This window comes from Dasypus novemcinctus, chromosome 29 (genome assembly GCF_030445035.2).
Source record: "Dasypus novemcinctus isolate mDasNov1 chromosome 29, mDasNov1.1.hap2, whole genome shotgun sequence".
NCBI classification, from domain to species: domain Eukaryota; kingdom Metazoa; phylum Chordata; class Mammalia; order Cingulata; family Dasypodidae; genus Dasypus; species Dasypus novemcinctus.
Window position 1 is genome coordinate 34,988,216 of NC_080701.1, and position 72,089 is coordinate 35,060,304.

The following is a 72,089-nucleotide window of genomic DNA, read 5'->3' on the forward strand; positions in this document are numbered from 1 at the left end:
TTGGGTAGAGACCCATATAGTGAGAGTGAAGGTAGACCCACAACTTGCGGAGGACTAATGCCATCAAATAGAGGAACTGTATCTCTCAAGAGAAATGGTGGCTCCTAGGGCATTAGGGAAGTTGAGCGGGTCAGGCCCTCAGCACTGTTGCAAGTATCTCTGAACGTGGCTCCTCAGGAAATGAAGATTGACTATCACTGTGGGCCCCAAGGGGAGGGAAGAATAGATATTGAATAGATGGAACCAGAGTAAATGTGAGGGCAAGGGAAGTGTTTCACAAGAGTACACAAGGATGGATATAAAACATGTAATATTACACCAAAAACATATAGGGGATGACAGACTAATAATGTAAACCATAATGTAAAACATAGGATAACCAAAAAATTTAGAAAACTGTATGGCCTAGAGTATAAACCACAATGTAAACACAAATGTTACCTTGTTTGAAAGCTATTTTCTCAATGTCTGTACATCAGTTTCAGTAAATATGATATGAATAAGTTAAAAGATTATCTCTGTGGAAGGGAAAATGTTTTATAATGGATATGTGGGACTACTGTATATTGTATATATGAATTACTGTGATCTAAGGCTCTTGTGAAAAGAAGCTCAATAATTAGGGAAAAAAGAAAAGAAAAGATAGGATGCAGAATTTTTCCAAATCAATATATATTCTATATCTAACCTTTAAACTCATTGCTATATTCCATTTTACTAGTAAGGGAACCTGACATTATATTGGGCTTCACTGTTCAGGAAGTGTTGGATCACAGAGTGGTTCAACAATGGCAGCAGAGGAATACTGGTATGAGATGTTATTGACAGGGGACATATGGTTAACAGGGAGTTAGACAGGGCATGTGTCCAGGGTGCATGGAAAGGTTTGGATATACTCATAGTGGAAACAATTAAAAACAACAGCTGGGGGGTACTGGGTTCCTGGCTGGAGGGGTGGGGGCTCTGTTGTGATCCCTAGGGGAACAGTGGCAGTCCCCCAAATGTAACGGCAAGGACGAGGAAGGAATGAGGATCCAACAGTTAGCCCCTGATACTAATGACTATGCTTGTGAGCCTATACCCCTGAAATAAGAACAAGGCCTAGAGCAGCACTGTGCCTGGGGTTCCCTCCTGACAGCCTCCATGTTACTCAAATGTGACTCATCTCAAAGCCAAACTCAGCATGTAAATGCACTGCCTTCCCCCCAGCATGAGACATGACACCTGGGGATGAGCCTCCCTGGCACTGAGGGATCACTACCAAGTACCAGCTGATGACATAACTAGAAAACGACATTGAATTAAAGGTTCAACATGAACCAGCAGAATATCCCTGTCTACATATAATAACAGGAGTTAAAAATGCTGTTTGACCTAAAGTAAGGGGGAAATGGAAAGGACAAATGAGTTCATATGGCTATGAGTCTCTAAAAAGGAGTCTGGAGGTTGTCAGGATTTCCCTTATGCACACCTGAACAGAGTCCCAGAGACAGATAAAGTAGATACAACCCCAGGTATTGGTTCTTTTGAGGGCTAAAGAGGCCCACAGGTTCTATGGTCATGGCAGATGGAGTTCTCTGCCATGTCAGTTGGCCCTTCTTTGGAGCTGGTGTTTCTGCGTGATGGAGCTGGACTCAGATGGGATCTCTTTTCCCAAACCTTTCATGCTACTTTACTGGAATTGTAGTTGGTGCTGGGGTTTAAGATTTACCTAGGGGTTTTGAATCTCTGGACTGACAATATGATAGCCAGGCCCTGATCCTCAACAGACTTGAGCTCCTAGACTCTGATTTAATGGACTTACCCCACTCAGCTAACATGGAATTGAAGAATGTCAACCACCACACCATGGAGCCTAGACTGCTTACAACTGAAAGCAGGAGAATTGCATCAAGTATCCATGTGGAATCTAAACCCCCTCTTGACATAGCTGTGGAATGGACACAACCAAGCCAAGGTCCACAGGAGGAGGAATACAGTTAGGATTAGAGTGGACTTAATGATATTCTATTCATGAACTATTGTGGTTAATAATCGAGAAAATGTGGCATTGGTGTGGAAAAAGTGGCCATGGTGGTTGCTGGGGGCAGGGAATGGGAGGAAGAGATATGTGGAGGCATTTTTGGGACTTGGAGTTGTCCTGAGTGGTGCTGCAGGGACAATTGCCAGACATTCTATGTCCTCCCATGGCCCACTGGATGGAATGTGGGAGAGTGTGGGCTATGGTTTGGACCATAGGCCATGGGGTGCAGCGATGCCCAGAGATGTACTCGCCAGATGCAATGGATGTGTCATGATGATGGGGGAGAGTGTTACTGTGGGGGGAGTGGTGGGGTGGGGTGGTGGGGGTGAATGGGGACCTCATATTTTTTGAATGTAATATTTTTTAAATAAATGAATAAATAAAATTTTTTAAAAATCACCTGATATTATATGTAGGCTGAGATATTCTGCTGGTCTGTGTTGACCCTTTAATTCAAGGTCTTTTTCTAGCTACGTCATCAGCTAGTGCTTGGTAATAATCACTAGGTGCCAGGGAGGCTCATTCCCAAGAATCATGTCCCACACTGCGGGGAAGGTAATGCGTTTACATGCTGAGTTTTGCTTAGAGAGTGACCACATTTGAGCAATATGGAGGCTCTTAGGAGGTAACTCTTAGGTACCCTGCAGCTGTAGGCCTAGTTCATATTTCAGGCACACAGGCTCATAATCGTAGCCATCAGTATCAATGGCTCATTGTTGGCTCTACTGTCTTTATTGGTCTTTGCCATTGTACTTGGGGAATTGTTGCTGTTCCACTGGGGAATGTGATAGATCTCCCCTGGCTAGGAAATCAGCACTCCCTAAGTTGTCATTTTTAACTGAAACCACTATGAAAATATCTAAACATTTTTATGTACCCTGTATACATGCCCTGGAGAACTCCCTCCCAACCATATGCCCCTTATGAATAACACCCCACACCAGTGTTCCTCTCCTGCCATTTTTAAACCACTCTGTAGTCCAAAACTTCTTTAAAAAGGAAGCCTAATATATTGCCAGGTTCCATTAATAGTAAAATAGAATATAGTGGTGGGTTTAAAGGTTAGATATAGAATACATACAAATTAATAAAAATTAAACAAAGGAAAATAAATTGGGGTATTAAAAATGAAAAAAAGAAAAGCTTTGTTTTATATATTTTGTCATTCATCACTTCTATTGATGTTGCCCAGTATGTACAGTGGCAAGGCAATTTCTTCCATTTCTTCCTCAGTGTCTACATCCCTTCTTTTTTTTCTAATTATTAAGTTTGTCTTCACAAAGTTTTAGATCACAGTAATTCACATATACAACATATGGTACTGCCACATATCCAACATCAAACCCTTTGTCCCTTCCCAAACAATGATCTTTTTAGATGTTCATATTATATTTGCTGCAGCTGATGTACAGATATTGAAGCAATAACTTTCAAACATGGTTCCATTTGGGTTTACATTATGGTTTATATTTTAGACTATACAATTTTCTAAATTTTTGGTTATCTTATGTTTTACATTATGGTATACATTTTAGCCTATAGGCATTTATACACTTTTGGTGTAAATTAACATGTCCTATAACCATCATTGCATGATCTTGTGGAACACTTCCATTGCCCCACAGTTATAATGATTCCATCTATTCAACACCTCTTTCCCCCTCCCCTCAGGGCCCACCATGACAATCAATTTTCCTTACTTGAAGGACCATATTCAGAGATACTTGCAACAATGTTGAGGATTTGATGTACTAGACTGCCCTAACCCATAGGGAGCCACCAATTCTCTCAAGAGATACAATTCCCTCTGTTGAGAACGTCAGTCCATCCCAGGTTGTGGGTATACTTTCACTTTCATTTTATGGGTCTCCACCCAATGATATAAACCACTATGACAAAATGAGCACTCACACACTTCCTATAAACTTACCCTGTGTCAGATGCCCCCCCTCTTAAGCATCTTAAAGGGTAACTGTCCTTATAATATTTTCTAAAGTTTAAATACATATTAATTTCAACCACTTTCCTGACAATCTTCTATGTTCAGATGTTACCCCAAACATACCCCCAATTTCTTGGGCCATCTGAACCATCCTTCCATCCCTAGCCCCCTTCAAGCCCACAAAGCCCTACCCAAAGGAATCCCTATGCCCCCATTTTATCCCTTCCCTATACAAATACTTACCTCCAGCTTATCATAGATTTCACCCAGGTAGGTGTCATCCCACAACCTTCCTCTATCCCACAACTTCCTTTAAGCTTATCATCCAGTCTCTAGCTCTCTGAGACAGCTTGGTTTGCTTATTTCCTATCAGAGAGGTCATGTAGTATTTGTCCTTCAATGTCTGGGTTGCTTTGATCAACATAACCTTCTCAAGATTCATCCATGTTATCACATGTGTTTGTACTGTATTTGTTCTTATAGCTGAGTAGTATTCCATTGTATGTATATACCACATTTTATTTATCCATTTATCTGTTGATGGGCATTTGAGTTGATTCCAACTTTTGGCAATATTGAATAGTCCTGCTATGAACATTGGTGTGCATATATGAGTTTGGGTCCTTGTTTTCATTTCTACTGGACAAATGCCAAGCAATGGAACATCTGGGTTATATGGCAAATCTATAGCTATTTTTTTTTTGAGAAACCACCAAACTGTCCTCCAGAATGGCTGGATTCTTCCTCATTCCCACCAGCAGTGGATGAGTGTTCCCATTCTTCCACATTCTCAACAGCACTTGTACTCTTCTGATTTTTTGATAACTGCCAGTCTTATGGGAGTAAGATGGTATCTCATTGTTGTTTTGATTAGCATTTCCCTAATAGCTAGTGATTTGAGTGTTTTCTCGTATGTTTTCTAGGCATTTGTATATCTTCTTTGAAGAAGTGTCTGTTCAAACCTTTTACCCATTTTTTAAATGGGCTATTTGCTTTTTTATTTTTGAGATATAGGTGTTCTTTATATATGCAAAATATAAATCTCCTATCAGATATATGGTTACCAAATATTTTCTTCCATGGTTATGCTCTCTTTTCACTTCCTTGACAAAATCCTTTGAGGTGCAGAAGGCTTTAATTTTGAGAAAGTCCCATTTACCTATTTGTTCTTTTGCTGCTCGTGCTTTTGGTGTGAAGTTCATGAAGCCATTTCCTATTACAATTTCCTGTAGATGTTTCCCTACATTGCTTTCCAAGGTCTTTATCATCTTGGCTCTTATATGTAGGTCTTTGATCCAACTTGACTTGATCTTTCTATAAGGTGTGAGTTGCTAATCCTCTTTCATTCTTTTACATATGGATATCCAGTTCTCCAGGCACCATTTGTTGAAAAGGCCATTCTCTCCTAGTTAAAAGGGTTTGGTGACATTCTCAAATACCATATGGCTGAATATATGAGGATGTATATCAGAATTCTCAATTTGATTCCATTGGTGAGTGTGTCTATCCTTGTGGCAATACCTTGCTGTTTTCACTACTGTAGGTTTGTAGTGTGTTTTGAAGTCAGGTAGTGTGATTCCTCTGATTTCACTTTTCTTTTTCAATACGTCTTTGGCTAATCGGGCCCTCTTTCCTTTTCAAATAAATTTCATAGTTAGTTTCTATTGTTTATTAAAGAATGCTGTGCTAATTTTTATTGGGATTGCATTAAATCTGTAGATCAGTTTTGGTAGGAGAGACATCTTAATAATATTTAGTCTTTCTATTCATGAACAGGGAATATTCTTCCATTTATTTAGGTCCTCTTTGATTTCCTTGAACAGTGTTTTGTAGTTTTCAGTGTATAAGTCTTTTACATCTGTACTTAAAATTTATTGCAATGTATTTGATTTTTTTTACTATTATAAATTATATTTGATTCCTGATTTCCTCCTTAGATTGTTCATTATTGTTGTAAGAAATTCTACTGAGTTTTGCTCATTGATATTGTAACCTGTGACTTTACTGAACTCATTTATAAGTTCTAGAAGCTTTGTTGTATACTTCTCAGGGTTTTCTTTGTATAGGATCATGTCATCTGCAAATAGTGAAATTTTGACTTCTTCCTTTCCAATTTGGATGTCTTTTATGTCTGGTTCTTGCCTCAGTGCTCAACTAAATACTTCTAAGACTATGTTAATTAGGAGGGTTCATAGTGTACCTCCTTGTCTTGTTCCTGATCTCAGAGGGAAAGATTTTAGGATTTCACCATTGTAAATGATGTTAGATGTGAGTTTTTCATATATGCTCTTTTTCATATTCAGAAAGTTTCCTTCTATTCTGATTTTTTTCAGTGTTTTAATAAAAAATGGTGCTGTATTTTTTCAAATGCTTTTTCTGCATCTATACATATGATCATGTGATTTTTTTTTCTTTCAATCTGTTTATATGGTGTATTACATTAATTGAATTTCTTATGTTAAATCATCATTGCATGAATCACACTTGGTCATGGTGTATAATTTGTTTAATGTGTTGTTGAATATGATTAGCAAGTATTTTACTGAGGGTTTTTGCATATAGGTTCATTACAGAGATTGGTGTGTAATTTCCTCTCTTGTGGTGTCTTTGGCTTTGGTACTAGCGTAATGTTGGCAATATAGAATGTGTTAGGAAATTTTCCTTCTGTTTCAATTTTTTGGAAGAGTTCAAGCAAGATTGGTGTTAGTTCTTTCTGGAATGTTTTGTAGAATTCACATATGAAGCCATCTGGCCTAGGGCTCTTCTTCTTTGGTAGGTTTGTTTGTTTGTTTTTAATTTATTTTTTTTATTATTGATTCTGTAAAAATATTACATTAAAAAATATATGAGGACCCATTCAAACCCACCACCCCCACCCCACCCCTCCCCCCCAGCAACACTCATTCCCATCATCATGACACATCCATTGCATTTGGTAAGTATGTCTCTGGGCACCTCTGTACCTCATGGTCAATGGTCCACATCATGGCCCATACTCTTCCCCATTCCATCCAGTGGGCCCTGGGAGGATTTACAATGTCCAGTGATTGCCCATGAAGCACCATCCAGGGCAGCTCCAAGTCCCAAAGATGCCTCCACATCTCGTCTCTTCCTGCCATTCCCCATACCCATCAGCCACCATGTCCACTTTTCCCAATCCAATGCCACCTTTTCTCTGTGGACATTGGATTGGTTGTGTCCATTGTACCTCTATGTCAAGAGGAGGCTCAGATTCCACATGGATACTGGATGCAATCCTCCCGCTTTCAGTTGTAGGCACTCTAGGCTCCATGGTGTGGTGGTTGTCCTTCTTCAACTCCATCTTAGCTGAGTGAGATGAGTCCAATAAATCAGATTGTAGGTGCTGGAGTCTGTTGAGCCTCAGGGCCTGGCTATCACATTGTCAGTCCAGAGATTCAGATCCCCTAAATTTACCTTAAGCCCCAACACGAACTACAACTCCAGCACAGTAGCATGAAAGTCTTATGAAGAGAAATCCCATCTGAGTCCAGATTCATCACGCATAACCACCAGCTCCAAAGAAGGGCCATCTGACATGGCAGTTAAACCCATCTGCCATGACCATAACACCCATGGATCTCTTTAGCCCTCAAAGGAACCAATACCTGGGGGTTGTATCTACTTTATCTGTCTCTTAGACTCTGCTCAGTTGTGCATAAGGGCAATCCTTCTGACAGCCTCCAGACTCTTTTTTTTTTTAGAGACTCATAGCCATATAAACTCATTTCTCCTTTCCATTTCCCCCTTGCATTAGGTCAAACAGCATTTTAAAGTCATGTTATTTTATGTAGACAGGGATATTCTGCTGATCCACATTGAACCTTCCTTTCCAGGTCATTTTCCAGTTGCATCATCAGTTGGTAGTTGTATAGTGATCCTTTGGTGCCAGGGAGGCTCATCCCCGGGTGTCATGTCCCATGCTGGGGGGAAGGCATTGCATTTACATGCTGAGTTTGGCTTCGAGACTGGTCACATTTGAGTAACATGAAGGCTGTCAGGAGGAAATTCCCAGGCACAATGCTGCTCTAGGCCTTGTTCTTATTCCAGGCATATCAGCTCACAAGCATAGTCATTAGCGTCAGGGGCTCACTGTTGGACCCTCATTCCTTCCCGGTCCTTGCTGCTGCATCTGGGAGACTGTCGCTGCTCCCCTAGGGACCACGACAGAGCACCACCAGCCAGGATCCCAGTACCCCCCCAGCTGTAGTTTTTAATTGTTGCCACTATGAGTATATCCAAACATTACCATGCACCCTGGACATATGTCCTGTATAGCTCCCTGTCAGCAATCTATCACCTGTCAATAGTATCCTATACCAGTATTCCTCCATTGCCATTGTTGAACCACTCTGTGATCCAAAACTTCCTGAAAATTGAAGCCCAATATAATGTCAGGATCCCTTACTAGCTAAATGGCATATAGTGATGGGTTTAAAGGTTAGATATAGAATACGTGTTGACTTGGAAAAAATTCTACATCCTATCTTTTTCTTTTTTTTTCTCCCCTAATTATTGAACTTCTCTTAACAAGAGCCCTAGACCACAGCAATTCATATATATAATATACAGCACTCCCACACATCCATCACAAAACCTTTTCCCTTCCCCAGCGATACTCTTACACCCTATTCACATCATATTTACTTAAATTGATGTACAGAGTCTGAGACAATAGTTTTCAAACAAGGTGACATCTGTGCTTACATTGTGGTGCATAATTTAGGATACACAGTTTTCTAATTAATGACTGATTCTACCTCTTTACTTGTGATTGGTTTGTTGAGATCATCAATTTCTTCTTTCATCAATGTAGGCTGCTTAAGTGTTTCTCAGAATTTGTCCATTTCCTCTAAAATGTCCTTCTTGTTGGAATATAGTTTTTCAAAGTATCCTCTTATGATAGTGTTTATTTCCCTGGGGTCAGTGGTAATATTTCTTCTCTCATTTCTTATTTTTTGTATTTACATCTTCTCTCTTTTGTTTGTTAGTCTAGCTAAGGGCTTGTCAAATTTATTGATCTTCTCAAAGAACCAGCTCTTGGTTTTGTTTTTTTCAGGTGCTTTCTTATTTTCTATCTCTTTTAGTTCTGCTCTGATCTTTCTTTCTTTCTTTCTTCTTCCTTTGTGGGTTTTTTTTTTTTTTTTTTTTTTACTGTTTCCTCCAAGTGTGCAGTTAGTTCTTAAATTTTAGCTCTCTCTTCTTTTTTGATATATGAATTTATGGCTATAAATTTCCCTGTCAGTACTGCTTTTCCTGCCTCCCATTAGTTTCGATAGTTTGTGTTAACATTTCCATTGGGTTTAAGGTAGCTATTAATTTCTTTTGAGATTTCCTCCTTGACAAACTGTTTTTCTAAGAGTGTGTTTTTTAACTTCCAAATCTTGGTGCCAAATCTGGGTCTCTGGCCTTTGCAGATTTCCAGCTTCATTCCACTCTGGTCAGAGAATTTATTTTGTATGAGTTTAATCTTTCAGAATTAATTGAGACTTTTTCTGTGGCTTAGCATTTGGTCTATCTTGGAGGATGATCCATGTGCACTTGAGAAGAATGTATACCCTGCTGTATTTGGCTGTAATGTTCTTTATGTGTCTATTGGGTCCAGCTCCTCTAATATATTGTTCAAAGTCTTTGTTTCTTTATTGATTCTCTTTTGAGATGTTCTGTCCAAAATTGATAGTGGAGTATTAAATTTCCCCACTATAATTGTAGAGACATCTATTCCTTCACTTATTTTTTCCAGTGTTTGCCTCACACATTTGGAGGGACCCTTGTTAGGAACATAAATATTTATAATTATTCTTTTTTCTTCACACATTATCCCAAGATGTAGTGTCCATCTTTGTTTCTCACAGTTGTTTTGCATTTAAAGTCTCTTTTGTCTGTCTATTGATATAGGTACTTCTGCCCTTTATGGTCATTGTTTGCTAGTAAGATTGTTTTCCAGCCATTCACTTTCAACCTCTTTGAACCCTTGGGTCTAAAATGTGTTTCTTGTAGACAGCATATAGAAGGGTCATATTTCCTTACCCAATCTTCTAGTCTGAGTCTCTTGACAGGTGAGTTTAATCCGTACGCATTCAATGTTATTACTTTCGAGGAATTATTTATAATAGACATATTGCCTTTGGATTTGTGTTTGGCATATTTTGTTTGATTCTCTTTTCCTGTTTTTGTGTTTTTAGTTGCTCTTACACTCTCCTCCAACTCTGTCTCTCTTGTTTTTTTCTTTCTTTATGCAGAATTCCCTTTAGTATTTTTTGAAGGGCAGGATTCATGTTGGCATACTTAGTTTCTGTTTATCTGTGAATATTTAGATCTCTCCCTCATTTCTGAATGCTAACTTTGCTGGATAGAGTATTCTTGGTTGGAATTTTTTTCTACTAGCTCCGTGACTATGTCATATCATTGCCTTCTTGTCTCCAGGTTTCAGATGAGAGATTAGCACTTAATCTTATGAAGCCTCCCTTGTATGGGATGGTTCTCTTTTCTCTTGCTGGTTTTAGAATTTTCTCTTTGTCTTGAGCATTGGATAATTTGACAAGTATATGTCTTTGGGTAGGCCTATCTGGATTTATGCTGTTTAGGGTGCATTGTGCCTCCTGGACATGTACAACCATCTCCTTCAGTAGATTTGGGAAGTTTTCAGCCATTATTTCCTCCAACTCCCCTTCTGTCCCCTTTCACTTCTCTTCTCCTTCTGGGATGCTTATAATATGTATGTTTGCATGTTTTGCATTGTCATTCAGGTCTCTAAGCCCCTGCTGGGTTTTTTTTTTTCTTTTTATCAACCAGTTCTACTATCTGTTTGATTTCAGATGTACTGTCTTCCACATCACTTAATCTCTCCTCTGCCTCTTCAAATCTGCTATTATTTGTTGAGTGTATTTTTTATTTCTTCAATTGTGCTGTTCATCATCATCCTATCTGTTATCTTTTTTAGTATGATTGCAATTTCTTCTGTATTCCCTCCAATTTTATTCTTCATATTCTTAATCTCTTCATTTCATTGAATTGGTCCTTAATATATGTTTTGAGAACTTTAATATCTTGTTTGATGTTCTTCTCCTCCTTCTGGTTTTTCTTTTGTTCATTGGATTGTGGCATATTTTCCTGATTATTGGTTTGGCTTGTAGTTTTATTGCTGCTGTCTGATCATCATTTTATCCTGACAGGTTTAGTCAGTTGCTTAGTTTCTTAGTCTAGTTTAGGGTTTAATTAGTTATTTTTTCATGCATGGTAAGTCTTCCCTTTGTCACTTTGTTCTTCTTATTATATTTTCTTGCTGTTGGTTAAGTTCACTTGAAGGAAATACTAAGGCCACAGAAAGTGAAAGGAGTAGGAAAAGAAAATGAATAATATTAGTATTGATAGTAAATATTAACAGAGAAATCATGTGAGGTCTAGGAGAATTGATATTAGATTCATGTAGGTTATGTAGATTTATAACATTAAGAAAAGTAAAGTATGTATAGTGAGACAATAAACTGAATATGGGGAGGAATATAGTGTGAATTAAAAGGCCAGTGTGTTAAGGAGAGAGGGAAAGAGAAAAGAAAGTACAATAATATAAAGAGTGAATATAAGACAGAAAACAGAACAAAGGTATTAGAAATAAAATGTCAGAAAAATGATGGAGGAGAGAAAGATGTATAGGAAAGGAGTAGTGTTGATAGCCAAAATCAATACACACAGAAAAGTGGAAATGGAAGATGGGGAAATACAGCAAATGTGAAGTGCTCCCTTTAACACCTAATATAAAAGGTATAAAAAAAGAAGAGAAAGAAAGAAAAGAAAAAATGGAGGGGGGCAAAATGGAGGGGGAAGCAAGCAAGAAAAAAAAAAAGAAAGAAAGAAAATAGAAAGAAAAAAGGGCCTTGGGTGTTAAAGAAGAAGGAAAATCAAGAAGACAAACAAAATACCAGACAAAGTTTCAAGCAAGGAATTCTCTTTGTAGTTAAATAAAATACTTAAATATCTGAAGTTCCCCTTTTCTCCCTTCCTCAGGTCCCTCTCTCCCAGGCAGCAGGAAAGCTGCATGAGTGGTCCAGTAGGAGATTCAAGTGGGTACTTGTTGAACCAGCTCCACACAGAAAACAATGACTCTTAATTTCCAGAGAGAGAGAGCACCCACACCTCACCAGGAACCCCAATTATGCTATTGGAAGCTTGGAAATCACCTCCTACAGTCCCTCTCCTTTAGGTGTGCTACAAGAGGGCTAGTTGATTTTCTGACTCCACCTTCTCCCAGACTAAGTTTCCTATCCCAGGGTATTTAGTTGAAATGGGCCTTCTCAGCAGATTCGCCACTCCTTTCTTCCCAGGCTCTCCCCAAGCCAGCTGGTATGCTCCTACAAGCACACAAAAAAATGGAGGGACACCAGAAAATTGAACCTATACTAGCCCAGCCCCCCTGCTTCACCCCCACCAAATCCCTCCCACCCACAGAGTCAGTCCAAAACCAGAGGGCTAGGGCAATCCCAGACCTCCAGGAGCACTGGACTCAGGAAAGGGAAGTCCAGGACACTGTAGATCCAGGGTACAAAGGTCTGTGGAACACAGGCTATGGGGGTTCAGAGGACACAGTCCTGTGGACCATGCATCTGGGTACCATAGTGCCCAGGAACAGCACTGCACAACTGACAGTTTTCAGGGAACACCATGGCTGCCAGCCCCAGGGGGAAAGTTCCCTCCAGCCCACAATTTCTGACCTCTGTAATTATACCCCCAATTCTACCTTTAACAAGCACCACCTCCATCACTGTCTCTCCAAATCGACATCCATACACCTTCCACCCTGCAAGCCCCCATGACAGCCCGCTCTGGCAAGACTCCAACCACACTCCCAGTTTTCTTTTCCTGTCTCTATACTGTCTTTTGTTAAGCATTCATATATTCTAGAGTTTATAGTGATTATATTTTGAGAATTGTTCCTATATTAATATACTCAGCCCCAGAAATGGAATACTTGCTTTTGTTATATTTTGGTACCTGCTTCGTATCAGATTAAAGATATCCCTTTCCCTTTAAATTTGATGAGTGTTTTTAACTTGCATAAGATTTGATTTTATATTTTTCCTAGAGGCAATGTGAATTAGAGTTTCCTTTTTATTTTGTTGTAATCCCACTCCAAGGGTCTTAAATTAAATCTAACAGCCACCTACAAAATCTCACTTTGATTAAGAAAGGAAAGGGAAAAAAACATAGAATGAAAAAAGCATAAAATTAAATGACACAGCAGTAATGGAAGAATTTGGCTAAACTTTTAATTGAGATGTTGGGAACAAGGCTAAAATGGGGTGATAAAATTAAGTAAAATAAAATTGCCAGCAGCTTTGATGTTGAGAGGCATCCTACCTTGATTTGCCAAAGATTGCTTATGCAATGTTCAGGACTTGGGTTGACTTTTACAATAAGAATTTAATTCAAGGTAAATCATATAATTCTGAGGCCACGAAATGTCCAAATCAAGACATCAGTGATGCTTTCTCACCAAAGTCAGCTACTTGTGTTCCACCATGTGGATATAAAGTATATTGCAGGGCTCATCTCAGCCTTGAATTGGCCCTTGGACCCAGCTTCTTGGATGTTTTATGCTTTAACAATTCTCAAGTCCTTTCTCACAGGTCTGTATCAAAAATGGTGGGACTTCTTCTCACTGTGTCTCCATTTATACCACACCCAGCGAGAGGGTAACACTCAAACTGTGTCATACTTCCCTGCTGTTATCCAATCAACAGAACATCACACCCCCATAAATGAATTAATTAAATAACATAATCTTTCTCTTTTTAGAACCTATAATAAATATTCAAACTATTGCACTCCATCCTTTAAATCCCAAAAATAAATATTGTTCCATATGCATAAAACTTTCATTACATTGGAATATTTCAAAAGCCTTAAATAAATTCAATACCTATGATATATACAAAATCTCACAAAAATCAGTTATAGGTATGCCATTTGCTGTGTGGCAACATTTCCCCTCTGGCTGTAGACCTGTTAACTTAGAAAACAAGTTATATGTTTCCAATATAAAAAGGAGGGTCAGACATAAGATACATATTCATATTGCCATAGGGAAAAATTGAAAGGGAAACAGGCATCATGGGTCCCAAACAGTTCAGAAATGCTGACGGATATATTCTCTTAGATCTCAGCATCTGAATGTCATCCATGGAATGATGCCTTCTTTTCCTCAAGGCCTCATATGGGCTGAAACCCTCGAAGGGCTTGCCCAATGGCCATTCTTTCAGTTCCATCATCATTGAATATCTGGGTGAGCACTGAGATCTAGACATCATTACCTAAAAACATTGGAATAATTTTCACCATTTTCAAATCCTCTTGGGGACATTCTCAACCCTTTTAGTGTAGTTAACTGATAGCAACATTCTCCATAATAGGTGGTGCACAACCCCAATCAGGTGGTAAGCAAACTGTCTAATCGACAGGGAATAGTCCCAACCTCATCAGATCAGTGGGGTGGCAATCGTACTCTCCCAAAAAAGGGAATGTTCTCCACCCTCTCTGTTACCTGAGGTGGTGAAACTTTCACTAAAATTGGGCTGGAAATTGAACTCTTCAAATTGCTAGGCAAACTCACTCTTTTGGTAGACATGGGTGTGGCTCCTCTCTTGGACTGAGGTGGTGTCTTAAGTCCATATCTAGGGTTCCATGGTTTTGTTTTGGAGCTGTCTTCCATTCAATCTATGCACTTCCTTTCCCTTTTAATCCAGAATAACTATGGTTTCATTCATACAGATCTTATAAAAAGCTTGTTGGTTTACCATGCAGGAAACAGAGTTTCAGACCATCAGATAGTAAGATTTTCTAGAAATTCTTCCTGGATAACAGCATTCCCTACCATGCCTTAAAAGTTCCAATTTTAGTTAAGAGCTCGCATGGGGCACTTTCTTCTGTTGGATTGTTTTCCAGAAGTTCAAAGTTTCCTAAATCAATTCATCTCTGATTTCTTTGTGCCCAACAGTTTAGTTCTCAGCTTGTCTTTCTGTAGGAATTTTGCTCTAGGTGGAAAGGTGAAGTCAGGCCACATTGCCTACATTTCCTTTTGAAATCTCAGCCAAATATCTAAGCTCGTCATTTTCAAATTCTATTTTACAACTAACATTAGGGGTCAATTTTGCCAGTAATTCCATAACTTTAAAACAAGGGTTAAACTTCCATCAAGTTTCCAATAACAGTTTCACCATTTCTTCTATGACCTCATCAGAAATAACTTTTGGGTCCATATTCTTATCAACAGTCTCTTCAAAGCAATCTAGGTGTTTAATATCAAGCACTTTAAAATTACTTCAAAAATACCTATTACCTCTTTACAAAGTCATACCAACATTTTTCTATTTGCAAACAGCATAATTCCCTCTCTTCTGGTACCAATTTCTGTCTTAATCTGCAAATTCTGCCAATGAAAAGTATGTAAAACGGGTTAGCTTTTATAAAGGAAATTTTATTGGGGGTGAAAGTTTGCAGTGCTGAGGCCATGAAATGTTCAAATCAAGGGACCATCTTGATTGATTTAAAGCAAGTGATACTCTTGCACCAAATTCTCCTATTGGTGATCTTGGCATCTCATCATGTGGTGATCTGGCATAGGGCAGGGTTCAACTCCTCATCCTTGAACTGTTCTTTGTGTTCAAGTTCTTGTGGGTTTCCAGCTGAAGTGATCCTCTAGTCCTCTCTCAAATATCTGCTTCAAAAAGTGGAGTTCCCCTTTTCTATATCTCTCTTTTTCTATGCCTCTGTTTATATTAGACAAAAAAAGAAGGCAGAGACTCAACCTAAGTCATGTCTCACTGAGGTATTCCAATCAAGAGTCCCAGAGACAGATAAAGTAGATACAACCCAAGGTATTGGTTCTTCTGAGGGCTACAGAGACCCACAGGTTCTATGGTCATGGCAGATGGAATTCAGTGCCATCTCAGTTGGCCCTATCTTGGAGTTTGTGTTTCTTTGTGATGGAGCTGGACTTAGATGTGATCTTTTTCCACAAGTCTCTTCTGTTCCCTTTACCGGAACTGTAGTTGGTGCTGGGGTTTAATGTATGCCCAGGGGACCTGAATCTCTGGACTGACCATGTGATAGCCAGGCCCTGAGCCTCAACAGACTTGCAACTCTTACACTCTGGTTTATTGGACTTACCCCACTCAGCTAACATGGAGGTGAAGAAGGTCAACCATCACATCAGGGAGCCAAGAGTGCCTACAACTGAAAGCAGGAGAATTGCATCCAGCATCCATGTGGAATCTAAGCCCCCTCTTGATGTAAATGTGGAGTAGAAGCAACCATTCTAAGGTCCACAGGATGGAGGAATAGAGTATGGATTAGAGTGGACTTACTGATATTCCATTCATGAGCTATTGTGATTAGTAATCGAAGAAAATGTGGCATTGTTGTGGAGAAAGTGGACAATGGTGGCTGCTGGGGGTAGGGAATGGGAGGAAGAGATATGATGTGGGGGCTTTTTTTTGGGAATTGGAGCTGTCCTGGGTGGTGCTGCAGGGGCAGTTACTAGACATTGTATGTCCTCCCATGGCCCACTGGGTGGACAGTGGGAGAGTGTGGGCTATGATTTGGACTATTGACCATGAGGTGCAGTGGTGCTGAGAGATGTATTCACCAAATGCAATGAATGTCCCATGATGATTGAGGAGGTTGTTATGGGGGAAGGAGTGTGGCGAGGGGGGTGGGGGTATATTGGGACCTCATATTTTTTTAATGTAACATTAAAAACATAAATATAGACAAAAAAGAGGGTCTCGTACCCACATGAAAGGATTCCTACTAAAACATTTATTTTTCTCTTTTTGGGATTGATAAAGTAATTTCATACTGTCACAGACCCCTTCTGAGAAGCACTTCCCCGGAAGACAAAACCGTTGAATTGAAGGATATTTCAAAGAAAAAGAATAAAAATGGAATGCATTCTACAGAACTGCACATAAGTAAATTCTACTGAAACCAGGCGAGGCAAATTAGAATGTCTCTCTATGAGCTTTTTACTCCCTTAATAGCACACCCTTTTTCATTCTGAACAGATGCTGCCCGATATATGAATTGAACAATAAAACTGTTAGATTCTAAATGTAATGTTATTGAAATGTTTTAACAATATTGTATTTTCTCAATATAATATGCAATGAGTGTTCTGCTGAATACTATGTCAAAATAGATTAAAAATGGCAGTGGACTTGGCCCAGTGGTTAGGGTGTCCCTCTACCACATGGGAGGTCTATGGTTCAAACCCTGGGCCTCTCTGCCCAGTGTGCAGCTGGCCCATGTACAGTGCTGATGCACGCAGGGAGTTCCATGCCACACAGGGGTGTCCCCCGTGTAGGGGAACCCCACACGCAAGGAATGCTCCCCGTAAGGAGAGCCGCCCAGCGTGAAAGAAAGTTCAGCCTGCCCAGGAATGGCACCGTACACATGGAGAGCTGACACAACAATATGATGCAACAAAAAGAAACACAGATTCCTGTGCCACTGACAACAACAGAAGCAGACAAAGAAACAAAATGCAGCAAATAGACCCAGAGAACAGACAACCAGGGTGGAGGGGGGAAGAGGAGAGAAATAAGTAAATCTTTTAAAAAAAATAGACTAATAAATAACTTTTTTATGGAGCCTAACATATTTTTTCTTCAGAGTATTAAATTAATTCCACAAATCCACATGTGTTATGCTAAAAAATAAAGATTCTATAAAAAATAAAGTTGAATTCTAGCAAGCAAGAACAAATCCTATTATTTACCACTTTTTTATCCTCCTAAATTCTATAATTGTATATATTACTTCCAGAATAAATTCTCTGAGGAGCACACTTCCAGCATGAGACCAGTGAAATTGTTAAAATCTTGAATTTCTCCCCAAATATTATTGTGGGTTTACTGGTGTCTAATAAATTGTTATATATTTTGTTGCCAGGTCATAGATTCATTCTGGATTTCCAGTCTAAAGATTACAATACCCTGGTTATTCAGAGACTATAACCAATCTTTCAAGAATAATGTTACAGATTCTGGACAGATCTCTGCCCAATCTGCACATCCTTTCTTGGGCTTTCCTTTACATTTTCAAGGGTAAACTTGTGTTAATGGAAACTCAATCCAGACATCAAAATAACTAAAAATTTTCAGAAAGACTGAAGTTTCATTGCAAATTTTAATAAAAGCATATCTGCAGTTTGTCAAAAAAGACTAAACCTAAGAAATGTGTTTATGCTATTGATTAAAAATATTTTCATACTTAAATGACAGCTTTTAAATAATACAGAATCCATACAGATCACACCAACCTACTCATCCACCAAATATCTAGATCCAAAATCTTTTAATATTTTATAACATTTGCTATACTATTCTCTCTCTCTCACCTTACCTATCATATACCTATCTGTTATCTATCTGTCATCTATCTATCTCTCCACCAATTTATCAATTTATCAGTTTTCTATACATTTGAGCATTGGCTGTATACATCATGCTCCTTGAGAACATAATACTGCCATATACATTTCCTTAGAATGAGGAAATTCACTTATGTACCACCTTAAGTAGAGTTATCAAGTTTAGGAAAAACAATATTTATGTTAAATATATATGCTATATTACAATTTTTTTGGGTGTCTCAATAGTATCTTTTTGTATATTTTATCCTCCATTATTAGTTCCAGTTAGGATCTGCTTTCCCATTTAATTGTATGTTTATATATTTTTAGATCTTTCCTTTATAAATTGTGGAAACATATACACATAAAATTTCTGAACTCAACCTCTCCCACATACACAATTATGGAAATTAAATCACATGCACAATATTGTGCTATCATGTTTCCAGAACGTTTCTATATTCTGATCAGATACCTTTCACCCATTATGAATTAAATCTCCATTCCTCCTTTCCCCTATACCTCTGGTAAATTGAACTGTACTTTCTGTTTCTATGAATTTGCATATTCTATCTCTCCATATGAGTGGAATTGTATAATATCTGTCCCTTTTTATCAGACTTATATAACTCAGTATGCTGTCTTCAAGTTTGATGCCAGAAATAATTTCGTTACCCATGAGCTTTTTTACATTTAAAATAATCTTAGTTATATGATGACTTTCATTGTTTATTTTCCATTTGTAATATTTGTATTGTGCTGTTCATATTTGATATTGTGTACATAGGTAATATGTTTTCAGAATAATTCTCGGGGTCCCTATAATAAGAATTATTGATGCATTTTCATTATTTATATTAAAACACGATTTGAAATCCTCTCCTAATCCCTCATCCAGTGAGTAGCATTATGAGAACCAAGTATTATGTATTGAATATGTTTGTTATTTCACAATGTGAGTCCCCCTGAGTAATTGAAGATAACTCATTTAATTCTGCCAACATGCCAAAGCATTTTTGGATGTGTGGTACAAGGAATTCCATTTCTTCTGACAACAGCCTAAACTCTTAAAACATATTTTCTAATTATCTCAATTCAGTCACTCCTATATTCTTGAAGAAAATAGAGTTAGAGAATCAGATGGATGTAAAGGAGTGTTAAGATGCTGGAAGATATGAAATACCACTTTCCTTTAGTGGTATAAATTTCTAAATGAGAAAATATTGTGAAGTCCCCTGAATGCTTAAAATCCAACAGTCTTTGTTGCTGTCAAAATGGTTATGTCACAGGGAGAGGATCACTCTTTGGGTAGAAAGAGAAAGCTGTTCCCATTGTGCTTATCTCTTCATCTGGATTCCATCTTGATTCTTCTCCACTCAGCTTACTTGACTCTTGATTAGCTTCTTGTATTCAAAGTTGTTTATTTACCCTTGTATAAATCAGCAACATTACTTATACAGAGCATAATGTTCAACTCTCCACTCTATCCATTAACAGATTTTTAAACTTAACCTTATCAATAATGCTACATATTTTGGACATCAGCTAAATTCTCAATCCACATTCTATTTCCTAGTAACCTATATTCTAGAGTTTACCTCTGGTGAGTTTACTTATAGTATTTAGTTCATACTAGTGAGATGATACAATATTTTCCCATTGTGTCTGGCTTATTTCATTCATCTAATTTGCCATATTCATCTCAATTTCATTTCTTCTTATAGCTGAATAGTATTGAACTATATGTACATACCACATATATGTTATTCATTCATCATTTGATGGACAGTTGGGCTGATTCCATATTTTAGCAAACATGAATAGTGCTGTTATGAACATCAGTGTTCAAAGGTCAGCTAACATTTTTGCTTTCAGTTCTTCTGAATATATTCCTAGTAATAGCATTGCTGGATCATATGGCAGTTCTATATTCAGCTTCTTGAGGTACTGCCAAGCTTTCTTCCACAGAGGCTGTATCATTCTACACACCCACCAAAGGTGCATACGTGTTCCTGTTTCTCCACATCTTTTATAACGTTTGTATTTTTCTCATGTCACAAAATTGGCCATTCTATAAGTTGCAAAATGATATTTCATTGTAGTTTTAATTTCTCTAACAACTATATTCTGAGCATTTTTTCATGTGCTTTTTAGTCACTTGCTCTTCTTCTCAGAGAAATGTCTATTCCACTCCTTCATACATATTAATTGAGGTGTTGTCATTTTATCGAGTTATATGATCTCTTTATATAACAGGGATATCAAACTCTTATTGGTTCTGTGATTTCCAAATATTTTCCTCCATTGAGTAGGCTCCATTTTAGTTACTTGGCAAAGAATTTGAAGAACAAAAGTATTTTATTTTGAATAGGTATACCATTTATTTTTCTTTCCTTTTGTCACATGCTTTGGGCTTAAGATTTTAGAAACTACTGCCCCTTGTATTCATATCTAATGACCTTCTTCATCTTTTATTACATTTTTAAATTTAAAATTTATGTTTTCCAATGATATATTGTTACATCAGATCTTTTTTTCGTTGTTATTTATGTGAAATATCTTTTTCCAACCTTACACTTTCAATCGGACTTTGTACTTACATCTGAGACAGTCTCTAGTTGACAGCATATAGATGACTCACATTTCTTTATGCATTCTATCAGTCTTTGTCTTTTGATAGGGAGTTCAAGATATACATAATCAATGTTATTACTATGAAGGCATTACTTAATTTGTCCATTTTATCCTTTGTTTTTTGTTGTCATATATTATTGCCTTTTGACCTTTTAATTTACCCTTCCTTATAATCTTCATTTAGCACTCTTATTAAATTTTCTCTCTCTTGTCTTTCCTTTCTGGTTGCAGCACTCCATTTAGGATACCTTGTAGTTCTCTCAGAATAGTTTTATTCAGATTTTTTTATGTTTAGTGTACATCATCCATTTATAAAGACTTGTATATTTTCAGTAATTAGTTCCTCAAATATTCTTTCTGCCCCTTTCCTATTCTCTTCTCCTTCTGGTACAACGGTATCATGCAGATTTCTGCATTTTGCATTGTCATTCAGTTCCCTGAGAATCTGTTGTATTTATTCCATTATTTACTCTTTCTGATCTCCTGTCTTTTCAAGTTCAGATGTTCTGTCATTGATATCACTAATCCTTTCTTTGATCAATTCAAATCTGCTATAATATTTCTCTAATGTGTTTTTAATATTATTTGTTTTGCCATTCACTACCTTAAGCTTTATTCCCTAATTTTTACAGGTCTTCAAATTGTTCTTCATGGTCACTCAGATTCTTTTTAATATCCTTTATCTATTTATACATATTTTCTTTCAACTCTGAATTAATTTAGGTGATTTGTGAGATTGTTTCAATTAGTTGTCTTAAAACTTGTATTTATTCTGGGTATTTAGTTTGTTTCTTTGGCTGGGCTATCTTTCTTGTTTCTTCGTATGGCTTGCAATTTGTTGATGATATCTAGGCATCCCAATACATTAGTGAATTTGTTCTGATGGTCAATTTCTCCATCTTGCCTAGAGAGAAGAGCCTCTCATGGTGGTTCTCTGAATTTATGTTTCAACTTATTCTGAGTCTTTAAAATTGTCAAACTTAAGTTATCAAAATTGGACAAGGACTCACTAATGGGCTGCAGACTTTCTCCTAGCATTTCAAACTAAAGTGATCCTAAAAGCAATTTTCCTCATTGCAATTTTCCTACTGGACAGTAGATGACACTCATTGGCAAATTCTCCATAAACGTGCCTTTTCATCTTTTAATCACCTGTGCTTTTAGTCTGGTCAGAGCCAATATTTAAAACAACATCTACTGGCTAAATTCACTGAAAAGAAACTACTCTTCACTGTCTGCCACACCCACCCACTTCCATGGGAGGAAGACTTCTGTAATAGGGTTCTCTAGGGGTCTTTCATTACAGGAGACAGAATACAGTGGACTGGTGGGATATCTCATCAAAGAAAGGAAGAAAGAGAGTTAAAGGATTTTGAAATATTTTCCTAATTGGCACAAAGCAAAACAGATCTGTATTTAAAGGGGTTAAGGTATAGCCTAGACTCTCAAACAACAAAATTAAGAAAAATATTATTGTATATTGAGACCTCTAATTTGTCCCCAGATTAGGGGACAAATTAGGGTTCATTAGGGGACCTTAATGAAGGTTTGTAAACGGAAGGGGAATATTTTATTCTTAATCATGAATTCATAATCAGCAAAATGATAATGTATGATTTTGGAAAATGGGGCTTCTCAGTGATTAAGAAAGCAGAAATCACTCAGGGAAGGAGGTTGTATAAGATTGAGAGTTGAAGAGTCTTTTTATGGTAAAACAAGTCTTCCTGTTAACTTTGCAGCAAGCTTTATCTATTTCTGATATCTCAGTCCAATGAAATTCCAGGAAATTTTATGTCCTTGATAATTTAATCTCTAATTTATCTGAATTTATGATATGGAGAAACATATTCATATGTGTGACAGTTTGTAGTTATTTTATGAATCTCAAAATGAAAATGATTATGTTCCTAAACTAATCTATTCCATAGTGTATGATTCCCTTTGATTGCATTAGTTTCCTTTTATGGGCCTTTGATTAGATTACTTGATAAGTTCCCTTTAGTGCTTTGGATTGGATTTATCAATGAAACATACCTCAGGGTTCAGACTGTGCTCTTTTGCTAGGTCTGATATAAACAGAGACACACACAGAGAGAATAAACACAAACAAAGAAGCAACCTTTTCTATTCTACCATGTGAGAGATGACTGTTCCTTACAGCTGCAGAAAGGAAGAAAACCCCTAAGAGACTAAGAAAGGAGGCTAAGAAAGAGACTAGCCTTGACCAAACCTGGGCCCCCAGAGACAGATTCTGGGGACAAGTCAGAGACCTCAGCAGAACTCAGTGCTCACTGTTTACACATGGCTGGACACCAGGATTAGCAGTAGCTGTCCTTGTTGAGAAAACATCTCTGATGTTACCTTGATTTGGACATTTTAGGGCCTCAGAACTATCAGTTTTTCCCCCAAATAAATCCATTTATGAAAATTAACATATTTCTGGTTCTTTGAATTGCCACCCATGTGGAAAACTAAACAATATGTTAATTTTTAATGAGAAGAACTTACATTACCACCTTTTCATGTTCCTTTCCTTTATCATCTATAAATCTTTTTGTATTGTGTTATAATTTGCAACACACCTAAATGTTTGGGCTTTTTCTTTTATTTATACATTTAAGGTAAAACATCTTTCTTAGTTTTTTTCCATAATTACATGCTATTCTAATTTGCCTTGGAAATCTTCATCTTTAAATCTTAAAGTCATTAGTAATAAATTTTCTTTTTGTGATTCTCTCACTTATGAAAAATTAAAAATCTATTGAAAATTTTTTGATTTTTTTCAAACATTATGATTTTATTTACAAAGCTGCTTTGGTTGTACAGAAGTAAAAATTATTTTACAACCTCATTAGTCATGAGTGGATAGGAATCACCAATCACAGTGAACCACCCTACAGCAAGTCTTAAAATGAAAATCTAACAGTGCTTGCAATTTTGATGGAGTGTGTTTCCCAAGTTTAGTGGTAGTTTCCTAAGAGGATCTAAATGAAGGAAGGTGGAATGTTAATGGAATTATTCTTTGGTTCTTAGGATGGGTTGATTTTCTGGGGTTTGTATCAGAGGAATTTTTTAAAACAATCTCCACAATCCAAAAGAGCAGTCCAACCAATGCTGAAACATTCTTTTTTGCACATGATTTATATTCTTAATAATCTTCTCCTTAATCATCTGTTTTTCTCTTCCACTTTTGCTTTTCCTGTTTTTCTTCTTCCTCCTCATCTTTATCCTTGAAGTCTTCATCTTCACCAACATCTCCATCATGTCCAATCTCCTCCTACTCCTACTCCTGACTTTGTCTCCATTGTCTTCATCTTCTACATCTTTGTCTTCATCTTCAGACTTTTGGTCTTCACCATCCTCATCCTTCTTGTCCTCATCTTCTTTGTCATCCTCCTCTTCATACATACCATCATCCTCAGCATCTGAGTCATGAGCTTCCTAGACATCTAAGTAGTAGCCATCCAGAGAGGTCAGCTGGGGAAGGAGCCTGAAGACACAGTCATGGTAGTTGTTCAGGTTGTTTACTTTACATTTAAGCAAATCCAGTGTATTCAGACAATTTAAGTTTTTGAAAGGTTTCAAGGTGGTTAATTTTTTCAGTTTCTTTCCTCTTAAGTTTAGATGTATGGGATTCAGAATTTTTTTGCTATCATGTCCAGAACTCCAAAGATTCTACTGTCCCTGAGCTAAAGCTTTTTCAATTTGACTACTTTCAGGAGATATGAAATTGTAATCAAGACTACATTTATTAAGCTGAGAAACTCAAAGTTCATAAATTCAGTTTTTCCATAATTTGATTTGTAATTTCTGGAATGATCACTAGTTTTCCTCAGCTCAAGATAGATCCTCCACTTCTTCTTCATGCCTGTAATTTCCCCATCCTGCTTCAAACACAGGCAGAAAGTAGAGGAACCTAGACTGAACCATGAGGTCCTCTGGGAGGATTTCTTGTGGTGGCATCTTGCAAAAAACTCTTTCATTTTTGGAAAAACCTAGTGTCATTGAACTGTCCTCTCATGCATATAAGACTATAAGCCCTCTTGTTTAGCAACAATATAACTCTGATTATTTTGAATGAATTAGTTTTACATGTCATATTTGAATTAAATATTTAGTAACAGTACACTTCTTCCAAGTCTGTTTATTTAAAATTCATACATAATCTGAAAAATAGACTGCATGATTATATTGTCTTCAGGCCAGGAATTAAAAGTAATTCATCACTCCCCTTTCCTGAACCTAAGTCAGCTACAGTAATAGGGAAATTTTTGGTTAACTAGTTCTCAATCACTCTCTCTAGACCTGAAAGAAAATTGTTAAGTCAGGGAGGTAATGCTGAACAGGATTTGAAGGACACAAAGAGAGAGGGAAAAAGTTTATTCTTACTTCAGCTTAGCATGTTGTTTTCTTAAAGATTGTTAAATACCAAAATAATATTTATTTACTCAATTTCATATAGGAACTATATATAGTGGAGCAGTGTTTGGACAATGACCTCATACCACCAGACCCCATTTCATTTGGGAATACAAAAATCTCCAAGAAAGTACCAATTCATCCAAAGTGTAGTTCCAAAATAGCCTTGGCAGAATGGTACTCTAGGCCTTTCCTACTAACCTGTATCCATTTTTCTCCATTGTCACCAAGCAATACAAGTATATAATTGATTTCACAAGAGTGTCATAGTTTCAAATCCACACCCTCAAAACAAGTCATTATTTTAATTAAATGAGTTGTTAATCAAATTCATAAAATTGAAAATGTCAAAGTATACCTTGTAGAATGCTGTTCTAGTCATTTTCTTTAAACCACCTTACTATTTGAAATGGAGAAAGCTACAGATAAATTTGTTCCATTTTCCCATATATCAAATGAAACTCAGTGATATGACCTCTGCTGACTTATAATCTCTAACAGCATTTAATGATCATCTATAGAGAAACTGCCTTACTTACATCATTAAACTATCTCTGGGAGATGCAGATTCTCCTTCCACTTATACCAGGAAGGGAGACCAACACTGGGGTCATATTTTAAAGTATTGTAGTTGCTTCTTTTTGCAAACACAAGTTGATCTCAGGCACAAACAAAATGCAATGAAATGATAAAAATCAGAGCAATCTATACTAAATCACTATGTTTCCATATATTGTTTTGGACAAGGCATTTACAAAGAATAATAAAAAATGGAAAAATCAGGTCCTTTTAATCAAATATCTGTTGATGATCTTCTGACAAATGCAAAAATTGGCTAAAATAAATGTTTACATAAACCTTAACCAAATAAATTAATTTATCACTGTGGTTAGAAATTTCAGAAATGTAAGAGCAACATTTCTGATATCTTCCTCTGTTTATCACAGGGAGAAATAACCTAATCAAATATGAAAACTCAGATCAAAGTTCTGGGGAGGATGATAAAATAGAGAGATATTGGACTGCCTCCTAAAAATAGATAGTGGACAGGCAGAAACTGTATGAAAGAAGCTCTCTTGGTGTTCTGGAGGTCAGAGGAGTTCTGTATAACATCCAGGGATGAGTGGGATGAAGAGCCCAAGAAAATGAGGCAAAAAACTGACTAACTCACTCCACCATGACTTCTGGCACCCATCCCCCTCTCTAATGGCCAACAATCTCTTATTTGGTCCCATGATGACTGCTGCAGACAAAAGGATTTGGAAGAACTCTTCCTCAAGAATGGGTGTGGCACAGCTGAATACTGAGCATGGATTTTGATAGGGAAATTTAAACTGCTGGGTCCAAACAGAATCAATGCTTTAACCTGAACTGGACAGGGAGTTGTAGTCATTGTATCAACTTCAACACTACCCCTGAAAGAGAAAGAGGTAAAGGATGTTTAAAGGCCCACAGCCTCCTCATAACTGCGAGGAAGAATAAGCCAAAGAACGTGTTCAACTGGGCATGTTAGGAACATGCAGCTTCAGAGAGCCAACAAGAGATTGGCATCTTTCTCAATTCACCCCATGGCCCTTAACAACAGTTCTGTCCTCCTTTGTGAGTTCCTGGCCTTGTTATGGTTGGGAATTACTACTGGGGAAAGTCTACTCTTGGGTGCTCCTCCTCACCAAATTTACCCTCCACACATAAGCAATGAAAGAAGTTTAAAAAGTAACAAAAGAGAAAAAACCGGAACTAATAAATATACTAGAAAAAAAAAGAAAGGAAAGAAAATTTTCTCCTGTGGGTGTAACAACTCCACAAAAAAGAGCAATCTTTAAAACTATACTGAATATCCAGAGAAAAGAATTGGATGTAGAAAATATGAATAAATCTGAGCTGTTAAACAAGGGAACTTCCAAGCTCTAGGAAAAGTTGAATCAAGTGTCAAAGAATATTTAAACAAGCCACTCAAAAACAACACTTTAGCCAAAAGAGTGAAAAAGACCTCCAGCATAAACTCATAGGTAATCAGATGTCTAGATAGGAAAACATAAGCCATAATAAGAAACAGGAATTTATGTCCCAGTCAAGGAATGCATTAAAAATTCAGAGGAGAGACAACTTTTGGAAGAACTAGTGAAAGATGTATATATATATATATATATATATATATATATATATATATATATATACACACACACCTCCTATAGCAACTAATGGAGATGAAGTAAATTGTAGCTAAAAAGCTAAGGGATATTAAGAAGACATTGGGTGAGTATAAAAGACTAATGATGGGGGATTGTACATGAATAGGTCCTTGATATTGATGAATGTGTATATGAAACTTTACTCCTCAAATTGAATCTTGACTTAGTATTATAGGGTGCCTAAGAGTTGCTTCTGGGAGCCTCCTTGTTGCTCAATTATAAATACAGTACCTTTCCCGAGCATGGGCCATGATTCCTGGGGAGAAATCTCCCTGGCATCCAGGGATTACTACCAAGCACTAATTGACAATGCAACTGGAAAAAGATATTAACTGAAAGGGAGAAAAGGTAAAGACAAATGAGTTTTTATGTCTAAGAGACTTAAAATGAATCAGGAGGTCATTCTAGAAGTTAAGCTTATGCGTGTCTTGGCAGGATTTCATTGACTGTCAAAGTAGTTACTACTCCAAAGAGCACAGCAGGGATCCTGAGGGCTCTGGAGTCAACCAGACAATATTATTGCACCCTACTTTGGAATTTATGTTCCCCAATGTGACAGAGTTGTACTCAGTTTTGTTTCCCCTACACATGGCCCTTCTGTCCTTTGTTGAATGTGTAATTAGTACAAGAGTTGATAGGTGTGCACCTAAGAGACTTAAATCTTTGTGCTGTCATATGCAGGCTGGGCCCTAAAACTCCAGAGTTGCAATACCTACTCTCCAGTTCATTGGTCTCAAACAGGAAAACTAACAAGGAGGTGATGATCAACAACACCATACCAAGGAACAGAGTCTACACCAGTAAGCAAGGAATTCCATCCATCAGCACTATGGAATTGCATTCCTCTCTCAATTAGAAGTGAAGTGGAAAACATCATCCCACAGTCCTCAAGATTGGGAAATTAATTATCAACTAAAGTAAACTTACTGATATTCTGCTATAGACTTATTGTGATTCTAGCAATGGAAGAATTTTTATCATTGATGTGGAGACAGTGGCCATGAGGTGTTCTGAGGGCAGGGAGAGGGAAAACCAGGGGTAATGTAAGGGCATTTGGGGGGATTGTCCTAAAAGACATTGCAACAACAGATGTGTAACTTTATATATCTTGCTTTGAACTAAAGAATTGGGTGGGAAAGAGTGTTACCTACAGTGTAAATTTTAATCCACACTTAGTGGCAATGTTCCAAAATATGTTAATCAATTTTAATGAATTTACATCACTAATGAGGGATATTGCTAGTGTGGAAAAATTTGCAAGGTGTGAGGAGCAAGACACATGGAAATCTGTATATTTTTTCTGATGTTTGTGTAGTCTAAGTATTTTAGCAAAAAGAAAAAAGTATTGAATGTATGAAAAGAATCATAACATAAATTATGGGAATGAAAGGCATGATACAAAATATTAAAAATATACTAGAAACATAAAACAGCAGATATGAACAGGCAGAAGAAAGAATCAGCAAACTGGAATATAGACAATTGAAAACTTATGGACAGAAGAAGAAATAGACAATACAATATAAAAAATAAAATGCCTCTCAGGGAATGACAGTGTAAACCACACAAACATATGCATCATGGGCTTCCAAGAATTAAAATGGATGGGTAAATGGGGTAGAAAGAATATTTGAGGAAATAATGGCTGAAAATTTACAAACACTTATGAAAGACATAAATTCAAAAGTTCAAAAAGTACAGTTTACTCCAATCAAAATAAATCCTAACAGATCTATTCTGAAACACACACACTCATCCAAATGCCAAATACCAAAAATAAAGACAGAATCCTTAAAGCAGCAAGAGATAAACATTTCATCTTATAAAAAGGATAAAACTAAGATTAAGTGCAACTTTTACTTCAGAAATCATGAAGTTGAAAAGATACTGGTATGATAACTTTATAATCCTGAAAAAAGAAAACTGCCAGAAAATAATTATTTTTCTTTAATTTTTGAAGTATATGCTACCTACATGCATGTACATAGACAATAAATGTACAGCAAAGCTGACGTAACAAATGAGCATATCACCATACAGGGCTCCCATACATCACTCCACCAGCAACCTCTTGCATTGTTGTGAAAAATTTGTTAAAATGTACGAAAAAATATCATCAAAAGACAGTGGCCATGGGAGTTGCTAAAGGCAGGGAGAGGGAAAAAGAGGTGAGATATGGGGACATTTTCAGTACTTGGAGTTGTCCTCAATGAATTTTCAGGGACAGATGGAAGACATCATATATCCTGCCATAACACACTGAATGGAATGGGAGAGAGTGCAAGCTACAACATAAACAATAATCCATGCTATGTAACAGTGATCCAAAAAATTTCACAAACGCAATGAATGTACCACACTAATGAAAGAAGCTATGATGTGGGAGGAGTGGGGGTTGTGGGGAGTGAAGTATATGGGAACCTCATATTTTTTATGTAATATTTTGTATTATTTATGTATCTTTAAAAAAGATAATAAAAAGTAAGCTTATAGCACTCAAAAATATTACTTTTAGAGTGATGTAGCCATTATTGAGGACAGTTTGGTAGTTCTTCTGGAAGCTAATTATAGAACTGCCATATGATCGAGGAATTGCACTTCTGGTTATATACCCAGAGGAATTTAAAGTAGGAAGACAGATATATGTGTACCAAAGTTCATAGCAGCATAATTCATTATTGCTAAAAGTTGAAAGCAACCAAAGTATCTATCAACAAATGAATGGATAAGAAAATTGTGGTATACACAGTCCATGGAATATTACTTAACTCTAAGAAGGAATGCAATATTAATACATAAGACAACATAGATGACTAAAGTAAAGTAAGGCAGTCACTGAAGGACAAATAATACATAACATCACTTATATGGCTTTTACAAATCAAGCAGAATAACAGAGTTAGAATCTAGATGGTAGGTTATTGGGAGACAGAAATGGAGTAGAGGGTGATGAGATGATCCTCAATATTGGCAAAGCCCATGATAAGATCTAATGAGATGGTGATGCAATGGGTGGGAGTGATAAGGACTCAGTGATGAGATTGGGTCAAATGGTGCTGGTTTGTAGAAGTGAGTAATGTGGGAGACTTGGTTTGGACAATTCATGGTCCTGAGGGAAGGACTGGAGGAAGAAACAGGTGAATTCTGGAGATGTATAGGTCTGTGGTTAAAAATACAACGGTGGAAATATTCTTCTGGCAAATATGACAAGAGAGACTTACTGGTGCAAGTTATTGAGGGTGGGATAGTATGCAGGTTAGAGTACAACTTGGGAATGCTTCCATTGGATATGAAAGTGTTCATGTTCTTATAATGTGTTATCTGAGTGCATGAAGACCCACACAATAAATGAGAAAATGTTAAAATCCAATCCTGGGGAGTACTGTTATGTTTTCAATTATATCTATAAGGATCACTTGAGAATATAGGAAATGCCTAAGAATATAAAACATACCAAATTCTCAAGCTTCCAATATTATGGAATGTAAATATGAACCTTATTCTTCAAAAATGGAAACTTAGTGATTATCACAGGTTCTGGGCAGGAGAGGGAAGGAAGAATAGAATAAATCGAACATAGGGCAATTTTAGGGCATGGTAATTGTTTTGCATGAGCTTGAAATGATGATACAGGCCATTTTAAATTTTGTCAAAACCTATAAAATGTACAGGAAAAGGTAAACCATAATGTAAATCGTGTACCATAATTGGTATCAATCTTTCATTATTTTTTTAAATTTATTATTGTTTTTTGAAGATACATAGATCACAAAAAAGTTACAAAAAATGTAAGAGGTTCCTATATACCCCACTCCCCAACCACCACTCTTCTCACATCAACAACTTTTTTCATCATTGTGGAATACTCGTTGCACTTGGCGAATACATTTTGGAGCACTGCTGCCCCGCATGGATTATAGTTTACATTGTAGTTTGCATTTACCCCAGTATTTTCAGTGCGTTATGGCAGGATATATGATGCCCAGCATCTGTCCCTGCAATATCATTTAGGGCAATTCCAAATTCTGAATATATCCCCAAATCACATCTCTTCTTCCCTCTACCTATCCTAAGCAATGACCGTGACCACTTTCTCCACATCAGTGCTACAGTTTCTTCCATTGCTAGTCACAATAGTTCTATAGAAGAATGCCAGTAAGTCCACTCTAATCCATATTTTATTCCTACATCCTGTGAGCCCTGGGATGGTTATGTCCACTCCACCTCTATATTGAGAGGGGGCTTTGATCACACATGGATGATAGATGTGATTCTCCTGCTTGGAGTTGTAGGCAATTTCAGACCCCTGGTGTGGTGGTTGACCATCTTTACCTCTCTGTTTGCAGACCTGGGCAAGTTCAACAAACAGGAGAGTAGGAGCTGCAACTCTGCTGAGGCCCAGGGCCCAGTTGGCACATGGACATTCTAGAGATTCAAGTCTCTTAAGTATACAGCAACCCTAACACCAACCACAACTTCAGTAAAAGTGATGAGAGGAATGTATAGAAAGGTCACATCTGAGTCCAAATCCATCACACTCAGTAGCACAAATTCCAAAGTAGGGCCCACTGACAAGGCATTGAACTCCAGAGGCATCTCCTATGACCATAGAACCTGTGTGTCTCCATAAACCTTAGGAGAATGATTACCTGGGGTTGAATCTACTTTGTCTGTCTTTGGGATCCTGCTGAGATGTGTAAAAGCACAACCCCTCTGATGACCTCCTGACTCTTTTTTGGAGACTCTTAGCCATATCAAGTCATTAATCTTTACCAATTCTCATTTTATTCAAGGTCTTTTTATAGTTGAATCATCACTTAGTGACTGGTAGTAATCCCTTTGCCCCAGGGAGGCTCATCCCCAGGAGTCATGTCCCACACTGGGGGGAAGGTAATGCATTTACATGCTTCTTTTGGCTTAAACAGTGGCCAAGTATGAGCAACACGGAGGCTCTCAGGAGGTAACTCTTAAGCACCCTGCAGGTCTAGGCCTAGTTCAAATTTCAGGCACACAGGCTCATAAGCATAGTCATCAGTATCAAGGACTCATCATGGGACCACCATTCTTCACTGGTCTTTACCCTTGCACTATGATGATTGTTGCTCTTCCATTGTGGAATATAACAGAGCTCCCCTGGCTAGGAACTCAACACTCCCTCAGTTGACATTTGTATCTGGAACTACTATGAAAATAACCAACAAAAATCTGAACATTTTTATATACTCTTTGTACATGCCCTGTATAACTCCCTTCCAATCATGTGCCCCCATCAATAACATCTCACACCAGTGTTCCTCCTCTGCAATAGATGAACACATTTGTGGTCCAAAATTTCTTAAAAAATGAAGCCTAATATATTGCCAAATTCAGTTAATAGGAAAATGAAATAGTAATAATAGGTTTAAAGATTAGAAATAGAATACATACTCATTTAGAAAAACTAAAATAAAGTAAAAATTAATTAGGGTATTAAAAGTGAAAAATATCATAAAACATTTTTTTGACATTTTGCCTTTCATCACTGTAATAGGTGCTGCCCTATGTGTACACTGGCAAGGCAATTTCTATCATTTCTTCCTCATTATCTACAACCATTTTTTTTTCAAGTTTTAGTTTTGTCTTTAAAAAAGTTTTTAGATCACAGTAAAGACAAATATACAATATAGGGAACTCCCATTTATCCAATATCAAACCATTTTCCCACTTCCCCAGCAATGATCTTTTTACATGTTCATGTTATATTTGCTGTAGCTGATGTACAGCTATTGAAACATAGCTGTTAAACATGGTTCCATTTTGGTTTACATAATGGTTTATATTTTAGGTTGTATAATTTTCTAAAATTTTAGTTACCTTATGTTTTACATTATGGTGTATGTTTTATCCTATAGTCTTTTATACATTTTTGTTGTAATTTAACATGTCCTTTATCCTTCACTGCATGACATTATGGAACACTACCATTGCCCACCAGTTACCCTGCTTCCATCTATTATATTCCTCTCTCCTCTTCCCCTCAGGGCTCACAGTGACAGTCAATCTTGAAGGACCAGATTCAGAGATCCTTGCAACAATGCTGAGGACTTGACATAGTAGACTGTCCTCCCTCTTCGGAAGCCACCAATTCTCTCGAGAGACACTATACACTCTATTTCAGAACATCAGGCCACCCCAGGATGTGGGTACACATTCCCATTCATTGTATGGGTCTCCACCTAATGATATAACACTTATAACAAGATGAGCACTTGCACACTCCCTAGAATCATGCCCCTGTGCCAGATGACCCCTTAAGCATCTTACACAAGTAATCCTTCCTTATTATATTTTATAGAGTTTTTTTCAACATTAGAGTTTCAACCACATATCTGACACTCTCCCATGTTCAACTGTTCCCCCCAGCCCTCTCCCAATTCCTTGGGCCATCTGACCCACCCTCCCAAACCAAGTCTCCCTCAAGCCTGCCAAGCCCCATCCAAAGTTATTCTTGTATACCCATCCTATTCCTTCCATGTACAAGTACTTATCTCCTCTTTATCATAGATTTCACCAATCTAGGTGTCACCTCACAACCTTCCTCTACCCCCAATTTCCTGTAAGCCTATCATCCAGTCGCTATCTCTCTGAGACAACTTGGTTTGCTTATTTCATATCAGAGAGCTTATATTGTATTTGTCCTTCAATGCCTGGCTTGCTTCATTCACCATAAGGTCCTCAAGTTTTATCCATGTTACCCCATCTGTTTGTAATGTATTCCTTCTTATAGCTGAGTAGTATCCCATTGTATGTATACACCACATTTTGTTTATCCATTCATCTGTTGGATATTTGGTTTGATGCCAATTTTGGGCAATAGTGAGTAATGCCACTATGAACATTGGAGTGCATATATCAGTTTGTGTCCTTGTTTTCAGTTCTTCTGGATATATTCCCACCAGTGGATTTGCCGGGTCATATGGCAAATTTATAGCTAGTTTTTTGAAAAACTGCCACTCTGCCTTCCATATGGCTGGATCCTTCTGCATTTCCACCAGCAGTGGATGATTGTTCCTATTCCTCCACATCCTCTCCAACACTTGTGGCCTTCTGTTTTTTTGATAGCCACCAGTCTTATGGGAGTAAGATGGAACCTCATTGTAGGTTTGATTTGCATTTCCCTAATAGCTAGTAATTTAGTACATTTTTTCATGTGCTTTTATTCATTTATATTGGATCATTTTAATTTCCTAAAACAACAACTAAGTTATTACTTTGTCTGCAGTCTTCACCTCCTCTGAAGTAATTATAGAACACATAGATATTCTGATGTGGGAATTCTCAGTACTCCTTGCCACCATGTGGTTATTATCCAGTCAGAGCTGAAATGTAGATTACTCTTTTCTGTAGAAGTGATCAGTTCAGATCAGCACAACTCCTGGATATGGCATATACATATATATCATTTTCCTGGCACTATCATTTAAACTTTTGCATCGGGTTTTCTCTATTCTTTCACTAAATGATTGTTTGGAAGGGTCGGTAGCTGTACAAACAATGAAGAATGCAGAATTCACACTTAGAGCATTGTAACAGCTACAAGTAATAAGGTGATAATTAAGATCAGAGTTTAATTTTATTTTACTTCTATCAAAACAAAGATCAAACATTCTCAAATCAAATAAAGAGGAGAGATTACAATTCATATTGAAAGAACAAACAGTATCAGATCTTGCCTTAATAACAATTTTACCTAATTTCTTGAATTTACAAAGTTTTTTCATGCTTCATTTAGTAATATTAAAGTATACAGAAGGTTCGGTAAGGTTGTAAACAGAACAATCTTCCTTAAGATTGTACATGTTGTATCTTAAGATGAAAATTTTAGAAGTGAACTTTTATTGTTTCAAAAAGACTGTTCTTCAATTATTTACCATACTTGAGAAATTTTAACTCATATCATGTGTGATTTTTTCCACTTTTCATTGTTTGTGTAAAGTGTAAAGTTAAGAAGATTTAGAATAGAAATTTCCCCTTTATTCACTTGATAGACTCTCATGTGCCCCATAAATGCATGCTCAAACCACTCAGACTTTAGGTTGTGAACTAATTTGTGAAAGACATTTTTGAAGATTCTATTAAAATATGGCAAAACTAAACAGTGTGAGTCTTAATCAAGTATGACTGGAATCCATATAAGAAAAAGCAATAGGGCACAGAGATGTAAGCCATAGGAGAAGACAGGAGAATATTTCCACATTATGGAGACAGTGTCTGAGTAATCACCAGAATGTTGTGGAAAACATGGTTTGGCAGTTTCTTGATTTTGTACTCTTAGCCTCCAAAATTGTGAGAAAATGAATTGCTGTGGATTAAGCCAAATAATTCTGAGGTAATTTTTTATAGCAGTCATGGTAAATTAAGATATGTTGCTATTTTTTTCTATAATTGAAATCCATTAATTTTACTTATTGAATTAAGGTATCAGAATGCCTCTTTTGATGAGAATGAAATTGAAAGGCCCAACTAGAAACTAAGTATTCTCAGAGATTCTTTTGAAGTCAGGTATTTAAATCCCAGACAGAGTTAAGGATATGGATTAATTGAGGTTATAGAGCTTAGATTCTGGGCACACCAAGGTGGTTAGAGTTTGGAGGGTAGAGTACAGCAGAGGAGTTAGCTGAACAAAAAATAATCCCGAATATCTGCAGAGTATTGCCATTAAGTTTTCAGCAGATATAGTTCTGTACACATATGTAAGATATCTGCAGAAGACCAATTAATGAACTGTCCAAAAGAATTAGGGGAAAAATTGTCAGGTTCTAATGCAGTGATGTGAAGGTGTGTATATACTGAAGAGTCAGTCCCCGAGTACAGGAGTGGTAACTAATGAAGGAGGACAGACCGTTGAGCAAAGCATTGATAATGATGATTATACATATTAAACTCTTCTTTTTGTATACTTTTTACTCTATAAAGATATTTAGGTTATATAAATTTACATAAAAATATAGGGGATTTCAATATCTCCTGCTCCCTACCACTCCCATATTTTTCCACATTAACGACGTCCTTCATTAGTGTGGTACATTTGTTACAATTGATGAACACATTTTGGAGCAATGCCACTAAGTGTGGATTATAGTTTACATTGTAATTTACACTCTTTTCCCCACAGTTTCATATTTTATGACAAAATATGTAATGAACTGTATCTGTCATTACAATATCATTCAGGAAATTCCAAGTCCTTTTAATGCCCCCATAATATATGTGATTTTCCCTCTCTTTCCCCTCAAAACATCCAGTGGCCACTGCCTTCACATCAATGTTAAAAGTTTTTCCATTGCAAGAATCACAATGTTTATAGTAGAATAACAGTAAGTCTACTCTAGTCCATCATTCTTACCCCAATCCTGAGGATTCTGGGATGGTGATGCCTATTATACCTCTAACTTACATCCCATGGAGCAGATGGATGCAACTATCTTGCTTGCAGATGCAGTGCCTCTCTGCTCCTTGGGATCTTTGTTCCCCATCATCATCTTGCTAGCTGTCCTGGGTGAACCCAATGAACTGGAGATTAGATGTGGCAACTCCGTTGAGGTTCCAGGCCCAGCTGGCACATGGAAAGCCCAATATTTTTCTCTTGGACATACTCCTATACATTCTAGTATCAACTATAGGTTCAAATAAGAAGTAGAAGAACCATGTGTAGGGAAATCATACCCAAGACCCACTCTTTCATATTGTGGATCATAAATTCCCAAGTAGGGTCCACACCCAGGGCAACAAACTCCTGTGTTTTTTGTCCTTCATATAGCATCTGGATGTCTCCAGAGCCCTCAGGAATACCACTAATTGAGGCAACATTTACTTTGGCAGTCAATAAGATCCTGCTGAGATGTGCATAAGTGTAATCTCTGGAATAACCTCCCAACCTACTTGAAATTATCTTAGACACATAAACTCATTTGTCTTAGCCCTTTCACCCTTTTGATCAAGTTCATTTTCAAATTGCATTGCTAGTTGGTGCTTGGTAGCAAGCCCTCAGTGCCAGGGAGGCTCATGCCTAGGAGTCATATCCCATGGTGGGGGGAAGGTAATGCATTTACATGCTGAGTTTGGCTTAGAAAGAGCACATTTGAGCAACAATGAGGGTCTCAGAAGGTAACTCATATTCACCCTATAATACTATACTAAGTTTCAATTTCAAAGTAAAGGTTCATAATTATAATTATCAATATCAAGGACCCATCTGCCTAAGAATTGCCAGCTAAAAGCCTCCATGTTGCTCAAATGTGGCCACTTTCTAAGCCAAACTCAGCATGTGTGTCCTGTCCATGTGCCCTCCATATCAATCACCCTAAACCAGTAATCCTCCCCTGACATATTTGCCAAAACAAAATGGCCAGTGTTGTAGTTTTAACCATATACCCACAAATCCCAAGAGTTCACCTGCTCCCTCCCCCAACACTCCACCAACTCCATGGCCAGTCCTACCCATATTCACCAGGATATCACCCTCACAAACCAGAAACACCCAAACCAATTGCATCACTGCAGCATTGTCAAGACCATCCACAGCATAACTACACACATACATCTTATCATAGATTTTGCCCATATGGTTATTGGCCCACAACCTTCTTCTCCCTTTCTGTCTCCTGTAAAACTATCATGGAAACTCTAACTTTGTATGTTTGCTCAATTTCCTTAATTTAAATCAGTGAGGTCATGCAATATTTGTCCTTCAGTGCCTGGCTTGCTTCACTCAACAAAGGTCTTCAAGATTCATTCATGCTATCCTGTGTGTTAATATTGTGTTCTTTCTTACAGCTGAGTAATATTCCATTTTGTGTATGTGCCACAATTTGTTTATCCATTTATATGTTAATGGTCATTTGTGTTTTTCCCAACTTTTGGCAATAGTGAATAATGCTTCTATGAACATTGGATTACATATATTTGTTCATATACTGGCTTTCAATTCTGGGTATATAGCCATCAGTGGGATTACAGGATCATGGCGGTTCTATACTTAGCTTACTGAGAACCCAGTAAACTGTCCCCCACAAAGGCTGCCTCATTCAAAATGCCCATCAGCAGTGGATGAATGTTGCTTTTCCTCTGCATCCTCTCCAACACTTTTAGTCCTCTGGTTTTTAATAGCCACCAGTCTAATAGGTGAAAGATGATATCTCATTGTAGTTTTGATTTGCATTTTCCTAATAGCTGCTGATGTTGAGCATCTGTTTATGTGCTTTTTAGTCATTTGTATTTCTTCTTTGGAGATGTGTCTATTCAAATCTATTGACCATAATTAAATGGGTTGTTTGTCTTTCCATTTTTGAAGTGTAGGATTCTTTATATATGCTGGATATTATGCCCCTATCAGATACATGGTTACCAAATATTTTCTCCTATTCTGGAGGCTTCATTTTCACTTTCTTGACAAAATCCTTTGAGATGCAAATGTTTTAATTGTGAAGACGTCTCATTTATCTATATTTTTTCTTTCATGTCTTGTGTTTTGGGTGTAAATTTCATGGAACATATCCTAATACAAGATCCTGCAGATGTTTCCCTAGATTATCTTCCAAGATCTTTATGATCTTAGCTTTTATATTTAGTTTTTATCTATCTTTAGTTTGCTTTTGTATAAGGTGTTAGTTGGTGTTCCTCTCTTATTCTTTTGGATACAGATATCCAGTTTTTCAACCCCAATTGTTGAAGAGGCCATTCTCTCCCAGTAGAATGGTCTTGGTGGCTTTCTCAAATATCAGTTGACTGCATATGTGAGAATATATATCAGAAATCTCATCTCAGTTCCATTGGTCAGTACAAATATTCTTGTGCCAATACCATGAATTTTTACCAGTGTACATTTTAGTATATTTTATAGTCAAGTGGTGTGATTCCTCTGATTTCATTTTTCATTTTCATTACGTTTTTGGCTATTCAGGTCTCCTTGTCATTCCAAATTAATTTCTGAGTTATTTTTTCCAATACAATAAAAAATGCTGTGATAATTTTTACTGGGACTCTGTTAAATCTGTAAATCAGTTTGCATAGTATAGACATCTTACTGATGTTTTGTCTTCCTATCCATGAACAGGGTATGTTCTTCCATTTGATTAAGTCTTTTATAATGTCCTTTAACAGTGTGGTGTACTTTCCTGCTTAAAGTCATTTTCTTCTTTATTTAAATTTGATCCTAGGTATTTGATTCTTTAGTTGTTATTGTAAATGGGTTTTTTTCCCTTAATTTCCTCTTCTGATTGCTCATTATTGGTGTATAGATATTGTGAGTTTTAAAATTTGATCTTATAACCTGCTAATTTACTGAACTCATTTATAAGCTCTAGAAGCTTTGTTGTATATTTCTAAGGGATTTCTATGTATATGATCATGTCATCTTTAATAGTGACATTTTTATTTCTTCCTTTCCAATTTGGATGCCTTTTATATCTTTTTCTTTTTCTTTTTTTTTTAAATACTGAAAAAAGTTAACAGTTTATTATAATTTATTTTATTTAACAATCTAGGAAGTTCGCAGCCATCAGCAGTTCCAGTGCAATTTCAGGTGCAATTGGGAATTCAGGAATCTCGGTGGAGCTGTTAGTGTAGCAAACCTTGTAGGTAAAATACATGCATACTTTTGATAGCACATGTGAAGGGATCTCTCTAAAATTGACCTCATTGGTTTCATTCTCAGCAAACTGACCTGGGCCACTCAACATGGCTTTTGTTGTTCCTGATGTTAGTGCATGTTCTCTTTTTACAATAAATTCATGACCATCAGAAGATATCAATTTGACATACATGGCATCAGGGCCCTCACAGCCACCATAGGTTTTCTCCTCTCCATCCATTATGCTCTTATGAAATTCTACTTTGATTCCACAGGAACTTTAGTGGTTTCCTAGTGAAGGGGGGACGCACCGAGCCTGTCCTATATCTTTTTCTTGCAGAAGTGCTCAAGCAAAAACTTCTAACGCAACCTTAAATAAGAATGGTGAAATTGAGCATCATTTTCTTTTGTCAAGATTTTAGAGGGAAAATTTTTAGGATTTCACCATTTTGAATACAATTTTATCTGTGAGTTTTCATTAGACCCTTTACCATGTTGAGGATGCTTCATTCTTTTCCTATATTTTGATGTGTTTTCATCAGGAAAAGTGCTATATTTTATTGAATAATTTCTCAGCATCTATATAGATGATCATATGATATTTTCTTTTCATCTATTTATGTGGTGTATTGTGTTACTGACTTTCTTATATTGAACTATTCTTGCATACCAGGATTGAAATCCACTTGGTTATTGTGTATAATACATTCGATGCTTTGTTGAATAGGATTAACAAGTATTTTGTTGAGGATTTTTGAATCTAGTTTTATTAGAGAGAATGATCTATAGCTTTCCTTTCTTGTGTCATTCTTGTTTGGCTTTGGTATAAGGGTGATATTGGCATTATAGAATGAGTTAGGTAATGTTCCTCCACTTTTATTTTTTGGATGAGTGTAAGCAGGATTGGTGTTTGTTCTTAATGTTTGGTAAAATTCACCTGTGAAGCCATCTCTTCTTGCATGGAGGTTTTTGATGACTAATTCTACCTTATTACTTGTGATTCATCTTTTGTGTTCATCATTTCCTACTGCCTTTAATGTAGCCTACTAGTGTGTTTCTAGGAATTTGCCCATTTCCCTCTAAATTACTCATCTTGTTGGCCTACAATTTTTCAAAGTATCCTTTTATGATTCTCTATTTATTTGGGGTAAGTGGTGATACTCTCTTCCTTGTTTCTTATTTTATATTTTTGCATCTTCTTTCTTTTTTGCTTTGTCAGTCTAAGGGTTTTTCAATTTTCTTAATCTTCTCAATGAACAAGCTTTTCATTTTATTTTTTATAGTGCTTTCTTATTTTCAATTTCATTTATTTCTGCTCTAATCTTTGTTCTTTCTTTCTACTTGCTTTGGGGTTACTTTGTTCTTTTTCTAATTCTTCCAAGTGTGCATTTAGGTCTTTAATTTTCACTCTGTCTTCATTTTTATTGTAGGTATTTATGGTTATGAATTTCCCTCTTGGCACTGCTTTTGCTTCATCATATATGTTTTGATACATCGTGTTGTCATTTACTTTCATTTCAAGGTAGTTACCAATTTTGTTTGTAATTCCCTCCTAGTTGCACTGTTTCTCTAAATGTGTGTTTTTTAACTTCCATATCTTGGTGCCTGAATTAGTCAGCCAAAGGGGTGCTAATGCAAAATACCAGGAGTGCTGGCTTTTAAAAATTGTATTTATTTGAGGTACAAGTTTACACATACCAGGAATAAAGGATAAGTTACTTCCTTCAGTAAAATCTATTTCCACATGTTGGAACAAGATGGCTGTCAAAGTCTGCCAGGATTCAGGCTTCCCGGGTTCCTCTCTTTCCAGTTCTTACTTCTCTCTGGGCTCAGGTTCTCTGTTTCCTCCACAAGGTCAGCTGTAGACTATCAGGTGAATAGCTCTGTCTCTCTCTCTGGGGTTTTTGCCATGTCTAAGGAGCCATCTCAATTCCTCTCTGCTCTTCTCCCAGCTCAGATCCTCTCTTCCAGGGCCTTGCTTCTCTTTACTCTGTGTGTTTAGTCCCTGAGGCTCCATCTCAAGACTCCAGCATTAAAACTACAAATCAAAACTCCAACATTAAAATCTCCTACTCCTTCCTTTGCCATGTCTTTTATCTGTGAGTCCCCACTCACCAAGGCAGGAGATTCAATGTCCTTCTGGCATAAAATTAGGTAATAAAGGATATCTCTGAATCCAATATAATCTAATATGCCCAGAGGAACAGATCATCTTAAAAACATAATTTGATATTTCTTTATAGAATTCATCAATAATTTCAAACTGCTACAGTGTCTAATTCACTTCTCTGCCCCTTACTGAATCCCAACTTCATTCCATTGTTGTGAGAAAAATTACTTTGTACAATCTTAATCTTCCTGAGTGCATTGCGACTTGTTCTGTGGCCTATTATGTAGTCTATTCAGGAGAATGATCCATGTGTGTTTGAGATGAATATATAACCTTTTGTTTTAGGTTGTTATGTTCTATATATGTCTATTAGATCTAGATAAACTAATTTATTGTTCAAAGTTTCTCTCTATATATTTATTCTCTGCTGAGATGTTTTGTCTAATGGTGATAGTGTTGTATTGTCTTTGTCTCTTACAAGAGTTTTGCATTTAAAGTCTATTTTGCCTGATATTAGTAAAGATACTGGGACCCTTTTTTGTTTATTGTTTGTACATAAAATTGATTTTGAGTCATTTACTTTCATGTTCCTTGCATCCATTGGTCTAAGGTGAGTTTTTTGTAGACAGAATTTTGATGGATCATATTTCCTATTTCATTCTCTCAATCTGTGTCTCTTGATGGAAGAATTTAATCCATTAATTTTTAATGCTGTTATTGTCAAGGAATTATCCATATTAGCCATATTTTCTTTAGGTTTATGTACGCCTTATGTTGTTTTCATTTCTCTTATCTTTTTTGTTATCTTACACTCTCCTCCAGTTCTCTCTAAACTTTTCTTTCCTTCCAACATGCAGAACCTCTTTAATGTTTCATAAATGGCTGATTTCTTATTGATAATTTCTTTTTATCTATGAATACTTTGAACTCTCCCTCATTTTTATATCAGCTTTGTTGGATAGAGAAATCTTGGCTGTTTGTTTTTTTTCTTTTAGCACCATAACTATGTCATACCACTGCATTCTTGCCTTCACAGTCTCAGATGAGAAATCAGCACTTAATATTTTTAAGCTTCCCTTGTATGTGTTGGATCTCTTTTCTCAAGCTGCTTTCATTTTTCTCTGTCTTGAGCATCAGTCAATTTGATTTGTATATGTCTTGGTATATTTCTGTTTGGATATACACTGTTTCAGTTGTGCTGTGCTTCCTAGACATGTACATCCATGTCCCTCAATAGGAATAGGACATTCATTTTCAGGTATTATTTCCTCCATTCTCCTGCTCCCTTTCCCTTCTCTTCACCACCTGGGATAACTGTAATGTGTTTACTTGTACCTTTCATATTGTCATTCAAATCCCCAATTTCCTGCTGGATTTTTCCAATCTCTTTATCTATCTTTTCTACCATCTGTATGATTTCAGATGTACTGTCTTTGATCTCACTGACTCTTTCTTCTGCTTGTTCAACTCTCCTATTATGTGCTTCCAGTGCATTTCAATTTATTGTATGGTGCTATTCATCTCCATCATATATCTGTTATCCTTTTTTGTATGTTTACAGTTTTTTCAGTATGTTCCCACAGTGTCTTCTTAAAATCCTTTATTTCTTCCTTCACTTCATTAAGTTGATTCATATTTGTTGGAACTCCTTGATTAGTTGTTCCACATGTTCACTATAATAGCTCTGTACAGTAATGAGGATTTTGAAATCATATCAGGCTCTTCCTGATCCCATTTCCCTTAGAATAGTTGGACTTCTAACAGTTTTCATGGGTTGGGCTAGTTAGATATCTATCTCTGCCCCCTTCCTGACCAATGTCCTCTCTCCCAGGTTGGCTTGGTTTGACAGACTGCCTGAGCAGATTCCCACCTCCCCTCACCCCAGGGTCATCTCAGGGCTGTCTGGTATCTTCCCAGAGATTCAAAGGGGACTCAGGTGACCAAACCCACAGAAAAGAAATAACTCTCCACCCTTTACCAGAACACTCTTCCTCCCAGGGAATGCTTCCTCCCACTCAGCTGGCTAGAGAAAACCAGGGAGTCCATGGAGGCTACTGACCTTGAAGGTAGGGCTTACCTTCTTGCCTTGAGGGTGGGGCTTATCTCCTTGCCTTTGCCAGCCACAGGGATAAGCAACTCAGTTTTCATTTGGGCTCTTTATCTCTTTGTCCACCTCCCTCCAGAATGATACCCTACAGCCTCCAGCACTGTGGGTTCCCAAAACAGATCACTCAGGTAGTCTTTTGCCCCTTCTCTGCTATTTTTGTGAAGGAGCTGAGCAGTACCTGTCTACCTCAATGCCATTTCCCCCCACCTGTTACCTTCTCTTTTGAAAATGAAACAGCATCATATGTTGCCTAAGATTTACCTCCTAAGAGTCAACTTGTTGCTCAAATATGACCTCTCTTTAAGCCAAACTCACCATATAAGAGCACTACTTTTCCCCTGGCATAGGACATGACTCCTGGGCATGAGTTATCCTTATAAAGAGGAATTATTACTAAGCAAAAACTAACAATGCACCTGGAAAAAGACATTGGCCACAAGGGGGAAATGGTAAAAACATGAGTTCTTATGACTAAGAGATTTCAAAGTGAATCTGTAGATGATTCCAAAAATTACATATCTCAGCAGCATCTCATTGACTGCCACAATAAATATTGCCTCACATAGGGCTCTTGAGGCCGCTAGAGACAACCAAACACTATAGTCAGGGCAAACAACTCAGGAGTTTGGTGCCATGTCAGTGGGTCTCACCTTGGAACTTATGCTCCCCATTGTGAGAGTTGGATTAATTTTGTTGTTTCCCTACACATGGCTCTTCTGCCAATTCTATTTGAAATTATATTTAGTACTATACTTGATAGCTGTATGTGCAGAAGACTTAAATATTTGGTTTGTCCAAGTGCCAATTGGGCCCTGAATCTCAGCAGTTACATCACCTATTCTCCAAGTCATTGGACTCACCCATGACAACTAACAATGTGATGATAATAGATAATGCCCATCCCAAGGAAAAGAGAGAGTCTGCAATTGCAAGCAAGACAATGTCATCCATCTTCCACATGGGATCTAAGTCCCCTCTAAATTAGTGTAAGAGTGGTCATCACCATCCCCAAATCCTCAAGAATGGGGAATGAACAATGGACTAAAGTAGACTTAATATTATTCTATTATAGACTTATTGTTATTCTAGCAATGGAAGAACTTGTATCATTGATGTGGACGCAGTGGCCACTGAAAGTTCTGAGGAGATGGAAAGGGAAAATAGGTGTATTATAGGGACATTTTCAAGAAATTGGAATTACCCTGCATAACATTGCAATGATGCATACAAGCCATTATATATTTTGTCATAACTTACAAAATTGAGTGGGAAAGAGTTTAAAGTATAATGTAAACTATCACCTATGGTTAGTGGCAATGCTTCAATATGTGTTCATCAATTTAATGCTAATGAAAGATGTTGTTAATGTGGGAAAGCTTGGGAGGGGAGGCAAGGAGGCAAATGGAAATACCCTATAATTTTACTTAACATTTATGTAATCTAAAGTTTCTCTAACATAAATAAATTAAAATAAAGGGACACCACATAATTCTAGGAAAACTGGGAATAGTTTTCAGAAGGCATTGCCTTAGTGGTTGTGAAAAATTAGCCTTGGGTAATGGTTTATTCTTTTACTCAAATCTAAAAGAAAATGTGGAAATATCAATGCTTTTCCACATACGTGAAATATGAATTTGAACAAAACATTTTTAGTAGTACAAAATGCCTGTCAATAAAATCACAGTATCTTGCATCTAAGCAATGATTATCTGGGAGCCAAAAAGGGGAGAAATCCAACACATGATCAAGAGATGTATCAATCAATAAAAACTGACCCCAAACAGGGAAAATGTTACAATTAAGAGGAAAGTAAATTAAAAGTATTATTATATCTAGTTATCACAATTTTTAAAAGTTAATAAAGAGATATGAAAGTATAAAATAATTGGAATGCTTAGAAATAAAAATAGCTATTATGTGAGTTGAAAATTACATGGTTTGGGAATAATGCTGGGATAAACTTTATAGAATAAATTAGGGAACTTGAAAATATAGCAATAGAAAATAAAACGAATGGAAATGGATTTCAGGTTTTAAAAAAGCCTCAAATTATTGGGGAAAATCTTCAACTGTAAGCAATGATGTAATTGGTATATCTGAAAGACAAAAAAAAAAAATATGGGGACCTTAAACATATTTGAGTTTATAATGGCTGAAAGTTTCCAAGTTCTGCAAAAAAAAAAAAAAATCTAAAGTAAAAAAATCCAAGAAGTTCCACAAACCTCAAGCAAAGGGGACATGAATAACACTCCCCAAAGCATATGAAATAAAATATCAATAATAAGTGATAAAGAGAAAATCATAAAAAGAGTGAAAGGGGAATAAACATTACATACAGATGAAAAAAGATTAAAATGGTAGATTTCTCATTGGAAGCAGTGTAAGGAAAAAAGCAATGGAGCAACAACTTTAAGTTGCCAAAAGAGAAATAACTGTCTATGTAGAATTAGATATCCAATAAAAATAACTTTCAAAAATGAAGGTAAAATAAAGACTTTTATAGATATTCAAAGGTGAAAGATTTCACTGCAAACAAACATATTCAAAAAGTGTAAAATGAAGTTCTTTAAGAATAAGGATAACTTATAAGGGTTAAAAATATGGATGCACACAAAAGGAAATAAGAGTATCAGAAAAGTTAATATGTGTATAGATAAATGATTACATTTATTATTAAGCACTCTGTAAGAGATTGAATTATTAACCAAAAATAGTAGCAATGTATTGTGCGATTTACAACATATCTCTAAGGCAAATATAGGCAAAAAGTCCATATGCCATGTATGGATAACTGGAATTATCTTATTTTAATATTCTTATGCTTATTGTGAATGGTTATAAAATGAAAAGAAGATGCTGTATACACATTACAAATGCATATAATATACCTAAAATTAAAATCAGTTACTGAAGAAGAAAAAATGTACTTACTTAATGCAAATGAAAGCAAAATTTAGTAAAAATAAACAAATAGATAAAAGTGAAATATGAGTTACTTGATCTTCAACATGTCAATAATTATAATTAATGTAAACAATATAAACAACAATTAAAAGAAGCTATTCTCTTAATGAATTAAAAAAATGAACCATATCTAGGTGATTATCAAAATTGCATTTTAAAGATAAACAAATATTTGAAAAGAAAGAAAAAGATTTATAAAGTTAACATTAATTGAAAGAAAGCAGGAATTGTAAAATTATTAAGTTAGTATCAGAAAAAGTAGACTTCAGAGCATATTATTAACAGGGATAATATAATACAGGCAGACCAAAAGGTGGGAACTCAGGTTAATGTTTCAATATATCCCCCAGGAGAAGCTGGTTGGCAGAAGTAATAATGGGAATTCTCCTATTTGAGTGCTGAAATGATCAGTTCTTTTAAGTTATTCAGCTAATTGGTTGAAATTTCTTCATTGTTGGAAAAAAATCTAGTCAGTTGATTGTAGATGTAATCAGTTATAAATGCAATCAACTTCCTGATGATTCTAATCTAGGAAATAGCCACTCAGTAAAAACCAGGACACTGTTTGCATGAACAAGCACCTGGACATTATAATCTAGCCAAGTTTACACATGGATATAACCAACACAGAGCTATAACTTTAAATGTTTAATTGTGGTAATGTTTTTCCATTTCTCTTTCCTTCTGCTTTTTTTATTGTGCCCATGAAATTATTTTGGAATTTATTTGAAATAATATTTCAATAACTTATGGTAATGTTGAATATATTTATCACATATTGTCTCCAAATTGGATTGTAAATGATATATCAATTGCTGTTTGAAACATGAAATTCAAGAACTTCTGTTTTAATGCACTTTGTTGTCATTTATAAAATAACATTTTTTATTTACACTTATATGTTGCAAAATGCTTTTCTACAAAATAAACATGTCATATGAAAGCATACTTGTATATGAGGGAACAGAATATTGTTTGACTGAAAATGCTACATAATAAAAAAGCACTTTTCAGACAGAATAAACGTTTACAAAGTAATATATGTAGTCATTTATCACAACTGCAACTTCTGATAATAACAGACATAAAGTTAATGGAAGTGAGACTGCTAGTTGTGATAATAGTAACAATCATTCACAAAATTTACATATCTAGAAATTGAAAATGTCAGAATTTAGTGAATTTCTCCACAAGAATGCATGTGTTTGGGAAATTATCCAAGAGGACAAACCATGTTGCAATCCAAAGGAGGTAACTGTGCCTAATTAAAAGTTTAGCATAGGGATATGGATCATGATATATAAAGCATTTATAAGAAATTTAAAAACATAGTTTCATTATTTTAACTTGTAAATATATTGAGAATATGTACTAGAAGCAATATATGTGGTGACAGAAAAAGAAAATCTATTTTTCTTTCCTTGAAATAGAGAGTTTAATGCTTACACACAGGTCATCTTAATCTTAAACTTTCTCAACATAACAGCAGTGAATTTTCATTTTGTAAATATTCATATTTGAATTGAGTGATAATCATTTATAATTTCTATTGCCATGTTAAAAAAAAAGTTATTGTTCTCTTTCAGTAACCAAAGCTTTCTCAGATTGTTCTTTGCATTCATCTTTCAGATGTCAAATCAGGTCACCAAAGTTTGAAATGGGAAAGAAAATTAATTTTGAATCATATTTTAAATCCTGCCATCAAAATGAAATGGTTTCAAAGAATTATCTTATCTTTTTCCCGACCAAGTGTTTTTCTCATAATTTTCCTTGCAGCCTCTTTTATCTGCTTGTTTCTCAGACTATAGATAACAGGATTCAAGAAAGGAGGGACTATAGAATAGAAAACAGAGGAGACCATGTCCAGAATTGTAGGTGAGCTGGAGTTTGGCTTTACATATACAACAGCACCTGAGCTAATAAAGACGGTTAACACAATGATATGAGGGAAACAGGTGGAAAAGGCCTTTTTTTGCTCACCACTGGTTGGAAGCTTGAGCACAGTAGAAAATACATGAACATAAGATGTAATAATGAAGGCAAAGCAGCCACCAGCAAACACCACTGTAGAGATAAAAATTGAAATTTCATTACTTAATATCTCAGAGCAGGAGAGCTTAAGAAGAGATGGGATGTCACAAAAGAATTGATGGACCACATTAGACTGACAGAAAGACAGCCGGAATGTGCTGCTAGTGTGGAATCCTGCATAGGCCAAACCACAAAGCACAGAGGCTAGAGTCATCTGGACACAGACCTGAGAGTTCAAGATCACAGGATAGTGGAGAGGCTGGCAGATGGCCACATAGCGGTCGAGGGCCATGATGGTTAGGAACAGCAGTTCTATACAACAACACAAAAGCACAAAGAAAATCTGAGCTGCACATCCAGTGATGGAGATCACTATATTATCAAGCAGGAAGATGGCGCATGCTTTTGGGACTGTGACAGAAATGTAGCACATGTCTAAGACAGACAGATTCCTGAGGAAGAAATACATTGGGGTGTGGAGTTTCCAATCAAAGGTAGTTACTGTGACAATGAGAAGATTCCCCATCAGGGTCGACAGGTACATCAGTAGAAATAGCATGGCATGTAAGACTCTGAGCTCCCAGACATTGGAAAATCTTGTAAGCAGGAATTCATTCACTGTGGTAAAGTTAGGCATTTTAGGAAAATTTCCATTGGTCATGAAGTGTCAAACAAATAAATCCCTAAAAAATATAAAGGATAAACATGTAGAATGATTTAGACTAAGCACATTTATTGCCTCATATTAGTCCATCTTTATTTTCTCTAGTTTGTTTTGGATAGTCAGATATAACAAAATGTTTGCTCTTGGTCATTTGGCCTCTGCTTTTAACACTTGCTTTCAGGATAGAGGTAGCAGTAATAGCATCATAGCAGTATAATGTTTATGAGCTTGTACCTATGTTCTCATATATTTCTAGCACTTACTATTTTTAAAATGAATCTACTGGAAGTTAAAGATTTGCCTAAAAAATTAAAAGATTTAGCATAGGTAATTTTTATGCATAGTGGTCTCAGTAATATTCCATGAATGTTAATATTTATTTAATTATATGAAGACCCTGTATAACCCAAGTAGAGATGGGAGGGTATTATTATTGAGTGTCTAACAAAATATTATAATCAATTATAATCTAATCCATGACTAAAAATTGTTCCTATTAAATGTGATCATATATTTTTCATGCTTCTCCATGTACTCCTTATATTTACATAGTTGTTTAATTTTTTTTATTCAAAGAGAATCACTTGCAACTCTTGATAGTAGGTATGACCTGTGAGGAAAATTATTTTTATATTAATAATATCAGGGTCTCTATATTTATTACATTTATTCTTCTGTTTTTGTCAAATACTGTTATGTTTTCCCACAAAATCTGAAAAAATTTTAAAACTTGAGTAAACAGAGATAGAAAAGCATTGTTTGATGTGTACAGGTCCTTATTGGATGTTTTTTTTTTTGCATTAATTATATCTCATTTATTTCTCACAGCAACTCCATCCTATTAATATATGGGAAACAAATGCTCAGGTCGGAGGGTATAAGTGACTTATCCAAGATTACACAGCTAGAAAGTAGCAGAGCACACATTTCAACTCAAGGTTGTATGAAATCAGATTCTGTTTTCTTTACTTCTAAACCACACAGCCTCTTATACCTAAGGCATTTACTATACCAAATTAAATTTAGGTACCACTGTTGAAACTGTTAGATGCTAGACATAGCTTTTACTATATGCATTGTGAAATATTTTCCTCTGTTGTTACTTAGAGCTCACTCTTGAATTCTTACCTCTTAGTAACACTTTATACCTTTCAAAGCTATAAGACATCAAAATATAGACAGCATCAAAACATACACAGGATATATACAAGACATACACAGCATCAAGAAAATTTAAGGTAATATTTTTTATTTTTAATTCAAGACACGTGCATGATGTTTTAAAAAGCTATATGTGACCCCAATGCCTCAGAGTAACCATTTACATTTTAGTCAAGCAAACAAAAGCATCTGATGCATTGTGCAATCAAGCTTATTGGATGTTAACTGTACACTGATTGCTTCATAAATTTCCCTTTTATAATTTTCCTTAGCAAAAGCCTTAAATACTCCTCTAGTACAGAATGTTTACTTCTGAAGTTCCTTCAACTTTCTGTTCTCTTTGTTTTCTTGAAACATCAAAATATACATATTTAGACTTGCATATGTAGCACTTCTTAATTCACAGCATTGATGCATTTCATATTCCTTCTTTGTTGTCCCTTCATTCTCCTAATAAATATAATTTCTTATATAATAGAGAACCTCTGCTAACTAATCAGACTGACCTCCTGATGTCAAGAATAAAAGCTTTCTCTTTGCTTCTCTTTATTTCAGGATCCTTCAAAATCTACTTCAATAAGTAGTTGCTCATGTTTTGCACAAACTTAAACAAAGGAAATTCACTTATAGCATTTTGCAATGAACATAACTAATAGCTACTAATTTCAATATTTTTAATAATCATTACCCTATTCAGCCAACTTCACACAAAAGTTGAGAACTTAATAATTGCTTAATTTTTATTCTCCTTGAATTCCACATGAGACTACTTCTACCATATTACAAAATGCAGTGGCATTTCATAGTTGGAACACTGTGAATATATTTTATTATTTGACAATCACCAATAAATTTAGGTTTCTAGCTTGAATTTATATTTCAACTGAGCAGAATAAAATATTTGCTGAGTACCAGAGAAGATTTATTTTATATCTTGTCTCTGCCTTCTATTTCCATTGTAGCAATGGAGAGTTTCACATGTATCTCTGAAGTAATTTTCTTTACTATAAAACTTATAAAAAAAACACCTATTTCTTAAATTTATTATTTGCAAAATAATTAGAGATTCTCATTATAATAGCAATATTAATGAAAATAAACCAGCAAGTACTAAATTTTTTAAAGGGATATTAAGCACTTGTTTCCTCCTTTTCAAAATAATTTTACTGTTATATTTTTCAAAAGCAAACAGATGGAGTTGAAGAAGGACAACCACCACACCATGGAGCCTAGAGTGCCTACAACTGAAAGCAGGAGGATTGCATCCACTATCCATGTGGAATCTGAGCCTCCTCTTGACATAGAGGTGCAACGGACACAACCAATCCAAGATCCACAGAGAAAAGGTGGCATTGGAGTGGGAAAAGTGGACATGGTGGCTGATGGGTATGGGGAATGGCAGGAAGAGGTGAGACGTGGAGGCACCTTTGGGACTTGGAGTTGCCCTGGATGGTGCTTCAGGGGCAATCACCGGACATTGTAAATCCTCCCAGGGCCCACTGGATGGAACGGGGGAGAATATGGGCCATGATGTGGACCAGTGACCATGAGGTGCAGAGATGCCCAGAGATGTACTTACCAAATGCAATGGTTGTGTCATGATGATGGGAGTGAATGTTGCTGGGGAGGTGGTGGGGTGGGGGTGGTGGGGTTGAATGGGACCTCATATTTTTTTTAAGGTAATATTTTTACAAAATCAATTAAAAAAAAGCAAACAGAGAAGTAAAGGAATGTCATCACTCTGAATTGATAATGAAATTTTCTGTTAAGAGTAGTATGACAATATAAAATGTACATATCAATGACAGAGCTTGTGAAACTGAATCTAGTCTTAAATAGCATATAGATTACAGGAGGAAATGTTGCAAAGAAAGGATTTCCTGGGAAAACTGCACAGGTGTTCATATACATCAAATTGTAAAAGCAAATTATTTTTTCCTGTTATGCAAGAATAAATACATATATTTTATTAATTAATATATACATTTGTTTATTGATTGAAATATTCTTATAGTCTTTATTTATAATAAGTATCTTTAAAGATTTTTTGTGAAATATATGCAGATATTGGTCTGGAAGCTCTGGAATTCAATTATAAACAATGCTTACATGGTTTTCATGATATGTTATGAGAAAGTCATGGAATTACAAATGAAGTATAAAGGGCCATGTGAATGATTTATTTTTATGACAGTCATTCACTTATTCAATGTGAACTATCAATAGAATATAGCAGAGGGCTGGGTAAAGAAAAAATAATAAGAAAATAATTATTGAAATTAATTGATTAGCAATAATTCACATAAAATTTTGTTTCTGTTCTTTTTAGGTAAAACACAACCTATTCAAATTTTATATGTTTAAGTATAAATTTAAATTAACATTCTGCATGTTTAAGCTCAGGTCAGTTTGCAGAGCTGCTCCTGCTCCTGCTCCATCTGGTGCTGCAAACAGCTCACTCATTGCTTCCAGGAACAGCTCTGAGTTCTGCTAAAACTGCTTTACCTGAGATTATTGCACTGAATAAAAAAGAATTCTCATTGTAGGAGTACACACACACACGCACACACACACACATACATATATATTTAATCACAGTCCACTTAACAGTTTCTCTCAAATAATCAGGTGTGCAGTGAAGGAAAAAAATGCAGGTGAGTCTTAGGGGGAAGGGAAGGAAAAGAGAATAGTTAATGACAACAAAGTCTCAAAAGTTAATTTTGTTTTTTTCTTACACTGGATGGACACATTAGAATTTCTAATAAGGGTCCCCTGAAGTTTTACCTGGGACAAGGATGAGCTGGCATATTTGGTAGAGGTGACTAATATACTGTCTGGAACCTTTCTGTTGCAGCAAGAGTTTTCAGGTTAAATTTTATGTCCAAATGGTGGTCTCCAATGACATCAGAGAAAACCCTTGGGAACACAGGTTTGGCACCAACAATAACCAGTGCACACAGGTAGTTTCAAAGAGATAATTGGTTGTGAATGATTAGGGAACAGGACCCAAGTAAATTCTGTCAATGAACAAAATTTTTATATATTAGTGTATATATATTAATGTATTTGAACATAAAATGTTGTGACAAAAGGGATCATTATCTAGAAGGAATATCACATTTCCCCAAATATTTTGAGTGCCTTTAAGGTGATATGCCTGTGGACCTTCAAAAGCAAAGAGGATTCAGCTCAATCCCAGGAGACTGATTTCCTGCTCTTACCCCCAGGTTTTCCTCTCTGGAATGGAGTGATAATCACTAGTCAGATCATACTTACGGTATCACTAATGGTGACAAAGCAGTACTTTCTGAACATTTCAAAATCAATAATAAGTCTGTTGCCAAAGTCCATCACAGTGGCTTGTGAACTGGATGGTTATCATTTTGTTGCTTTATCGCACATGACTCAATTTTCCCAACTGTTAGCACATTAACAATGGTGTCCACCCACATGTGACACATGAGAATAGGAAAAATAGAACATGTAATCCATTTATTCTAATACCTGGCATAAATTGTAAATTGTATACTGGTTGAACTGTTTTTACATATTCTGGTATAGCCTTGGATATTTTAAATTTCTTCTTTTTTTTTTTTTTTTAATTTTTTTAAATTTTTTTATTTTTTATTGACTTAGTAATAATATTACATTAAAAATATATATGTGAGGTCCCATTCAACCCCACCCCCCCACCCCCCCTCTCCCCCCCCCAACAACACTCGTTCCCATCATCATGACACATCCATTGGATTTGGTAAGTACATCTTTGGGCACCTCTGCACCTCATATACATTGGTTCACATCATGGCCCATACTCTCCTCTATTCCATCAAGTGGGCCCTGTGAGGATTTACAATGTCCGGTGATTACCTCTGAAGCACCATCCAGGGCAGCTCCATGTCCCAAAGACGCCTCCACCTCTCATCTCTTCCTGCCTTTCCCCATACCCTTTGTCCATTATGTCCACTTTTCCCAATCCAATGCCACCTCTTCTATGTGGACATTGGATTGGTTGTGTCCATTGCACCTCTATGTCAAGAGGAGGCTCAGATTCCACCTGGATGCTGGATGCAATCCTCCCATTTTCAGTTGTAATCACTCTAGGCTCCATGGTGTGGTGGTTGTCCTTCTTCAACTCCATCTTAGCTGAGTGTGGTAAGTCCAATAAATCAGATTGTAGGTGCTGGAGTCTGTTGAGGCTCAGGATCTGGCTATCACATTGTCAGTCCAGAGATTCAAATCCCCTAAATATATCTTAAACCCCAACATTAACTGCACCTCCAGCACATTAGCATGAAAGTCTTATGAAGGGAGATCCCATCTGAGTCCAGATTCATCACACATAAACACCATTTCCAAAGAGGGGCCATCTGACCTGGTAGTTAACCCCATCGGCCATGACCATAACTCCCATGGGTCTCTTTAGCCCTCAAAGGAACCAATATCTGGGGGTTGTATCTGCTTTATCTGTCTCTCTGACTCTGCTCAGTTGTGCATGAGGGCAAACCTTCTGCCAGCCTCCAGACTCTTTTTTAGAAACTCGTAGCCGTATAAACTCATTTCTCCTTTCCATTTCCCCCTTACTTTAGGTCAAACAGCATTAAATTTCTTCTTTTTGATATATCATGTTAGGCATCGTATTTTTGGAAGATACGAAATAGGCATATATAAATGTGTTTTGTCTATCATCATGCCAAAAAACTTTAATGTTGGCCAATACATCTTGTCTTCTCGTGTTCATTTTTTGATAAAAATGCAGCCTTTTATGTTTTGAAATTTTATGTACCTCAGAAAACCATGTTCCAAAAGCTATTCCATTCCTCACTGTTTAGAACTATTGTATATAGGGTCTTCTGATTATGTTATTTCAGTATATGCATTGCCCAGTGTGGGTCTTAATCCTGTGGCTCGAGTTGTTTATAAAGAGGATGAATATTGAATTCAAGGAGTGAAAACCACAGAATCAAGAAGTTGGAAGAAATTAAACCTGGAAAAGAAGGGAGAGACAAGCAGACATTGCCATGTGCCTTGCACGTAACAGAATCCAGGATCACTGGCAGCCACGATTCTGGGAGAAATCATGTCTTGATGATGTCTTAATTTGAATGTTTTCTCAGTCTCAAAAATGTAAGCTTGTGAATGAATAAACTCCCATTGCAAATGGACATTCCACTGCATGGTATCTGCCTGAATATCTTAGAAAATGAAAACACACCAATATAACCACAACAGATCAGCTTTTTGGTTTCTGTTTATACAACTACACTATTTTAAATTTATCGTTAATATACACAGTTTGAAATTTTCCAAAAATTTGTTCATATCAACATATATATATATAAACATATATATATATATATATAATTTATTTATCCCCCCTTGCTGCTTGCTCACTGTCTGCTCTCTGTGTTCATTCACTGCACCTTCTTCTATGTCTGCTTATCTCCCTTTGTTGCATCATCTTGCTGCACTAGCTCTCCATGGGTACAGGCTGTCAACTTTCTATGGGCATGGGCCATCAGCTCTTCATGGGCATGGGCCAGCTTGCCTTTACAAGGGGGCCCTGGGAATTGAACCCAGGGCTTCCCATATGGTAGACAGGAGCCCAATCGATTGAGTCACATCCATTTCCCAGTCTTACATAGATTTTAAGTCTTATTGATGTGAATAATATTGTGGCAATGATTTTTTGAAGTACTAGGGACAGGGATTGAACCTAGTATCTTGTATTTGGGAAGCTGGAACTCACCCAGCACCCAAACACTGAGCCACATCAGCTTACCTGGGTTGCATGTTTTTATAACTCTTTGTTGTTTTTTTTTTTTATTTTTAGGAGTAACTGAGAATAAAAAATGGGACTTCCCATGTGGGAAGCAGGCAATCAATTGAACCACATCCATTCCCTGAAGATGATAATAACATATGTGTAATTTCTTCATGTGGTGTAGGTTCAACTCTGCCATAATGCTGCAAGAATTAAAATTGGGAAACCCATTTATCGACATTCCATTCCCCCAAACATTAATCCCCTCAGTAATCTATTTATTTGATTATTGCTCTATACTGTCTTTTTAAAAATATATTTTTTATTTTTATTTTAAAAATATATTTAGATTACATAAAATATTGCATAAAAACATTTGCCCCACTCCCCACACCACCCACATTTACCCACATTAACAACATCCTTCATTAGTGTGGCACATTCATTGCAATTGATGAACACATGTTGGAGCATTACCACCAAGCATGGATTACAGTTTATATTTTAGTTTACCATCTCTTCCATATAATTCTGTAGGTTATGGACAGACATATAATGGCCTATATCTGTCATTTCAGTGTCATTCAGGACAATTCCAAGTCCTGAAAATGCCCTCATATTACATCTGTTTTCCCTCTCCCTGTGCTCAGAACCTCCAGTGACCACTGCCTCCACATCAATGATAAGAAGTCTTCCATTGCTCGGCTCAAAATAGGTCTTCAGTAGAATACTAGTAAGCCCACTCTAGTCAATAGTACCAAAAAAAAGAGACTTGCCTTGTGAAACAACATATATTCTATCTTGGAGAAGGATCTATGAGCATTTGAAAAGAATGTGCTAAAATTAATTATCTAAATGCACACCCTGAGAACTAGAAAAATACCAGCAAATAATCACAAACCAAGCTGAAGGAAAGACATATAAAAGATCAGAGCAGAAACAAATGAAATCAAGAACAAAAAGACAAACCAGAGGAAGAACAAAACCAAAATTAGGGCTTTGAGAAGATCAACAAAGTCGATAAACCATTAGCTACACTGACAAAGATAAAAAGAAAGAAATCAGAAATAAGAGAGGGAAATTACCACTGAACCCATAGAAATAACAAAGATCATAGAAGGATAACATGAACAGTTGCATGCCAAAAAAAAAAAAAAAACAAACCTCTAGAAAATATAGAAAAGTCGACAGGCACAAATTGCTGGGAAAAAAGTGAACCACCTACATTTACTTTAAAAGAAATAGAAAATCTTAACAGATCAATCTGAAGAGAAGAGTTTAAAAGAGTTACCAAAAATCTACCAAAAATATAAAGCCCAGGACCAGAATTTTATCAATCCTTCAAAGATAAAATAATACCAATCTTGCTTAAATTCTTACAAAAAAATGAACAGGAAAGAATGCTACCAAATCAATTTTATGATGCCACCATCACCCTACTGCCAAAACAGATCAAGAAACTGTGAAAAAAATACAGGCCAATATCTCTAATGAATATATATGCAAAAATCCTCAACACAATACTTGCAAGCAAAATCCAAAATCTCATAAACTATAATCCATGTGGTGCAGCAGTGCCCCAAAATGTATTCACCAAATGCAATGAATGTGCTACAATGATGAAAGAGGTTGTTGATGTAGGAGGAGAGGAATGGGGTTGGGTGGGGAATATATGGCAACCTCTTAAAGGTTTTAATGTAACTTTTTAATTTATGTATCTTTAAAAAAAGACAATAATTTTTTTAAAAAATACACCACAGTCAAGTGGGTTTTTTCCCAGGTATGCAAGCATTTCTCCACACAAGAAAATCAGTTAGTGTAAAAAAGCGCATTGATAAATTGAAGAATATAAATCATATGATCCTCTTAATTGTTGCAGAAATGGCATTTGACAAAATAAAGCATGAATTCATGATAAAAACTTTCCAAAAGATAGAAATATAAGGAATCTTTCTAAATATGTTAAAGTACAAATATGAAAAACCTGCTGCTAACATTGTACTGAATGGTGAAAGCCTGAAAGCTTTCCCATTGAGATCAGGAACAAGAAAAGGATGCCAAATGTTAAAACTTTTATTCAAAATTATGCTAGAAATTCTAACTAAAGCAATTAGGCTAGATAAAGAAATAAAAGTCACCCATATAAGAAATGAAGAAGTGAAACTTTCACTATTCTCTGATGACTGGCTTCTATAGCTAGAAAATCCTGATAATTCCATAAGAAAGCTACAATAATTAATATAAGAATTTAGCAATATGGTGAGCTACAAGATTAATAAGCAGAAATCAGTGACATTTTTATACACTACTGATGTGCATCTGAGAAGGAATGCAGAAAAAAAATCCACTTATTACAATAACAAAAATAATCAAGTATTTGGGAATAAACATAACCAAGGACATAAAGGACCCACACTCAGAAAACTACAAAACATTGCTAAAAGTTACCAAATAAGGCAAATAAATAGAAGGATATTCCAACTGTTCATGGATTGGTAGACTAGATATCATTAAGATGTCAATTCTACACAATCTAATTGACAGATTCAATGCAATCCCTGAAAAACCCCAACAGCTTTCCTTCAGAAATTGAAAAGGCAATAGTCACATTTATTTGGAAGGTTAAGGGACTCCAAATAGCACAAAAATGTCTTAAACACAAAACAAAATTGTTAAAGGATTCTCACTTCCTGACTTTAAAGCATATTACTTAATTACAGAGGTAAAAATTTCATGATACTGGCATAAGAACATACATATTAGCCATTGCAACTGAATTGAGAACTCAGAAATTGACCCTCACATCTACAGTCAAGCAATTTTTGACAAGGTTAGTAAGCCCACCCAGCTGGGCCAGGCAGAACCATCTGTTCAATAAATGGTCCTGGGAGAACTGGATAGTCCATATGCTAAAGAAAGAAAGAATACCCCTATCTCACACCTTATAGAAAAATTAACTCAAATTGTATCAAGGACTTAAATATGAAAACAACAACCAAAAAACTCCTGAAAAAAAACATAGGAAAGCATCTTCAAAATCTCATAGTAGATGGTAGCTTCTTAAACCTTATACCTAAAGCACAAGCAACAAAAGAAAAAATAGATGAATGAGACCTCCTCAAAATTCAACACTTTTGCACTTCAAAGGATTTTGTTCAAAAGGGTGAAAAGGTTGTCAAAATGGGAGAAAACATTTGGCAAGCACATATCTGATAAGTGCGTAATACCCATGACATATATTGAGTTCATACAACTCAACAATTAAAAGACAAAGTATCTAAATAAAAAATGGAGAAAAGAGTTAAAAAGAAGTTCTGTTCAAAGAAGAAATATAAATGTCAGAGAAACAAATGAAAAAATATTCAATATCATTAGCAATTAGGGAAATGCACATCAAAACTACAATGAGATATCATTTCACACCTATTAGACTGTCCTCTATTAAAAAATTGGAAAACTGTAAATGTTGGAGAGGATGTGGAGAGATAGGAATGCTTATTCACTTTTGGTAGAAATGTAGAATGGAATGGCCACTGTGGAGGGTTATTTGGTGGTTGCCAGGGAACTTGAATATAAACTTGCCATGGGACCTGACAATAACACTGACAGGTACATATCCAGAAGAACTGAGAGCAGTGACAAATAGGTATCTGCATACTGATATACTTAGCACCATTATTCACAATAGCTAAAAGCTGGAAATAGCATATGCTTCCATCAGCTGATGAATGGTTGATCAAATTGTGGAAGGTATATGCACTGGAATATTATGCAACAGCAAGAAGAAATGAAGACTTGAAACATATGGCAACATGGATGAAACTGGAAGAAATTATGTTGAGTAAAGTAAGCAAGACAAAAAAGGGCAAATTCTGCATGATCACCCTATTATTAACAAAACGTATTATGTGAAATATAAAAATATTATGTGAAATATGAATATGGTAGAATTACATATATAAGATAGTTTTCCTTTAAAGCTGAAAAAATTTAAGTTAATAGTACAAAATGTTGACATCACACAAAGAAAAATATATACTAAGTGAAGGAGATCAGACCCAGAGTAGTACATATTGTGTGATTCCATTTATTTAAAATGAAATAAGAATCAATTTATAAAGATGAAAGGAGATTAGTGATTACGTAGGTGTAAGGAAGAAATGCTAAGGGATTTAGAGGCTTTCTTTCAGAGTATTGAAATTGTTCTAAAATTTTAGAAATGATAAAAATACAACATTATAATTATACTGAAAGTCATCGATTATACACTTTGGATAGACTAGCTGAAAATCGCAGTTACGCACACTGGGCGAAGCATAGAGAGATTGAGACATGAGGAATTTTCTTTTGTTTCTTTCTTTTAGTTATTATTTTTTAATTGAGATAATGAAAGTGCTCTAATAATGATTGAAATGATGAACACTTGACTATATGATTATAGCCAATACTATTGATTGGACACTTTGGAAAAACTGTATGCTTCTTTGATGTATATCAATAAAATTAATTTGTTTAAAAAAATGTAAGAGATTCCCATATACCCTACTCCCTCCACCTTGAACACTTTCCTGCATTAGCAATATCCTTCATTAGTGTGGTACATTTCTTAAAATTGATGAATGCATATTGAAGCATCACTACCAATCATGAACCACAGTTTACCTTATAGTTTACACTTTGTCCGACAAGATTTTATAAATTATAACAAAATATAAAATTACCTGTACCCATCAATATTACACAGGGCAAATCTAATGTCCCAAAAGTGCCCTCATATTACATCATTCTTCCCTCTCCCATCCCTCAGAACATCTGGTGACCACTACCTTTACATCAATGATAAGATTTCTTCAATTTCTAGTATAATAATAAGTCTACATTACTCCATTATTAATTTCCCAATGTTAAAGATTTAGGGATTGTGATGTCCCCTCTTTGTCTCATTTGAGAGGGGTCTTAGATCCCATGGGGAAAATGGATGGATCTATCTTGCTTGAAGTTGCAAACACTCTTTTCTTGAGAAGAGCATCATCATCTTTTTAGTTGCCCTAAGTGAGTACAATGACTTGGAAAATAGTTTTTTGAAGTCTGTTGAAATTCAGCGCTTAACTGGTACATGGGCAGATGAAAGATTTAAGTATATGGAACATATATTTATCAAGTATAGCATTAATTATGGGTTTAAATAAAAGAGTCAGAAGAGCTGTGTGTAGAGAACCTATAAATGAGATAACTTCTTTACGCTGGGTAACATTATTTCAAAAATAAGGCCCACATACAGGGTGCTGAATTCCTGAGCTGTCTTCCCTGCTTTTAGTTTCTGCATATCTCTAAGGTTACCAGGAGCTATGCAGTTTGAGGCAGTTAAATGAGGCAGTTAAATGTGGAAGTCAAGGATATCCTCCTGAGATTTGCACAAGCATGACTGGAATGACCTCCCAACTCTGAAATTTCTTAGCCACAAAAATTCATTTGTATTTACCATTTCACCCTTTCTGTCAAGGTATATTTCACATGCATTGCTAGTTGGTTCTTCGTTATCCCTCAGTGCCTGGGAGGCTCATCTCTGGAAGTAAAGTCCCACATCAGGGGGAATGTAGTGCAGTTATATGCTGAATTTGGCTTAGAGGCAATTTTTGAGCAACAAGGAGATTTTCAGAAGGTAATACTTAGGCAGTATACAATACTAGGCTGTTATAATTTCACAAGATAAGTTTCATAAGAACAATCATTACTATAAAGGGCCTGGTATAATGATCCATTTTCCTTTACTAAATATTGTCCTTACCCTCGAGACATTGTTGATGCCCAATTCCCATGTAGCAGAACTCTCCAGGATAGGAATTCAATATATTTGGATTAATGTGTGGATCTCCAGATGCCAAGATAATGTCCCATGAACAATTCAACTTACCTGGGGCATGCCTCTAAGGCATGTGAACATCCTCATGTGATCCCTAATATTAAAGATTAACCGGGAACAAAATATTTTGTTCTGGGAGCAGTTGAGCAGAGCAAAATATAGCCAACACATTTTTATCAACATTAAGAGAACAATTTTGCCAACTTGTTTCTTCCCCAACAATGTATTTTCAATGACTTTATTGTGTCTGAGAATAGGAACTTCCTTTTACTTCATGTGTAGAACTCCAATACATGGCAAGAAAGTAGACCAAGTCACCAGTACAAATTGGGATATGCTATTGCCCAGCTGTGGGGGGAGTGGGGGGTGGGGGCGGTGGGGTTGATTGGGACCTCGTATTTTTTTAATGTAATTTGTAAAAATAAATAATTTTAAGTAAAAAAAATAATACATATATTTGTAGTTTATTAATAAAATATTATATAGTAATGATAGATTAAAACAAAACTCAATCTCACATAAAACGTAGATGAATTCCACAGACATAATGTTAAGTTAAATAACTTATGCAAAAAACCAAAACATACCTTCTGGATTTCATTTAAATAAACTTCAATTCTGACTATGCAATTTGTTAGATTTCAGAATATGGTATAAACAAGAGTGTTGATGGTCATGGATACATTTCATAATAAAATTATATTAGTTCTTTCACTTAACAAAGTTTTACTGAAACTTAAAAAAGAGGTGGCATTGGATTGGGAAAAGTGGACATGGTGGACGATGGGTATGGGGAAAGGCAGGAAGAGATGAGAGGTGGAGGCGTCTTTGGGACATGGAGCTGCCCTGGATGGTGCTTCAGAGGTAATCACCGGACATTGTAAATCCTCACAGGGCCCACTGGATGGAATGGAGGAGAGTATGGGCCATGATGTGAACCATTGTCTATGAGGTGCAGAGGTGCCCAAAGATGTACTTACCAAATCCAATGGATGTGTCATGATGATGGGAACGAGTGTTGTTGGGGGGGGGGAGAGGGGGGGCGGGGGGGTGGGGTTGAATGGGACCTCACATATATATTTTTAATGTAATATTATTACAAAGTCAATAAAAAAAAATTTATATGTACAATCACAGACTCTGCTTTTATGATTCTTACAGCCATGCACCAAACTTGTAACACACACATAAATACATGGAAGTTAGATTCAAAGTAGTTATGAATTTAACACAATCAAGCTCTTGGAATGCAAATGATTCAGTAGCCAATTCTAAAAGCCTAATAATTTATATGCAGAAGATAAAAGAGTATTGATGGGTTCAGGATGTCAGAGGAAGAGATGCAGATTTGGGAAAAGCAGAGTAAATATAAGGACTTAATTACTTCATAAAATGTATTATGATAATCTTAATTCAAGAGTGTATTTAAATCTAGAAACTGTGTTTTTTTTTTTGTTTTTCCTGACAGATTGATATTAATCTTTAGGCTTAAATTTAGGAAAATTTTCTACTGGTATATTTGCCTATTATTTACATTTATGTTGAAATATATTTATATGATTTCATTTTATTTCTACCAAATTAAACTAGAAAGATTTGAATTTCTTTTTGAGTTGTCAACTCTTCTTAGTTTTAATTTAGGTAAGCCAAAGAAATCCCAAAATTGTTTTGAAATATTTAATATGTTTAGAATGCTGAAATAATTCTTTTTATTAACTTTTCTGTTACAAGATGAAGTAGTGAAATTTTTTGTTACCAGTTAGATATTCCAAGGACATAGAGATGTTTCAATTATTGAATACCAATCAAAGATCGTGCACATATTAACAAAAATATATTGTATGATCATCTCAATAAATATATCAAGGACTTTGATAAAATTCTCCCAAAGTGTCATGATTAAAAAAAGATAATAGGAACAGAAGGGCAATTATTTAATCAGATGAATTACCTTTTATGACAAATTTAGACAATAGCAAAATGAATGATCCTAACAATAATATAACAAAGATGCTCTTTAAAATAATGTTTATCCAACATTTTACTTTCTATAGGTTCTAACTAGGGAAATATGAGGAAAACAAAAGACTTAAGGACTGGAAAGAAGGAACCAAATTAAATTTTATACATGAAAAATTTAATTATGTACCTACAAATATCTACAGATATGCTATTTCATCAAATAAGCTAAATTAACATGCCTGCTGAATAGTGAGTCAATATTCAGAATTTAACTTTATTTCTATGTACCATAAATCTATGAAAATTCAAATTTTAAATAATACCATTTCCTATAGAATCAAGACCAACTATTTTATTAAAGGAAATGTGTGAAAGATTCTATATGGAAAACCACAAATTTATTCAGAAAATTAGAGAAAATGAAAATATGTGCCAGAAAGTAATTTGTGCTTGAACTGAAACAAATATTTTTAAAAATAATTTTCATTAATTTGATATATATGTTACATGTAATTCTTGTGAAAACTGGCAACCTAGATTGCTGTTGCTATTGTTTAAACAAATGCTTTCTAGTAAATTATGGGGGAAGCTGGAATAAAGGAATCCATCCTTTTCCCTAACTAATACATAAAGATCAATTTCAGATAAATTTTATACTTAACTGTGAAAGAAAACAACATACAATATTTAGAACAAATGAAAAGAAAATGTAAATGATAAAAGTTCTTCCTTTGCTAGAAAAACAATTAGTATATAATAGAATAATAGTAAAGGCAATGCCACCAGTGTTTCTGAGGTAAGAGAGATGAAACAATAGGCGTAGCATGGGGACATTTTTAGGATATTGGGATTGTCTTTTATGACATTGCAATGAGGGATACAGGACACTCTACATTTTTTCAGAACCTATAGAATTGTGTGGGAATAACTTGACTCTAAGAAATGTATCTACTAAGAAGACATTGCTTCTTTTTACCATCATAGAACTTAAAATATGCATGATGGAATTATGATTTGATAGGGAATTAGACAAATAGGCCCACACTCACCAGTTTCATTAGGATGCATAGTGAAGCAAATCAAGGAATATTTATATATATATTCCACATATATATGCATAAATATCCTTGTTTTGCATATATATGCAAAACATAATCCTTGTTTTGCATATATATGTGGAATATATATTAAAATATCCTTGTTTTGCATATATATGCAAAACATAATCCTTGTTTTGCATATATATGTGGAATATATATATAAATATTCCTTGATTTGCTTCACTATGCATCCTAATGAAACTGGTGAGTGTGGGCCTATTTGTCTAATTCCCTATCAAATCATAATTCCATCTCGCATATTTTAAGTTCTATGATGGTAAAAAGAAGCAATGTCTTCTTAGTAGATACATTTATATATATAAATGGGAGTGAAGAAATAGCCATTCCTTTAGCAGCAAATATAACTGTGGATGTGAAAGGAAAAAAAATCTGCACAAATGTAATCAGAAATTTATTTTAAAAAGTGTGAGAAGTCAACTGGATGCAAACAATCGAGTTGAAGAAGGTCAACCACCATACTATGGAGCCTAGAGTGTCTACGACTGAAAGCAGGAGGAGTGCATTCAGTATCCATGTGGAATCTAAGCCTCCACTTGACATAGATATGCAATGGACACAACCAATCCAAGGTCCACAGAGAAAATGTGGAATGGGTGTGGGAAGGGTAGCCATGGTGGCTGCTGGGTTTGGGGAATGGGAGGAAGAGATGAGATGTGGAGGCGTTTTTGGGACGTGGAGCTGTCCTGGGTGGTGCTTCACGGACAATTACGGGACACTGTAGATCCCCCCAGGGCCCACTGGATGGAACGTGGGAGAGTGTGGGCTATGATGTGGACCATTGACTATGGGTTGCAGTGATGCTCAGAGATGTACTTACCAGGTGCAATGGATGTGTCACGATGATGGGAGAGAGTGTTGCTGTGGGGGGAGTGGGGGGTGGGGGCGGTGGGGTTGATTGGGACCTCATATTTTTTAATGTAATTTTTAAAAATAAATAAATAATTTTTTAAAAATGCCCATGATATATATAAAACGAAAGCTAAGTGAAAATCCTCATAGAATTTTTATTGCACAAAATGAAGTGTTAACATAGTCACATGAAATCCAAATCAGTTAAACACTACCAAGGAAATAAAAGTTAAAAGGATTTTTTTAAGATAAATTTTTTTTGCTATAAAATAATGAATATTGTGACACAGGTATAAAAAAAAGTAAATATAGATTTTATATATATGAATATTCAACAAATGACCTACAGTGGAAAAAGTGTTTCTGTATTCCAACCTATACCATTTAAACTGCAAGTGGACTATATAATGAAATTGGAATACCCATATTATAATAATTCTGAAGATTACTTCAGAAGCTTAAAGTAGGATAGATTTTTGTCAAAGGAGAGGGAAGAGGAGGAGGAGAATGAAAGGAGGAGAGAGGAAATATATCCCAAGTTACATGCAATGGAAGGACCTTTGTTAATTTGATTAAATTTAAATGAATTTCTTTCTCTACTACCAGCACAAGGGCACAGAATTAGATATCACAAACCATTTAACAAATATAAGTTTAAGATTTAGAATGTCATTTCAAAGAAGAATAAGCACAAATTATTTTACGCTTAGAATATTCTTCATCATTGTTATTGAGTGAAAATATAAAATGGCAAAACAAGGTACTGCCAAAAATCCAGTAGATTGGAAAATTATACCTGGATGCTTCCATTGTTGATGAGGATGTGGAGAAAAAGTTATGTAGATATTTTGATGTTTGTGTGCATAAGTTTGTACAGCTGTTTCAGAAACATCATTGATACAGTATTAGCCAATAAAGATTAGTTTAGACTGCAGTAAGAATAAACCTTAAGTCAGTGCTGAGAGCTACACTGAATATTTTACACCTATGACACACATCCATTATGTGTTGACAATGGCTTTGCCCAATATGATACACATTCTTTTTTTGGGGGGGGGGAAATACTTTGTTTAATAGTAATATTTTGACAATGCTCTTTGTTTTTTGGTTTTTTTTGGGGGGGGAAATACTTTGTTTAATAGTAATATTTTGACAATGCTCTTTGTTTTTTTTTCTGGGGGGGGGAATACTTTGTTTAATAGTAATATTTTGACAATGCTCTTTGTTTTGTTTTTGTTTTTGTTTTTTTTATTGATTTTGTAAAAATATTACATTAAAAAAATTATGAGGTCCCATTCGACCCCACCACCCCCACCGCACCCCTCCCCCCCCAGCAACACTCAATCCCATCATCATGACACATCCATTGCATTTGGTAAGTACATCTCTGGGTATCTCTGCACCTCATGGTCATTGGTCCACATCATGGCCCACACTCTCCCCCATTCCATCCGGTGAGCCCTGGGACACATTCTATGATGAAGCTCAGGCAGTCTGCAATGGGATGTTACTAGATCTCATGTCAGAATTAGAAGATATGAAGAACTACATAGAATTTACTTTTAAATCCATACTCACTTTCTTAGGCAATTCTATTAGTCAAAAAATGTCATGTGTCCCAGGCAACTTTTAATGAACTGTGACCATTTTCCTCTCTTAAAGTGTGTACTGCAAAGAGGGCAATGTCAGAAGGGTATCAGATATTTTAAATATAGTGAAAATGAGGCTTTATTTATTAAATTGAAGATACACATGCTATGGTCCTGCAGGGCTGAATTTCTAGGATAGTGACTACCTGAAGTATGGAAAAACAAGTATTGAAAAGAGAGAAAAATGTGATAAAGTTTTCCAAAATCTATTTAAGCTGTGGACTGGGTGTAGTTCAGTGGAAGAACTCCTGCTTTGCATATATGAGATCCATAGTTCAATTTCTAGAAACTCTCAAGAGAACATATCCAGAAAGTGATCCACTTTTGTTCTATTTTAGAATTATTTGATCTGTTATTTTTTTACGTTTTTTTAAATTATTTATTTCATTTACTAAAATCTGGTATCTAACTCCTAGAAGACATGCTACAGTGTGATTGACTGGATTGATTGGTGAGGACTGCAGCCTGAGGAGTTTCTATAACCCCAGGAGGAGAGTCTGTTTTTCCCAGGTTCTTTTTTTTTTTTTTTGCTGTGTTTTTTTTTTTCACTTTCTTTGTTTCTTTTTTCTTTTAACTATTGTTTCTATTTATTTAATTTTTTTCTTTCCTTCATTTTTCCATCTTCTGTTTTCTATTGGTTTTCTTTCTTTCCATCTCTTTTTTATTGGTCTTCATTTAGTCTTTGTCTCACTACTTTCATTCCCATTTTTCTAGCCTTTTTAATTTATAGGATTTTTTCTAAATTTTTCTCATTTTATATTTTATTCCAACTTTATATTTCTTATTCCTTCATATTTTTTTATGATTTTTCCTTGTATGACATTTATTTTCCTGGCTCTTTTTTCATCTCCTACCTTTTTACCTTATTATTACTATTATTCTATTTTCTCTTCTCTCTTAACTTTTCTCTCATCCTATTATTATTTGTCAAGGAAACACAGTCAACAACAAGTATATAGAATTAAGGGAAACAAGTGTCAAAAAGGAAATTTACCACACAATAAATAAATAATGCCCTAGTGTTGAAAGTGAAGTTATCCAATGAAATAAGACCACTTATATAAACGAATACCTAGATACCAACAAAAGTTACAAGCCAAACTAAGAAACAGGAAGATGTGGCCCACAGTAATGAACAAGTGTGGAATGTGCAGAATGTGGAACTGATCAGGGAGGTCCAAACAAATATAATGGCCCACCTTAATGAAGTGAAGAAAGACAAAATGATTATTAAGAAGACACTTGAGGAACTTAATAAAAAGTCATAAACATATATAAAAATGTAGTGGATCTGATGGTGGTGAATGATATAATGCAAGAATATATATATATATATACTGGAAGCAGAAAATCGCAGGTTTAAACAGTCAGAAGAAAAAATCAGTGATGTTGAAAACAGTACATCTGAAATCAGATAGAACAGATAGATAAAAAGATAGACTCACAGAATGGAATGACAACACAAAAGACAAAAACATAAGCATTATAGGCATCCCAGACATAGAAGAGGAGGCAAATAGGGCAGAAGGAGTGTTGAAGGAACTAATAGCTGAAAATTTCCCCACTTTTTGAGGGACATGGACATATGTGCCCAGGATGCACATCACACTCCAAACAGTATAAATCCACACAGGTCTACTCCAAGACATATACTTATCAAATACTCAGGACAAATGAATAATACTGAAAGTGACTAGAAAAAAGAGATCCATCACATGTAAGGAAAGTCAGTAAGACTAAACACTGATTTCACATCCAAACCCATGGAGGCAAGGACAAAGTGGTATAACAGTGTTAAGGTGATAAAAGAAAGAAACTGTCAGTCAAAAATTCTTTACACAGAAAAATTAGCATTCAAAAATATGGGAGAGGTCAAAATATTCACAGATAAGCAGAAATTAAGAGTTTTAGAATGAGAAACCTGACCTTCAAGAATTACTAAATGGAATTGTTTCAGTTGAAAGAGAAAAAAAGAGAGGATTAGAGGAGAGTGTAGATAGGAAGGTTATTTGTAACAACAACAAAAAAGATAAAAATAATAATAATAACATATGACATAGATAAACCTAAAGAAAATATGGCTAATTTAGTTAATGCCTTGACAGTAATAACATTGAATGTTAATGGATTAAACTTTCCAATCAAGAGACATAGATTAGCAGACTGGATAAGGGAATATATCCATTTATATGCTGTCTACAAGAATCTCACCTTAGACCCAGTGATGCAAGAGCAGTTGGAAAATGATTTTACATGCAAACGATAACCAGAAACTTGGTAGAAGTAACTATAATAATAGTGGACTAAATAGACTTTAAATGCAAAACTATTGTAAGAGACAAAGAAGGACAGCATTTTTTGCTTAATTCAAAAAGCTAATTATGAAATTTATTTGGAAAGGCTCAGGGGCCAAAAATGTCACACACATATCAAAAGAGAAAAATGAAATTGGAGGAATCATGGTAGTTTAAAGCATACTACAAAGTTACAGTGGTCAATACTACATGTTATTGGCACAAGAATAAACATACTGACCAACAAAACAAAATAGAGTGTTCTGATAGAGATTCTCCCATATACAGTCAACTGATATTCCACAAGTCCACTAAACCCACACAACTGGAAGAAAATGACCTTTCAAAAATGGTGCCTGGGGAAGTGGATATTCATATCTAAATGAATGAGAGAAGCTATCCATCTCTAATCTATATAAAAATCTACCAAAATGTATCAAAGATCTAAATATAAGAGCAAAGATTATAAAAATCCTAGAAGATAATATAAGGAAGCATCTATGAGATCTTATAGTAGTAAATTGTATAATAAACTTTATACCCAAGCCATGGGCAATGAAAGAAAACATGGATAATTGGGATCTCCTCAAAATTAAAGCTTTTTCAATTAAAGGATTTTGTCAAGAAAGTGTAATGGTAGCTTACTTAATGGGAGGAAATATTTGGTAACCATCTATATAATAAGGGCCTAATATCCAGAATATATAAGAATCCTACATCTCAAAAATAAAAAGACAAATAATCCATTTAAAAAAATGGGCTAGAGATTTGCATAGACTCTTCTCCAAATAAGAAATATAAATGGTTAAAAGCCCATGAAAGTATGTTCAGTGTCACTAGCTCTTAGGGAAATGGAAACCAAAACTATAAGAAATATCTTCTTACACCTATTAGACTATTAATAGTCTATTAATAAATAGCTATTAATAAAAACAGAGGACTAAAAGTGTTGGAGAGAATGTGGAGGAAAGGGAACACTCATCCACTGCTGGTGGGAATGTAGAATGGTACAGCCTCTATGGGAAGTCATTTTGGCAGTTCCTTAGGAAGCTAACAATGGAACTACTATATGATCCAGCAATCCCATTGTTGGGTATATTCTCAGAATAATTGAAATCAGGGACACTAACAGATATATGCACACCAATGTTCATAACAGCATTATTCACTTTTGCCAAATGTTGGAAGCAACCCAAATGCCCATCAACAGGTGAATGGTTAAGCAAATTGTGTTATGTACATACAATGGAATATTACTCGGCTGTAAGAAAAATGCCATAATAATACATGGGATAAAATGGA

The 72,089-nt window shown here is 35.7% G+C and overlaps 1 protein-coding gene and 2 pseudogenes across 1 annotated transcript; all 3 read right to left on the reverse strand.

The window, feature by feature from the left end:
- Positions 1 to 24,175: 24,175 nt before the first annotated feature.
- Positions 24,176 to 24,893, reverse strand: LOC101429431 (acidic leucine-rich nuclear phosphoprotein 32 family member B pseudogene; annotated as a pseudogene).
- Positions 24,894 to 40,150: 15,257 nt separating this feature from the next.
- On the reverse strand, positions 40,151 to 40,489 carry LOC101427226 (elongin-C pseudogene; annotated as a pseudogene).
- Positions 40,490 to 49,146: 8,657 nt separating this feature from the next.
- LOC101428980 (olfactory receptor 14C36-like) lies at positions 49,147 to 50,097 on the reverse strand. The gene has a single exon (XM_004469621.3). It carries the CDS (start codon positions 50,095 to 50,097, stop codon positions 49,147 to 49,149), a length of 951 nt encoding a protein of 316 aa, XP_004469678.3.
- Positions 50,098 to 72,089: the final 21,992 nt, after the last annotated feature.

Coding starts and splice junctions, on each gene's coding strand:
- LOC101428980 (XM_004469621.3), bottom strand. CDS start 50,097: ATGCCTAACTTTACCACAGTGAATGAATTCCTGCTTACAAGATTTTCC.